The sequence below is a fragment of the Ascaphus truei genome, chromosome 20 (assembly GCF_040206685.1).
Source record: "Ascaphus truei isolate aAscTru1 chromosome 20, aAscTru1.hap1, whole genome shotgun sequence".
Classification (NCBI taxonomy): Eukaryota; Metazoa; Chordata; class Amphibia; order Anura; family Ascaphidae; genus Ascaphus; species Ascaphus truei.
In genome coordinates this window covers 23,989,248-24,061,336 of record NC_134502.1, presented here as the reverse complement: position 1 = coordinate 24,061,336, position 72,089 = coordinate 23,989,248, and the positions used below count along the sequence as shown (strand labels likewise).

The following is a 72,089-nucleotide window of genomic DNA, read 5'->3' as shown; positions in this document are numbered from 1 at the left end:
AAGAGATTTAAAAAAAAAAATTATTACAATGCGGGTTCAGAATAACAAGTGTACACAGGGAGAAAGCTTAGAAAAAGCTCTCTAACAAAAATACATTTGCAGGTCATTCTTGTACCCTAATACAAGCATCTACACCCCCTTTATGGGTTTGACTCTCGTTTGCAAGTATGTCCCTGAGCACAGAGTTATGATGACAAACATGGTTACAAATACATAGTTACATAAGTGAATAGGGTTATACATTATATACAAGACATTGCATGCACAGTTACAGATAATATTTGTTATAGGCGTATGTAACAGATACAGACCAGATTAAAATGTGAGACAGCCTTAGTTATGAAAGAACTTAGACTGGTGGTGGCTGTGAGAGTCTCCGGTAGACTGTTCCAGTTTTGGGGTGCACGGTAAGAGAAGGAGGAGCGGCCGGATACTTTGCTGAACCTTGGGACCATGAGCAGTCTTTTGGAGTCAGATCTCAGGTGATAGGTGCTGCGTGTGGTAGGGGTGAGGAGGGTGTTCAGATAGCTTGTCCAGAAATTATTTGAAGGAAAGATAAACTTTTCGCCTAAATTATCAGGGACAGGCTCCCACAGTCCTGGGTTTATATTTAATGTAGGGTATTTTTTTATTAAAAAAAACAAACAATTTTACAAACATATCAATACAAAAGCAACAAACTTACATTAAAATATAAAATTTGACATCTTATTTACACTGTATACAGAATATTTATACCGTATACAGAATATATTTACGCACATCTGAACACCCGCCCACCTTCTCTCCCAGGACGGTATATCCCGCCTGCCTTTCTCCCTCTGCTGTATTTGCTGTATCTGCTCTATGCCCTGTCCCACTGCGCAGGTTACAGGCGAGAGAACCTTTCCTGTGGAGAGAAGACTGCGGGTGATCCCCAGCCTGTAATTAACACCACTGTGCTGCCGCTGTAACCCTGCAAGTGATCCCTAAACAAACCATACGCCACCTCCCTATACATGTGGCATTTTAATGCTGGCATCCGTAAGGAGGCGGCCATACTCTCCCACATCTCCCCTGCGTAGGGGCCAGTCCAGGAGGCGGTGCTCCATCCAGTATCAGTATCCACACACACTTAGTTGTGCTACAAACTCTCACATTTCCACACCCACCCACACCATTTATATCCCTCTCACTCCACACACACCTTGTGTAAAGCACTGTATATACTGTGGGCTCTCCATTCATTTTTATTCACACTGATACACATACACACTCTTTCTTCACTTGCTTTCATTACCTTTTGACACCTCCAGCCATAAAACACATCCACACTGGGGAAGGAACAGCACAGATAACATTCCAAGAGACACTGTTTTTAAGTTATCCTTGCTTCATTCATTGTAACATCGCCGGAAGAAGAGATCAGTGTATCTCGAAAGCTCGCACAAATAAAAGCATTTCGTTAGCCACAGAACGGTATCATCTATTTATTTTTTGATTATTGAAGCTCGGCTAACACGGTACTGATACCTCTACATGTATATATATATGTATATATCTTTTGAATAAAATGGTCTTTTAGTTTAACTCTTTGGCCAAAGTGTTGTAAGCCCCTGAGCCCCTCCAAGGCAGACCACGTCTCAAGGGTCTAACTCTAATATAAATTCTTAATAACCTGTGTAATACCAGGAAGAATGATTTATAATAAATCTGTCAAAATTAGTTGCATAGTTCTAAGTCTGATTGAAGCTCTTATTAACCTGTATAATACCAGGAAAAGCACTCTGTATTAGATTTGTCGCAATCAAACTGCCTGCAAGTTCCCCTGAGTGTGGAAGGTGAAATGGAGTGAGCTTTAACCATTTAAAAGTGGGAGGGGGTGAGCTTCAATCCTGGGAAGGAGGAGCCACCCTCCAAATCAGCTAGGACCAGCTGAACAAGAATTGAAAAACACACAGAACCCCTACAAGCTCATATTGAACCCCCAAAATAACCACAATGTATATATGCGTATAAGTGTTACAGAGGAGTGCTACTGAGCATGGCAATATATATTTAAAACCAGAGACAGAACATGAAACACAGACAGAGCTCAGTGCTACATCCTATGACACAAATACACAGTTTAGTGCCTAAATATATATATATATATATATATATATATATATATGTATCTTTTGAATAAAAGATACTCACCTGGTAAGTAATTACCTACCCATAGGGTTTAAATCAATAAAACAGCAGGCACTGAGAAGGTAAATACAGAGGGGCTGATGCCTTTACCCCACAGTGAGATCCAGACAGGGAAAAACCCTGCAGCGTGCAATCCTCAATGGTAGAGATCAGGATACATAGAAGGAAAGGAGCATCCGCATCAGTGGATCAAAAATAGACTGGGCAACTCCAGATGTAGTAAAATTGTGTTTATTGCACAATCAGCTTAGCAATGAGGGTGTAGGGAAACACAAGGTTACTACATCTGGAGTTGCCCAGTCTATTTTTGATCTACTGATGCGAATGCTGTGCTCCTTTCCTTCTGCATACACTTGTCTATATAACCTTCACCCTATGTTCGACCGACACCTGGAGCTTATTAACTAGTACATTCTTCTAGTGGGGGTGTTACTGCATAAAAAAAACGGTTAAAGTAACTTCTTATCTCAACTGGCACTGTCTGTGGCTAACCTTGAGGCCCGTGCATTCCTATTCTCCTTGGCAGCTGCAGAGGAAGGCCGGACCCCCAGCGAGCGAAAACCACATTCTCAAGTCTTTCATACCTGGACAGACAAAATGGCTGACAGACGAACAAAATGGTTGCTTAGATCCTAGTGCTCCCTCCTTGAGCACCCCCCCCCCCCCCATTTCAGCCTTTCACAATAGGGAAGGGGGAAAAAAAACACTGAAAAAATTGATCATTTTCTAAATAGGGCTTTAAACTCATTTGTTGTTAAATTGGTTGACTTCATGGTGGAAGCCTGCTCTCGCCTGTTAGGGGACTCACACTGGAGTCATTTGAAGCTTGTATCACTTTGTTAATAGCATTTTAATTCTGGCTGCCCTTTCTGATGAGCTTTTATACTCCACTGTGTGGCTTCTCTATCTCTTGTGGCCAATGAAACCTACTCCCCTCGTTCTTCCATTTTTAATAAGGCCATCTCTAGCCTATGGAACACGTTCACGCTCATCTTCCAGTCCTTGCCGTGGCTGCTTCACCGAAGAGAAGTCCCGGCTGTTGTAAGGATACATTTTGAATGACGGCTTTGGTTTAACAACCGGGGGGGGGGGAGTCTTAGCCCCCTTCTGCTGTCATCACTTCTTCCTCGAACGCTGTGAAGCCCTGGAGAATGAGGGCCATCGCTTTTGCGTATCTTGCCTATTTGGGGGGTTGAGGCTTCCCTTGCCAGATTTAACTGCATTGTTGGCAAGTACCTCTCTCCCTCTAGCCGGGTATATTGTTCAAGCTTTAATGGCATGGTTGAACTTTGCCAACAAAAGTGCCACCTCTACATCTACTCGAACACTTCTTACCACCTTTCCGTGTGTTCGTTGTGTATCTCTCGCCTCACTTTGTTAGTGTATATACACAAGTGTCTTATTTTTGACACCCCCATGGAAGATGTGCTTTACACCACAGAACGCGTAGGATGTAGTCTTTTCCTGTATTGGTGGGGTGGGGTGGGGCAGTGCTGGGAGCTCGCTCAGTGAGTCAGGTTCACCGAGATCGTACGGAACTTATTTTGAATCAACAACTCACATGGACTTTTGGGGGGGGGGGTTTGGTGGCACATTGAGCCACACTAATACAGTGGTGAGAATCAGCACACCAAGGCAAAACTAGCAGATTAGAATACGAGGTGCAGGGAACCCAAAAGCGGGTCCCTAAGTAACAGTAAGGCCGCATCCATACTCTGCACGATCGCGCGGCGCCAACAAACGGCGAAGGAGGCGCGCGTACGTTTGCAGCAGACAAAAAATAATAATTTGGATTGTGTTGCGCGACCGCCGGGTCACGAGAGGCTCAGCCAATGAGGGCGAACCCGCTCATGTGACGTCACGAGCAAGCCTCCTGTCGCATCTCCCCAATCTCCCCCCCCCCCCCAACCCCATCCCAAAAGCCCCTGGATCGCCTCTGGGACAGGCGCGCGTGACTCCGCACGCCTACTATATCAGCGGCCTTAGACAACATACAGGAGGGTAGCCGCACACACACAGAAAGAGAGAAATACGCTACAACTGTGTAAATCACAGTGACACATTGACAAGGCAGCGTGACACTGCCGAAACGTTGGTCTATATTTGGCACATTAAATGCTCTTTGCTCAAGACCGTGGGCCTGTCTCTCACTCTCTGCTAACATATACAAAGACACCCCCATGGGAGATGTGCTTTATACCACAGAACGCGTAGGATATAGTCTTTTCCTGTATTGATGGGGAAAAATATGCAGGCAACGAGCACAACGTAATGGCAAAGGCTATGAAGGCGTAGTGCATGGGAGATGTGCTTTATACCACAGAACGCGTAGGATATAGTCTTTTCCTGTATTGATGGGGAAAAATATGCAGGCAACGAGCACAATGTAATGGCAAAGGCTGTGAAGGCGTAGTGCATGGAAGATGTGCTTTATACCACAGAACGCGTAGGATATAGTCTTTTCCTGTATTGATGGGGAAAAATATGCAGGCAATGAGCACAACGTAATGGCAAAGGCTATGAAGGCGTAGTGCATGGGAGATGTGCTTTATACCACAGAACGCGTAGGATATAGTCTTTTCCTGTATTGATGGGGAAAATATGCACGCAACGAGCACAAGGTAATGGCAAAGGCTATGAAGGCGTAGTGCATGGAAGCAATTAATACTTGGCTTCGGCTCACTGCAGGGGGCTGCAGGACAAGGCAGCGAGGTACACATAGGAAAAAATATACTGGTAAGGAGGGAGGTGAGGGACACTGGGGGAGGCAAACCAAAAAATCAAGGGAGAGGGGGGGGGAAGAGGTAGGTGGAAGGGGTAGAAAAAATGCCCCCCAAAGAAGGGTGAATAGATAAAAGGGGGGCAACGTTTTGGGAAAACCCGTCTTTAGGCCAGTTCCTGTTGGTTCTAATCCACCGCAGTACTGTGTGTGTATCAGAGAGTGAATGAGTGAGTGAGTAAGTGTAATAACATCCAGTGCTGAGACAGTCTCAGCAGCTACAAGTGACCATTAACCCCTGTGGAACCAGCAATGCAACGTTCTCCGTGTTATATCGCTGTGCATATGATACCATTTGGATGTTATTATATTGCTCTGACCGTTCATCTAGTGCCCATTAGAACATTCCCCTCTCTATATAGTGAGTATTGTTCATATAAAAGTAAACATTCAGACATGGTTAATAATACAACTGCTTGTTGTTCTCCTGGCAGGGGCACCTGGATATGAACAGGACAGGCACTTCTCATCTATGCCCGACCCTACAGAAGACTTTAAAGCTCTTCATGTTGGCCATTTCCTGGCTTGTGATATTCTATGTTGGGTACATGAGTAATCTGAAGAAGAGGACCTCCACGGAGGTCACAAGCACAGTAACACCCACTGTGCCGATGGAGCTCGAGTCTGCATTGCCAATGTACCCTTACCTCATAGAGGAGGCCGACAAATGTGCAGGACGGCCACCGTTCTTGTTGCTGCTCATCCCTTCTTTGCCACAAGAAGCCTCCGTCAGGGACACCCTAAGGAAGACGTGGGCCAACGAGAGCTTGGTGGAGGGAGTCATCATCACCAGGCTTTTCCTCTTGGGGATGCCAAATTCTAATGCCACCACGGATGAAGTAACACAGGGTAGTGTGAAACGGGAGAGCTCCACCCACCGGGATATCATCCAGCAAGATTTTATGGACACGTACTACAACCTCACCCTCAAGACTCTGATGGGCATGCAGTGGGCCAGCCGCCGGTGCCCGAATGCCAGCTACGTCATGAAGATCGACAGCGACATGTTCTTCAACCCGTTGTTCCTGGTGCACCAGATTTTGCACCCAGAGAGTGCGGCCAAGGTGGGATTTTTTACTGGGTATGTGGTCGTAGGCAGCCCCCCATTCAGGGAAAAGGACAGTAAGTGGTATGTGCCATGGGAGGTCTACTCTAAAAAACGTTATCCACCTTACTGCTCTGGCACAGGCTATGTCTTCTCAGGAGAGCTGACGGGAAGGATATACAACCAGGCGCATCTGTTGACCATCTTCCCATTCGAGGACGTCTTCGTAGGGTTGTGTTTGGAAAAGATGGGGCTTCAGCTCTCCAGACCAGCAGGAAACTGGTTCGTAGGGGAGAGGGTGGAGTACAACAGGTGCCAGTTCGCGAAGCTGGTCACTGTTCACCACTACAAGCCGGACGAGCTGCTGAAGATCTGGCCCGATTTCCTCAAGGCCGGGACTAGCTGCCCCGGGTAGGAGGGAGAGAAGAGTCTGGTCGTAACATCATCCGCTTTGAAGTGGGTGTAATCCCAGGGTGACTTTTTAAGCTGCTTTATCCAACGCCAAATGTTAGATTGTAAAAACTCTACGTAGGGCACTTTACAGGTGTAATCAACACTACCACAGGCACGATCCCACGGGAGAAATAAGGTCGCGTGTTAGCGCCGTCCCGATTCAAAACAATGAGTGGTTCTCCAAGCTCGTGTGTGGGTGGGTGGGTAGGTGGGCGTGTGTGCGTGGGTGGGTGCATGTGTGCAGGAGTGGGCATGTGTGTGTGGGTAGATAGGCGTGGGTGTGTAGGGAGGGAGGTGAGTGAGTGCGTGTAAAGCAGGCCTGCCCAACTCGTAAAGTGAGAAGGGCCGAACTGCTCCAAGGAAAAAAAATTTGGGCCGCACGGGTTAAATCATTATCATCATCATCATCATCATCATCATCATCATCTCTCCTCCAGCACCTCTCATCATCATCCTCATATCTCCCCCAGAACCCCTCACTATCAACCTTTACGATACTCCCCATCTATCTCTCATACCCCATCTCTCCCCCTCACCCACATCAAACACACAATACCCCCCTCCACATCAAACACACAATACCCCCTCCACATCCCCCCAGCCCATTCCATGACACTCTCCCCCTCCCCTCAATATGACACTCTCTCTCCCTCCCCTCAATACGACACTCTCCCCCTCCCCTAAATGACATGCTCTCCCCCTCCCCTAAATATGACGCTCTCCCCCTCCCCTAAATATGACGCTCTCTCCCCCTCCCCTAAATACGACGCTCTCTCCCCCTACCCTCAATACGACGCTCTCTCCCCCTCCCCTCAATACGACGCTCTCCCACCCCCGCAACTCACATCACTCTCCCCCCCCTGCCCCTCACATGTCAGCAGCCCACCCCATCCTCACATGTCAGCAGCCCACCCCCCCCCTCACATGTCAGCAGCCCACCCACCCCTCACATGTCAGCAGCCCACCCCCCCCTCACATGTCAGCAGCCCACCCCCCCCTCACATGTCAGCAGCCCACCCCCCCCTCACATGTCAGCAGCATACCCCCCCTCACATGTCAGCAGCCCACCCCCCCCCTCACATGTCAGCAGCCCACCCCCCCTCACATGTCAGCAGCCCACCCCCCCTCACATGTCAGCAGCCCACCCCCCCCTCACATGTCAGCAGCCCACCCCCCCTCACATGTCAGCAGCCCACCCCCCCCCTCACATGTCAGCAGCCCACCCCCCTCAAATGTCAGCAGCCCGCCCACCCCCCCCCTCAAATGTCAGCAGCCCACCCCCCCCCCTCAAATGTCAGCAGCCCACCCCCCACCAGGCCGTTTTTCACACCCACCCCCCCACCAGCCCATTTTACACACGCGCACACACGCACACACGCACGCACGCACGCACGCACGCACGCACACACGCACACACACACACACTAAGCCCCGCCCCCGGCATGCTCTGACCTCCCCGCAGCCTGCTATTGAAAAAAAAAAATACTCACGGCTGCAGCATCCTCCTCATGCTGCTACTGCCCCCGCGCACCGCAAAACCCGGGGGCTGGGAGGGAGGGAGGAGGGGGGGGGGATGAATCGCCGCCATTTTTTAAACCTTTTTATTTTTTATTTATTTAATTAATTAATTAACTGGCTCCCGGCCGGAGTCACCGCGGGCCGCACAGAGAGGCCAGACGGGCCGCGTGTTGTGCGGGCCTGGTGTAAAGGCTCTTACCACCCTTCTAACACCGAGGCGCTCGTACAGCTCAGCATGTCCATTATCAAGGAAGTTTAAGTGTAGATACTTGGCACAATTATACAGTACGGAGGGAAAAAAAAAAAAACAACCAGGGAAAGAACCGCTGCCGGGAATACAATAATAATAAATGTGACCGATGCTACTCGAGACGTATGTACAATCCTAAAACTAGCGACTTGACAGCGAAGGCTGCAGAGGCCGACCTCCATATTCAGACCGATTTTTCAATGTGTAGATTGATCATTTTTATATTTGACGAGAATGTATTTTCGATTTCTATTATTATCCGTGTATAAATCGTGTAATGTTATTTTATTGAACACGTAGAAATGTTATGCATGATCTGGGAGGACAGTACAACAGATTTTTTTTAGAGATATTTGAGACAGTTCGTGTTGTGCAATGAACACTACATGCTTCACATAATCTGAGTAACCGGGTGGAGTGGAATTGTCCCACGATTACAGTGTCTAATATATACATCATTTTGTACGATGCGTACCGTGTCTGTTTTTTTTCTTTGGGTGAGCGTTGGAACCCTGTTTTAGGCCTTGGCCAGGCTCCCTGCTGGCGCGCTGAGGCGCAGGGAAAGCGGGTGCTTTCCCTGGCCTTGCGGTTGCTTACCGCACGCGCTGTCAGCGGGCCGTCAGGGGGCGGGGGCGGGTGCGTCACTGGCTGGGGCGGGCCAGTGACGTCACTGAGCTGGTTCGCCCTCATTGGGCGAACCGCTCACGTGACCGGCCTGTCGCGACGGCAAGCAAGGGGGGGGGGGGGATTTTAAATTCCCCCTAAGACCTACGCTTCCGCGCGCTTGCGGAAGCGCAGGCGAGCCCCTACTAAAGCCGCTCTAATTGCGGGTGTAGGGGCTCAGTGCTGAGCGGGAGCGCACGTCAGCACGCTTCCGCCAGCAAGCGCTAAACATGGCCGAGGCCTTATTGAGGACAATAGAACATCTGACAAAAAAAACCACTTCATATTTTTTTCATGTGTATAGAATGAGGGAGTGAAGACCACTAAGCAATGTTTCCCTGAGGTAAGTCCGTATATGAAAAGAAGGAATTCACATAGGATGTCCCAGACAGTATAATTGAAGTTCAGAGGATGAACCCCACGGTGACGACGTGAAACACTGAATCTCACTGAAGCAATTGCAGAATGGTCGAAGAGTTCGCTAACTAGCATAATCCTTAAGGCACAAAAATGTTAGCCCTGCAATATCATAGCATAAGGACACAGATACCCAGTAAGCTCATATAAACCCCCAAAATGATCATATATATATATATATATATATATATATATATATCTCAACCCCCTTATAACGCTGTGCTTGGGATCCAAAGAATCACGTCGCGTTATAAGCGGATCGCGTTGGAAATAACATACAATTGTATGCATTGTACAATAAAGTATTTAAGACACCAACAATCGTGTTGTAAAGTATTCATAAATACGAAAATTGGGAGCCACACTCAGATCGCGCTATAAGCGGATCCGCGTTGTAATGGATCGCGTTATAACGGGGTTGAGCTGTATATGTATATAAGTGTCAAAAGGAGTGCTACTGAGCATGGTACTGTATACTACAAAAAAACAAACCAAAAGGGAGACCAGAGCTACATCCAATATGACAAAAATACAGAGTATTTTTTTTTTTAAATAATATATATATATATATATATATATATATATATATATATATATATATATATATATATATATACACACACACACGTGTAGAAACCAGGGGGATCCTGATAACAAATTGAGACAGCACACCGCAGATGTAGAAAAGAAAGTTTATTAAGAACACCAGGCAGCCAACGTTTCGGTCCTCGTTGAGGGACCTTCCTCAGGGCTGTGCACAAGTGACTGATCCGAACACCCATATATACCCACATCCCCATGTGAGAAAACACCTGAATCTAATTAAAAATGCACAAATCACATTCCCAGGTACAGCCCACAGCTGATAAACCAATACACAGCACTGATACTAGGATAAACCAATCAGCTCACCTAATGTGGTGTCTGTCATCACTGCTGGCCCATGTTTACATCAACTGTGCAAGCATGGCTACTGGTGTGTCACATACCCGTCCAAACACGTGCCTGACAGCCCAGGAGGGCATGCACAAAATCGCCGTATTTCTTACTCATCTACCAATAGCGCACTGAAAGGCCGCACATGCGCAACCGCGCATGGCAACCCGATCGCGTCTATGGTGACATAGGGGGCTACGGGCGCAGTCTAGATGCGTCATGTGGCTATCTATGCCTAGCAACCCAAAAGGGGCGTGCACAAATCACCGCTACTGCTACTATCGTGTGTTGAGCGCCGCGCGTGATATGCCGCGCATGCACAACTCCGCATGGCAACCCTATCGCGTCCCTAGTAACTCAAGGGACTGTATGTACTGATTATACGCGGTCGCTGCCAGATGACCCCCATAGTGGCTACAACAGTGCAGTGACATAGAGCACGCAGTCTAAAAAAGCCTCTGTGTGTACTAGATGGAAGCCCATGGTGGCCAAACACAAAGGGGCATAGTCCAACCCTGGCATAATGCACATGTGACAAGCTGCACTGCCAATCCGATATCACACCAACAGTGATGGCTTTAGAGTCTAAACACTGATCTGCACCACATGTGCGCCAGTCCTGGGACTGGAAATCAAGAACAAAAACCCAAAGTGCCAAACAATCTAAGTAAACATACAGGGAAAAGGGAACATGGAAGAAAATAACAGTGCAATGACATTGCAGAGTAAACAGATTTTACAAAAAGCAACTAAGCTTCAAGTCCTCATTTAATCCCAAAGGGGACATAGTTCTCAGTTCATAAATCAGTTTCGCCTCCTGTTGCAGAAGCAATTTATTCCTATCCCCTCCACGTGATGGTGGCTGTACTCGGAGGCTGGGCATACATCGCATAGTCGCCAAAGGATGTCTCATCTGTTTAAAATGTCTTGCGACAGGTAGGTATTTAAGCTCAGTGTTATCGTCCACAATGTTGAGCGCCTTTCTGATAGTAGAGCGGTGTATTGCAAGGGGGGAAAAATTGCGGCTTGACTGCTCTCTACTGGTACAAAAATGTTTATTATATAAGATAAGTATTTAGGTAGCAGCTTTTGAGCATTGTCGCTTTAGCATATGTATGTTTAGGGGGGGGGGGGCTCACTTTATTATACATTGGGCTTTAGTAGAAGATAGAGAGAGAACCCAAAGTAGCACTCAGGTTCACCCTCTGGTGATGAGTGAATGAATTAAAACAAACTTTATTAGTAGCAACACATATATAAAATAATGGGTGTTAAAACAACGTACTGAAGGTGAGCTGATCATTAGTACCGATGGCCATATAGGCTCAGGATCAAACGTAGTTGTGTGATCTAGGTGTACCTGGATACGAGTGCTACTTTGGGTTCTCTATCTTCTACCATTGTATTTACACCCATAGCACAGTTCACAGCCCAACTCTATTGTGGCTGCAGCAGGGGCTCCCCTATTGCTCTTATATTGGGCTTTAGCAAGCACCCCCCTGAGGAAGGTCCTGCCAGGACCGAAACGTTGGGTGTATAGTGTGCTGTTTTGTCACTGCTAATACATGTCTTTTTGCTATATCTGAGTGTTGCTGCTTTTGTGCCTTCTCTTATGGGAAGACAGGGGTTCTATATTGATTTCTATGGAGCATGCACCTTGACTTTACATTTGTTGCTTGGAGTGCTGGCTGCTGCTTTTTATTTATATACAGGCAGTCCTCGGTTATTCGACACAATACGTTACTCAAAATGGCGTTGTAAAGCGAAAAACGTTTTCCCATAGGAACACTGTTTAAATGAAAGGTTCCGTTCCTGAAGGCATTTTTAACACTAAAATACACCAAATATTTTATGCAGACAATAAGATACGCAGCACACACATAAATTATATAGTGCATATACTGTATTATATATGTAATATAACATAATAAATAATATATTATATAGTATAATATAATATTATATAGTATAGTATTATATATACGCTCTTACGACGCTTTGCAACGTTGTTTATGTGAATGTGTATATATATACACACACATACACAACGTTGCAAAGCGTCGTAAGAGCGTTGGATAAGCCGTTTTGGCGTTGTAAAAATGAATATAGGTATGCATTGCATAGCGTTGGATAAGCCATTCGTTGTAAAGCGAAGCGTTGTAATATATATATATGTAATATATATATATATATGTAATATATATATATATATATATATATATATATATATATATAACATACACAGAAAACGAATACCGCATCAACTACCAATGAATAATGCAATGTCAAAACCTACCTAAATCAGAAAAATATATCTGAAAAAGTTGTAACAGAGAAAATGTAAACTGTAGGTGGTTCCTCGTGAGGAAGACTTAGCGGGCGAAACGCGTTAGTGGGCTAATTTTAACTTTTGCTGCTGCTGACCATGCCTTATTTTGGACTATTATAATGTCCTACACTTATGGACTTTATTAGTGGACTGTGCTGTGCTGACTCATGATTGCAGTGCCATTATACAAAGGAGCTGAGTATCATTTTTTATCCCATTTCCCTTTTTCCCCATTTGCTTTCATTTTTGTATTTGGGTCACTGAATGAACTCATTTATATGTCTCCCTTGCTATAGTATCACCTGAGTGGCAATAGGCTTATATTTTGCTATTAACATTCATACTGCCATTAGTACAGCACTTATGTTGTTTTCGGTGTATTTTTGCATGTTTATCTTTGTACACCTATGATGTCTTTAAGCTTACTATACATTAGGTGACCAGCCGGTCTGGTTTGCTTCATTGCGGGAATTTTGTTCCCTCAGTGAGCTAAAATTTAAAGGATATCATCTTACATATTTTTGGGTCTATTATATTGTGTCTTAGTATATTTCTTTGTTTTTTGTCCACTTATTTTCCTTATTCTTAGTCAGGCAGGCTCTTCAGTTAGTTGTTTGTATGTCTGTTATTTTTTTGATTTAATAAAAGTACCTTTTCTATTTTTGCAAATATTTGTCTGAGTGCTCCTTTAGAGGTTTTCTTTTTCTGTGTTTACATACATACATACACATATATATATATATATATATATATACAAAATGTTTACATTCAAGTCATTTCTTAACGGTTATCTTGTTTTTCAAGATTGAAAGAGACAATGTATAACCAGATTGACAGATTTAAGCGCTATGAACATTTTCAGGATTTCTATCTCAGCAAGGGATTGTTTTTAATTTTATATTAACAGATTTTTTTTTCTTCCCTTCCATCATGTTTAAAATTGGCTGCGGGGACAATGTTCGACTCGCTCATAATATTCTACTATCAGTGATGTGTCTTTCACAGGAACGGTCCCGCATCCAATCTGGGTAATGGTTTACATACCCGTGGCACCCTTGTGCCGTGTAATACCTCCCCACCCTGCGATTACAGCATGAAGGAGGTTATGCATATGCTCAGGTGTGGGGCGGTATTGTGCTCTTGATGTTTATTGGCCACTGGATAGGGGCATTGTGGGTATTTAAGATCAGCTGTTTTAATGGGTTAACTACTCTTAAGGCACAAAACGCGTTGGGGGGGGGGAGGGGGGTCCCATTGCTGGTATGTACTTTTCAACGGAACTCTTATTGAAAAAGCATCGCCTTATAATCGGGCAAACTCGGTAATCACCATTTAACACTATTACTATCCGTTTGGGAATATATTATTTCTATTTTGAATTATTGCGCTCCACCATATATAGCCTTTTCACACTAGTGCAGGTAAAGCGAAACGCATTACGCGGGACAGCCTGTTAATTATCAGGCGCATAGCTATACTCCGTATCATTATGCAATCATCAATGTCAAGCACGTGACGTCACCCTCGTGAAGTGGGAGCGTTTTTGTGGACAAGGTAGATGCGCCGTTTGGGGTGTGTCCATTAGCTGGTTCGCCCTCACTAGGCGAACCGCTCACATGACCGGCCCACAGAAGAATCAGTTTGAACTGTCGCACCACGCGCCCCTCCTGCTGTCGCACGCCGTCTATGGGCGCGATCAACGCCTTAAGGCAATGTGATCGCTCAGCGCGGTCTTGGGCGCCGTCTAAGTGCCAGCAACGCAACGTCGCACCAAAACAATGTATTGACGCCGTCATGTGTGCTTATAGTAGACAAACGCGACAGCTTGGTCGCGATCGCTGGACGTTACTTCAATTTTTTCAACAACCGCAGCATGACATCAGCATCGCCGCCACTATAAGCGCAGCCAAAGGCAGCTTGAAATGTAGCATGAACAGCCATGGTCCGCGCTGTTAAAATTTCTTGGGGGAAATTCTCATATTTCTAAGCAAACTACTGGTGTGTATTTGTTGCAAAGGAGGCTGGGTGTATCGTGCTCTTTAGAACTTCCAGAACATATATTTGCACTGATGCAGCTGCAATTCAATGAAGCGTTTGTTTCGTATCAGAAAAAGAAACAGCCAGAGGAAACATTTCCGTTCCAGTGGGGTCAGTTTGTCACCCAACCTACAATTGTTTCCACTTCCTGCTCGTGTTCATACATTGACGAAAAGCTCCAAGCGCAGTCTTTCCAGGAAGACTTGGGTTTTTAATAAATGTGACTGCATCTCTCTTAATATCCCCTCTCCTCCGATGCCTGAAATGGACACACACCATGCTGGGACCTCTGCTTACAGGCGTAACCCTCCAACCATTGTTGGTGATGCTACCAGCATGAATCACTTGACACGTAGAAGGGAGAAGATAAAGTGTATCGATCTTTACCTAGATAACAATTGGCTGGACTCCCTCCCCCCCTTTCTATAAATGGGAAATCCTTATCAGCCACTCTCTCCCCCACTCTAGGAGACATCTCCCCTAGCATATTAGGCCCAGCGCTAAAGGCTGGCACAGCCTTTGAGGGCTGTTCGTTCTTGCCCCTTGCTGCAATGTGTGCCACCAACAGCTCTCGGACTGGGACCCTTCGCGGGCAGCTGCCAGCAATTTCACCACCAATTTAAGTGCCATGGGGGGTTAACTTTAGGCATTTTACGGTTAGGTGAGCCTTTATTAATACAGTGTACCATTAGGGTTTTAGGGTCAAATAACAACCATATATGGAACAATGTTCCAGCACTTGCTGACTAGAAGAAATATAACCAGGGAATAAGCCTAACGGAAAATAATTTAAATTTGATGTAAACACAAGATAGCAGTAACTTGGAGATGTCTCACACTGGGTGGTAGAGCTCTAGGGTAAATGTGGTATAGGGAAAAAACTTAGGGTAAGGGCGTGAGAGACAATAAAAAAAGCTGTGTGTGCTGTGCACGCGCATAGTAAGTGAAACTTCTTTGACTTTTGTCACAGAAATTGTATTTGTGTTGGTGATGTTTTAATTAAAAATCAAAATACAATTTCATTGACAAAACGCAAATAAATTTGACTTAGAATGCGCGTGCTCGGCACACATCCCCTGTATTAGCTATTTGCACTAAGTGTGAATTCCTCGTGTGTGCGGGTGACTGAGTGTGCGGTTGACTGCGTGTGACTGCGACTGCGGGTGCGTGTGAGTGTGCGAGTGACTGAGTGTGCGGGTGACTGTGAGTGTGCGGGTGACTGTGTGTGCAGGTGACTGAGTGTGCGGGTGACTGAGTGTGCGGGTGACTGAGTGTGCGGGTGACTGCGTGTGCGTGTGACTGCGTGAGTGTGCGGGTGCGTGTGTGTGTGACTGTGCGTGTGTTTTACAAATAGTCTCACCCTTTATATTCTGCATGAATACACCATGTTTGTAAAATTAGTACCATTATTATAGTGTCCTTTGCTCAAATAACTGTGCTCTCTCTTGCAGTCAAGCACAGCACCACTGAGGTTGTATTAGTACTGTGACCACTGCATTTTACAATCTGATATATTGCTGACTTTGTATAAATCAGATATTTCCAGTACACAGAAGAATGTTATATTTCATTTGGGTTGACAGTTGAGATTTGTCATACAGATACCTTGCTATTTTCTTAACCCTGTGTATTTACTAGCACTGAGATTCCCAGTGTTTAGTGTGTCCTGTTTTGACAGTCTTTAATTGTTCTGCTGAAGGCTCATGCCAGTCTGGATGGTTCCTTCAGTGCATATTAGCAGAGCACAGGACACCAGGAGCTGCATGCAGCTATATCTCACCATCAGAAGCAGCATTTGACACTGACTGTACCTTATTCATACACACACAGGAGGCACTGAACGGCTTGCTGCAAGGGCAGGGAATGCACATCCACTTCTGCCCTGTCCTGCTACTCGCTGCACACACACACAATCACTAGGACTGTGATGTTTTCAATGTGATGTCCCTCTCCCCAGCCTATTCTTCCTTTGATGTCCTTTAATGTGGACATCGTTGCCAGGTCCGATCTCCTCCCTCCCTCCTCCCTGTCCATCGGCAATTCAGCATGTCAGCGACACACTGCTCTGCTTCCTCCCGGTTACCCTCCATGATCCCTGGGCTCCTCTCCTCTGGCCCCGGCAGCGCTCAGTCAGCGGGACACAGGGAAGGGGAGGGAGGTGAGAGGCTGAGCAGCGGCTCACTGAGTCTGATTTAAAATCCCCGCGCTTGCTACACCTTTCACTCTAGCACCGGAAGCTCTGCGGCAGCCATCTTGCTATACCCATGGCAGCTGACGTGTGGGGGTAACGGCGGCCGTTAGGAGCGGCGCTGGCAGCGGGTGTGGGGGGGAGCGGTGGCCGTTAGGAGCGGCGCCGATAGATGCGAGGGGAGGGAGCTGTGACGTCACTTCCGTTTCACATTTCGCCCCCAACTCTCCCGTTTTACTCCATCAGAATAGGTGCCACTAAAGAAGTTTCACTTCAAAAAGGACATGGTGTGGGGGGGGAAAACAAATTAAATGGAGGGTAAATTGGGGGGGCAACATTTTGAGGTGAATACCCCTTCAGGCCCGTTCCCTCTGGTCCCTCCCCCCACAAAAGGCCGTAAAGTCCCCATCCCTTATCCCTCTTTCCCCAACCAGTAATTAGTCAGCTAAACCCCCAGTCTTGGATAAGGGCTGGGACCCGCTGCGCCCAGCGGCGCGGACGGCCGCGTGAGCGTTCCCCACCAGCAGGGGAATCCTCCCGAGCCAGTCAGACACCCCTCGGTGACAGCTCACTACGCACTGTGACGTGTCAGCCGCCACAGGATTCAAGAAAATAGTGATCCCGAGCGGCGACGCGTCACGCTGATGAGCCAATCAGCGGTGGGGGCGGGAGGAAGCAAGGTAGGAGAGGTGTGTGTTTTTGCTTACCTTACAGAAGCAGCCCCAGCCCGTGGAGGGAGGGGGGGGGGGGGAGTAGCGGGTCTCTCCGCTCAAGCCACGCCCCCTCCCAACAGACCACATATCGCGGTCTGTGTCTGTCAGCCCCCCGCCTGTCTGCAGTGCGGACCGCGCTGACTGAGGGAGCGGGGCCTTAGCCTAAGATGTCCAGCAAAACAGAGCAATAGCTCACTAGTGTTCAAAGTCCAAAAATCAGCAAGAGGTTCAGTCAATAGCAAATAATGAAAATTGAAACCCAGAAGGTCCTTGGCAGTAACGAACTCACTCCTGCTGCTGTTAGGGGTTTTTGGGTAAGTGGTCAAGTTTACAGTTAGTGACTTTTAGGTTCAGTTTAGGCGCTTACCTTGGCGGCAAAAGGGCCAGAGTTTAATAGTAGAGTACCTGTCACAGCTAAATATACTAGACCTGCAGTCACTGGGTGGGAACAGCGTGGTGCAAGGGCTGCCTGTGGATGAACTGTCACAAGAGCATACAGGAAACACACTGCACGTAAACAATATATCTATATCCTCCAGAGACGGACAGAACTGACCACAGGAGCAGTTGAGGGCAGCTTACATCGGTCAATCAGGTGTTCTTTGCCCCAAACTCAGCTGGGAGACCCATAACCCCTCATGTCACGCGCCGATAGGAAACAGGAGAGACGTTCTAGGTCAAGGGGCTAGGCAGAGAACCCTACCACTTCAGCTGGGGGTGGAGGTGGCCATGTGCACTTGTCAAATGACCGCAAACGCTGGGAGTACTGGCACTGACGGGGTGAAGGGCCACGGCCTGCATTTTGTAACCTCTTGCTTACAATATCTCCATTACAACAGGCAGCAAGAGCATCTTTTCCACGGTAACTTTAGAGACTTGGACACATCTCATTTGGAGCCCCTGTAATGAGGCCATTTTGAAGGCCACCAATGCTTGATACCTTTAGATCTTGGAGCAATCTCTCTTCTCCCTCCCCCCCCCCCTCACAGTTAGTGTGCAGGGAAGAGCCAAAACAGACACCGTATTGTGCAGTATATGAAGAAATCTTTACCAGTAGTGAAATACCACTTAATGGGTTAAAAGCAAAACAATATACTTATTTTTTTTTTAAATGAAAGAGGTTGACATTTCTTTGAAAGTTTTATTTCGCCTATGTGTCGGCTCTCCAGATACTGCCTGAATGATACAAGACATACAAAAAGAAGAACCCTTTTGACGCATCCCACTTTTTCTTAAAATAAAATCTTCACTTATAAAACGGGAGAAAAAAAAAAAAATCCCAAAGGAGAAAAACAAATTCCAAAAACACTAACGCGTTAAAATACATAAAGCTCGTTAACTCACTTCACAGAATTATTTTAACAATGATGGAGATGGGGGGGGGGGGGGGGGGGTGGGGGGGGGGAGTAAGGGGGCAAACTTACTGCTTAAATCTACAAAACAAGTTTGAGTTAACCCTTTCATTTGTCTGTGGCAGGGAAGGGATTAGGGCAGGGATAGGCAACTCTAGTCAAGGGCCACAACAGCGCCGGTTGTCATGATGATCCCTGCTTCAGCACAGGTAGTGGACAGCCACCTGCACGGAAGCAAGGATATCTGGAAAACCTGACCTGTTGGTGGCCCTTGAGGACTGGAGTTGCCCGCCCCTGGGATTAGAGGCAGGCTGCACAATCTTATTTTTTTTTATATATACAAAAAACACAAATAATGGAGCTGTACGAAGAAAATTAAAATAGGATTGAAAAATCCTTCAGGAATCTGGTGGGATTTGGCGTCGTTTCTAGTACTAACGGGATGCAGAGAAAGCCAGTTGCCCCAAAGTAAACTCCGACGTGGTCTGTTCACGTATGGGATTCACAACACAGGGCAGTAGCTTCATGCTGGGATGTCAGTGTAGCTTAATCAATGCATACAAAGAAATATTAATAGTGAAAGTGCAACCTGCCTTTAAACCCCTTCACCCATCATCTGCACAATGGAAGGCTGTTTTGGGGGGGGTGGGAAATGGTCCTGAAACCCATAGCGCACAGAAAGGGTTACCAACCTCACGCCGAGAGGCCTGCAGCACATCTCAGGCAGCGGTTACAGATGCTCTCCTGCCATTACTTTACCTCCAATTCCCATTTTAACCGAACTCAATAAAGAAATTAAAAAAACAAAAAATAACCAGGCCAGGGGCAAAAACCTTACATTATACACAAGACCCTTATGTGGTGCGGCGGCCAGGGAGTGGAGAAGTGGTAAAGATACTATGGCAGAGCGACCCCCAAAATAAACAGAAGTGTGTGGAATTACAGCGCGTTTTCCAACGTAGAAGGGAGGCGCAGTTGTCACATAAAGAGCACTGCAATGCAAAGGGGGGGACGCTTTTTTTTTTTTCCTTTCGCAGATGACATGAACCCGGGAAGAGTGATAACAAAAAGCCTCAACGCCCCCCCTGGAGAGGGTGGGGAGGGATGATGGTGGTGATGTGGGGAGAGAGTTTATCTGTATTGGTAGCTCATGTTGTGGTCTGTGTTCCTGCCGTAGCCCCCCGCGGCTCCTCCCGGCGGGGTCTGGAAGGTGCTCTGGGTACTGCTGTAACTCTGTTGTCCGGGGCCTTGATTGTAAGTGGATTGTGTGTAGCCTAAAAAAGAAAAAAATTGTAAAATTATATTAACCAAAAAAATAAATGCAACGATATTGCTGTAGAAAATACATTGACTTGTACATGTAGCTCAGATTACATAAATCTACAGAGAGCAGAAATAGTCACATTACAAAATCAAGTTAAAATAAGCACGTTTGAATTGGCATTTTTTTCCCTTAAGACTCTGGTTTCCCCCACCCCCCACCACAATATTTGACCTAATCTTTTATGAAGCGGTTTGTGAATTATTATTATTATTATTAATTATTGCCACCGTTCAAAGATAATGGTGATAACAGCTTCCACATTTTGCTGGAGCCATTGAAAAAAAAAATCAACCCTATTTTCACACTAAAAAAATGTTTATGACATTTACTTATCGATGTCAGTTTCTTGGAGTCGCCTATGGCGGCCATCACAGCTTGCATATAGCGCCTCCTACCGCGTGGGATAGGACAGGATAACTTACCCAGGGATAAACAGGGCATGGACACATACCTGGTCAGTATCCCATGTCAGTTATTTAGCAACGCTACCAAAAGCACAAGCAGACAGGGATTACTTTCCAAATAGAAACAGTAAGGCCGTGATTATACTGAGAAATGCACGGCGGTGCCAAAACTAGCATAACTACAATGAAAGTGCCCGAGCATTTTTCTGCCCAATAAGTTGCCATAGCTCTTGAAGGGGCTCTGAGGGTCTGAGGCAGAACGTGGCCAACAGAACAATAAGCTTCGCTGATTGTCTTGAAATGAATGCGGCAGAAGCAGTTCCCTTTTTAGGTCCCTGAAAGAGGACACATTTTCTAAACTTGGCAGTCTCCTGGATATATGGTTAGTGCTCATGCATCCAGATTATGCAATCGTTTGCCTTTTCATAAAACGGGAGGGCAAAAGGAAGGAACCAAAATTATCCAGATTCATAACAAACTGATACCACGTTAGCATGGAAGTGAGACTGCCCTCATCACAATTGTATCTTGATGAACGTGGATACAGTTCTATACATATGCCTGGCAATTCTCCAAATGCGTGATGTAGTGATTGCTGTAAGAAAGTCTTGAAGGCGAGTGTTTAAATACATGAACACTTTGAAGGTCCAATGGCAGTAGAAGTGAAATCTGCCAGATTGAGATCCCCTGAAGAAATGGGAGTTTTATCTGGTTTGATTCTCATGGTTGCCTTGATTAATCTGGCAGACATAGGGATTGGGAGCAATTTGTTTATTAAGAGGACAGAAGGCAGACAAATTTATTTATAATGAAGCCAGTTTTAACCTTTTTTTTTAATCAGTTTTATAAAATCGGCAGGATCTGAGGAATCATGGTTCAAAGTGGAGTCATGTCCTTGTGGCACCAGTTAAAGAATATCTTCCAGATTCTGTAATATAGCAGAGGTGACAACTTTTCTGCAGTGCAGGTAGGTATCAATAACCTGGTCTGAAAAGTCCACGGCTCTCAAGTCTGCTCAACCTCCACATTGTGTCAACTAAAGGAATCTAGGATCGGGATGGAGACTAACCAATGTGTCAGCAGGGCAGGAAGTGGCAGAAGACTCCATTGGGTGTCTATGGAAAGGTTCATTAGGTCCGAGAACCATGCCCATCTGGGCCAATGATGCACCATCAGTATAGTATTTGCCGTCTCTCCTGATTTTGGCCAACACCATCAAGAGTAACAAAATGAGGGAACACGTATGTGAAGGAATTTCCATATGACTGACATCCCAAATAGAGACTTGGAGATCTTGCCACATGGATCAAGAATGGAGGGTTTTTACAGTATTGGACATCTTTCATGAGGCTCTGTGGAAGCCTTGTTTGCTCTGGCAGCCATCAGGTCTATTGATAAACGCCCCAGCGGTGTACTATGTCCATAAATATCTGTCGACAACTCCAATTCTCCTGGCAGGACAGCTTGTCTGCTCAAGAAGTCTGACCTTTATATTATTGTCTCCTGAAATACAAGTCGCTGAAAGATGGGGAAGTTTGTTCTGCCTAACACAGCATCCTCGAGACCCGAGCTTAGACACTCGAGACCCGCGCTTAGACACTCGAGACCCGAGCTTAGACACTCGAGACCCGAGCTTAGACACTCGAGACCCGAGCTTAGACACTCGAGACCCGAGCTTAGACACTCGAGACCCGAGCTTAGACACTCGAGACCCGAGCTTAGACACTCGAGACCCGAGCTTAGACACTCGAGACCCGAGCTTAGACACTCGAGACCCGAGCTTTGACACTCGAGACCCGAGCTTTGACACTCGAGACCCGAGCTTTGACACTCGAGACCCGAGCTTTGACACTGTGCCCCTTGATTGATATTGGCCATTACCAAAAAGTCTGAGTGGAATCTCCTTTAGAACTGGGCGCATTCTTTGAATCGTGTACAATACACGTGTACATGTATCTCCAGGATGTTGATGGGTAACTTGGTCCCTGCTGGTGACCATTGACATGTTTAGCAAAAGCCCATCCCCATTCTGTTACTGGCATTGGAAAGCAGATGCCATGTGGAACCTCTTCTTAAGTTTTTCGCTTGCTCCACAAACAGAATTCCTCTGGCCATACACACGACTGTCTGTCTTGCAGTGGTGGGAACGTGGAACTAAAATTGACCTGTAGCCACCCGAGATGGCATCTGGCCCATGGAACTACATCTATGACAGAGTTTAGTTCTCAAACAAACTGTAGTTGAGATGAACAATTCATCCTTTGGAAAGAGTAAACTTTTCCAACGACTCATTTAATGGGGGTAATGACACTATCCCCTGTTGAGTATTGAGAAATGAAATTTGAGCAGGAATCATATTGCTCTGTATTTATGTCCCATCCATGGTGTTCTCGTTTTGTGGACCAGCTAGATAATAAGCTGTGCCAGGTGTTCAGCGTTAACCTTAATCAGCCGATTGCCTAGATACAGCATGACACATTGTCCAGTCAAAGATTTGCTGCAATTTCTGCCATTACTTAAACAAAATGTTAGAGGTGCTGTTGCCAACACGAATGGCAAGGCCTTGAACTGAAAAGGCCATCTCCTACATAGAACAAAGGAGTTGGTGACGAGCATGTCAAACTGGTATCTGTAGATAAGCAAATTAGATAGATTGCGGCAATTTTTTTTAAATAAACACCTTGCTACCTTTAAGTTAAAGACTCAATTTTAAAATGACCGCTTTTCAAAAAGCAATCAGTTTGAGGTCGTGTCCCCCGATTATTCAGGGACCAGAAAGTGTATTGAATAAAAGCCTCATCTGCACTGCTTGAATGACCAGGGTTCTACAAAAGCTCTGCGGTATACCCATTTGGAGGACTCAACTTTTAAAGTCTAGCAGTGAATAAAGTGCTTGGAAGTGCTGTTCAGTTGAGGCAGATACGGTATTGTTCCATTTGCTTAGATCAGTCGTGTGTAAAACTTGAGCTGCGACAATCTGCAGTAGCAAACTCCTGGGTACATCCTGCCTCCGGCCTGTGCCAGGGTCCCACATGAGGGAAGTGACTCAGTTGGTCAATTAACAGGACGTGACGCCACTGGTCCTCCAAAGAACCAGAAACGCCCTCTACGGCCCCCTGCACCTTTCTCCTATCTCCACGGGACGCTGGAAACACTACAGTGGGAGATGCGGGAGGAGAATCCTGTGTCCCAGGCTGCCCTGCGGAACAGTCCCATACAAGACACTTCCTTACGGGCTCTGTGACACTGCTAGTGAAGGTGGTCCTGCCCTCATGAGGCGCTGAAATAGCAGTAAGTTTTGGGAGAGGAGCAGGCAGCCAGACCACAATGCCAAAAAGTAATCAATCTTTCTAAAACCTAAACATGGGCAACTAAAAAGTGAAAATATTTCGTGGGAAGGATGAATTCTCACCCCCCCCCAGCTTAAACAGGATAAGAATAACTGACATGGGATGAGGAAACACATCCTTCACACCTGGGTCAAAACGTGTCCTACCCCAGGCAGTTGGGGCTATATCCCAGTTTTAAGAACTGCCACAGACTATGAAGAGATTATAATATTGGCAAGTACATTTCCTACTCATTTTTATTTTTAGTGTGCAGTCCTGTCATAATGGGGTTGATTCAGTGGCGACCGTTAACTCCTTCACATTTAGCGAACGATGGCATTCCAAAAAAATTCACAAACAGCCTCATGAAAGATTAGGTCAAATATTGTTAAAACCCTACGATGCATCAAGTTGCATTGGAAAACTCCAAAAAAGACAAAGATACCCAGTGCTACATCCAACGTGACAAAATACATCGTTAAATACATCAATGTTCGTATTCATGAATAAGGGTAATTTAGTTAAACCCTTTGGCCAAAGCGTTATAAGCCGGCAGCCACGTCACGACCAGTATGCAGCCACGTCACGGCACGACCAGTATGCAGGTCCTAACACTGCCTGTGACTATTTTTCATCCATCTGCAGTGGAGGGAGAATTGTCTGTGGACCTGTCCTGCACAGGTAAATGGAAAAACCTGCTACATAAAAAGTGGGGCGCTTAAATTAAACCGTGGGAGGAGGCACACATAACCTCCAAACAGATACCAGTTAATTAATAAACACAATTCCCGCAAATTCTAACACTGGAAAACTGTTAAAAAAAAACAAAAACACGCAAATTAAATGTGCCTCCCCCAACACATTTAACACGACTTTACCCTTTTGTAAGGCGACCAATTCTGCTGTCTGTGTGACTGGACACCGTAAACATGTCCCTGGTTTATTTTGGCGATGGGAGGCAGTGCACCATATAACATCTTACCTTGGTATGCTGGTGTACTGCTGGTTCCACCGTATGAGCTTTGTGTGCCCGCGTTGTAACCGGTGCTAGCCGCGCTGTAAGCGCTACCGCCTCGCCCACCACCACCACCACCGCCGCCGCTGCCTGTGCCCTCTCCGCCGCCGTACCCTGAGAATTGGAAAGAGCGAGTGGTTGAAGACCGGTTTACAAACACAGCCCTACACGAAACTGGCGCTGCAACCATTCATTCCAGGAAAACACCGTGCCTTCACGGAAATGGTGGTGGATAATAGCTGCCCAGCATTGGCTAATACAGCAAGGTATGTTTAGCAAAGGTGCAAGGCCATCCTAAACGTTGAGTGTGTTTTTGGGGAATCATCGCCACTTTAACATGCAGCTGGTTTAATGCAATAAAGGGATTTCCTGTCATCACAAACCTGCGCTAGCCCCTCCTGTGTAAGAGTTGGCGTAAGAGTAGGACCCAGCTCCTCCGCCTCCTTGAGCTGCCTGGTTGTAGCCGCCTTTCTGCTTCTGTGGGGGGCCGTAGCCGCTGTATTGGCTCTGGTTGTAAGTTTGCTGTTGCGTTTGGGGAGCCTGGTAGCCCTGGGTGGTATAGGCTTTGGGCTGGGTGCCAGAAGGGGGCGGCTTCTTGCTGACGTAAGCTTTCGGAGGGGTAGGGGCAGTGTAACTCTCGCCTTGGTAGTAGGAGCTGTAGCCGCCAGAACCTGCCCCTCCCCCTGCATTAGCGGAAGCACCTCCGTTGCTGTAGAACTGACCTAGAAGGTGAAAGTAAACAGTTACCGTGAGAACGCCAGTCCAAAAATCAAGGGAACACCCCCAAATAAACTAGTTTACTGGCTAGATGGAAGTTCACCACAAAAACGACCTACCTTGAAAGTGATCTCCATATGTGTTTAAATCACCAAGTTTCCCCCTCACCCCCCCCCCCCCCCCATAGCAGGTTTAATGTATTTTTTTTTAAGTCAAGGCCCCAAAACCTGCAGTAGTGTCTACACAGCAACCTCTGCTGCTTATCCTCACTTGCTCCGTGGTACCAGGCAGCACAGATCTGTTTTTCCCACAGACTTTAGTGAATTAGTCTTAGCCCGAGCTACCTACTCCAAGACTCTCGGAAGTGCAGTGAAATCACATAGTAGCTGCAGTAAATCAGCTTTGGTCTCAAATTTTAGAGACTTTAGTGAGTCAAGAGTAGAAATCTTTAAACAATTTTTACAGCCCTATAAAAAAAAAACCCCAGAAATTACACTAATATTCTTGGCTAATAATTTGACACGTTTGAGATGCTGTTAAAGTACAGAATATGACAGGGATTATTAAAAGGTGTTTTGCTCAAGGCACTTACATGCGAAATCGCACTTCTAATCAAATGGTACCTTCCACACTGCCAACTTCCCAGTTCTTTACTTCAAAGGGGGTCAGATCAAAACCATTTGGAAGGGCCGAAAGCTGCCTTATTGTACGGTTAGATGCATTTACATTATTACATTTCAACAAGCATTTGTAATGTCTGTACCAGATTCGAGGTGTGTTGCTCAAACTTACGCGTTCCAGTGTAAAAACCTGCTCTTCGCAGCTAGTCTGAAATGGACAGGAGCAGCGAGTACAAGGCCCTTAGAGGGCCGCTAGATGAGCCCCAGATTGCAGAACGGACATCCAGGGCACGATAACCAGGAACAAACTGCATCCGTGAGCCCATTACAAAGCATGCTTCCTTTCCTGATAATGGGGGTTCGGTCAGCATTTTCCAGCTTCAACCCTTTGAGTGTTGAGGAGCCAGGCACTCAAGAGCAATCACGTGACAGCGCCTCAGAGCGTTCAATTGACCACCACACTAAGCACTGGAACGGGGGAGGAGTGTGCTTTTGTCCATATCGCATACAGGGCTCCAAAGGACACCGGGCTCTCCCATTGCAAAAAAGCAGAAAGCCCAGGACGTAGCCACGTGCAATCCCAGGCGCCATGATGGACTTCGACATGTGGCACCCAAAGGACTATGGCCGGTGCAGGAACACAGCATCAGCATATTAAATACATGTTTCGGCAAGACTGCATGCAGTATTTGCGGTGCATGATGACATTTCAAAGTATATAGGCACACAATTCCCACCCTCTCCTTCCATGCCAGTGGCACGAGGCATTAGCATTTTAGGAAGTTTCAGACATGACAGGGTGAGTAGGGGTTTTTAAGAGGAATCAGTGACGTTTGTAAGGTGGATGGGGTTGAGCAAGGGGTTAAGAGCAGAGGGGAGGGTATTCTTTGGGGGTGGGAACAGAAGTCTGTTTTAGAGTGCCAGATGTACAAAATAAAAGGCGTACGGCAGTATTAGGCGACACTTATTTGGACTAACAATTGACATTTTATGACAAGCGTGAATTCCAATTCTTGATCTTAATACTGAAGTACCAATTAAACGTTGCACTATTGCAACTGGAATACTTCTCTTCAGGAAAGCCAGATTTACCCCCCTCCCCCCACTAGAAATGCACATTTCTCAAGTGCATCAGCCAGGGGCTACCTGTATCCCAACACCCCCAGAGATGGCAAAACCGCAGTAAGAAATGTATGAACTTCCTGTATTTCTATCACCTCTGTATTACTACAATACTGGTATATTACTCCACTATGCACCAATGGCTGAAACTTTGTGATGCCCATTGCCCAAAATCAGATGTCATCGGTGTACATACACACTTGTATTACCAAGTCAAGGCCTGAAATCACTAGGTGGTAAGATTCCACCGGTTCGCACAAACCTGTTCCTGAAATTTCCCACGTTTGCCGGAGCGGTGCATGAGCCGGTAGTAGAATCCCTTGTGGCAGAGCAGGACAGCAGGGGAGGAGCGCCATCTAGCAGCCTGACCCGGGAACTGCTGGTGCTTGCTGCTAGAGTGCGCTCCTCTCCCCGTGCTGCCCTGCCGCCTCAAGGGACTCTTCTACCGGCCAATTCTTTAAGCCAGGGGCCCGGCCCGCTGCATGTGTCCACCGGGGGACTGGGGGAGATTTGATGGTGATTTTTTCACTAAGGGCGGGAAGGTGAGAACCGGTTGCTAAAAGTTTTGAATCCCACCACTGGCTTGAAGCCAATGTAAAGTGCCAGATTGTCAACTCCATGGAAGGACAGCCTTTAAAAATTCCAATCACACTTACACTAAATGTATTTGTTTTGTGTAACCAAAGACGTGTTGTCGTCCCCTTTGGAAGCAAAGATTAAAACCGGTGCCATTCCCTTGCAGTGAGCGGAATTACTTCCCGCCGGAAGGTTTAATGTGACAGCCCCTCCCAGATCCACCACTTTGGGGTTCAACGTGAGCACAACCCGCTGCGTGAGTGTAGAAAGGACCTTTTCTCCCCACAAGACACAGGTTTTTCCAAGGTTTATTAAAACAGTATGACCACGCCAAAACCAAACAATGGCTGCAAGTTTAAGACAATAAAAACGCTTCTAAAAAAAAAAAAAATAATACATAATAAAAATAAAGATAACCCTGCCCTCAAAGCTACGCTTCGAGAACCGTAGGCCGGCCTCAATTTATGATGAATCGTGGATCGAACGAATAGCCAAGTTGCACATCAACCGTTGACTTACAACAGAAAAAAAAAAAAAACAAGTCCCCATCTCTCCATGGTGTACAAATCAATAATAATAAAAAAAAACGTTCAGAGGAAAGGGTAGGATGTGTAACTGCCACGAATTTATACACTGCGGCCTACAGTCTGAAAAGCTTGACGTTAGCAGTCCGAAAACGTAGGCGATGCACAAGTGGAAACAAAAAATTAATTTCAAAATAAAAAAAAAGATACTTTTCGCTTAGTCTTTTTTTTGTTTTTGGAGTTCAAGACAGACTGAAGTAAAGAGCTTGTGGGTTTTTGTTTTTTTTTGAATGTGTGGGTGCATTACTCTATAGATGGTCTAGGCAGATGCAAAATCATGATACCCGTAGCAGTCTGTGAAAAAGTCACCTACAAATAGGGGGAGACAGCAGAGAGAAAAAAAAAAAAAAAAAAGAATTAGAATTCTTTTGGAAATGGCCGTTTAAGTGCCACAGTCTTTTTTTTGTGCTCAAATTGCAAATTTTAGATTTCTCTGCTCCTGTCTCCCCCCGTACCCCCCCCAAAAAAGTAGAACCTGCTCCAGGAGGGTGAGAAGGGAGGTAAGCGTATAAAAAAAAAAAGAATATAAACCGTGGAAAGGAGTTGTACGGCGTTTCACTTTGTTAAACCAAAGCAGAGAAATGTAAAAAAAATAATTCAGACAGCGAAATCATTGCATGTTATCCAGTGACATTACATCAAGTCTTCAGGCAATACCCGCTGCAGCACAGACACACAGCACACGTCTGTGGCAGTTCCCCATGCACGGAACATTAGTTAAGGTTCCAACACGGCCCCTGCTTTCACAGCTAGTTATTTTCCTGCTTCCCTTAAACCGTATTCCAAGGGGCTCCTTCCACTACAGTCCTCAGGTCAGGTTAAGGATATCCCAGCTTCAACACAGGTGGAAGTCTTAGACTGCACCACCTGTGCTGAAGCAGGGATATCCTGGTGGGCAGTCTTGAGAAGCCTTGCCGTATTCTATTCCTAAAGCCTAAATGCGGATGCCAATCCACACCGACTAGGTGACATTAGTTGGCCTTAAAGAACCTGCTAAGAAGAAGATGAAGACGTTTGCCGATAAGACTAGTGGGTGTGCATGGGAAAACTGCGTTGTGCTGCCTAACACAATGGACCAAGAACGAATAAACAGCACAAGTTGCCGTGTGGACACTACAGCAAGCTTTGAGCATTAACATATACAACGGCAAGGAAAAATAAGGCTGAAAAACGGCTTTAAAAAAGGCATCACATGGAAATCACTTTCAAAGTAAGTCATACCGGGGAGATTAACCATTTAAAAAAACAGATTATATCCCCCGCCACTCCTGCACAGTATAGCCAATGGAAAGATCACTTACTGTAGCCAGCTGTTGCAGAAGTTTGATAGTTGTAGTTCCCGCCGTAACCGCCGCCGCCATAACCACCGCCTCCTATATACAGGAAAAAAAAACCGGTTCAGATTGGCAGAAAGGGATAGGTTTGCCAGACTTATCTGGATAAAACCCCTTAATCACTCTACAAAGATACTGAGTGTGTTGGTGTGGACTAACCACAAGCAGGCATCAGGAACACAAAGACCTACACAATTCAAAATAAAGCCAGCACAATACCAACACATGGCCAGATGCCAAGATTTATGCCAACACTTCCAGCATCTGTACTACGGCCCTGTTGTCTGCGCTGCACGCGTGCCTGCCAGGCTGGCGGCGCGTGCAGTCATGTTACCTGGTCTGCAGTGGGAAAGACAGGGGCGGGAGGGGGGGGGGGTGACGGGGGCCCTCATTGGCTGAACTGCCGGGAAAGCGCGGCCTAGCGCTCAATCGCTAGTTCTGCTTACAATTTCTGCCTGAAGGAAAAACGGCGCGTGCAGCGCAGAAGCCACCCATTGCAGTGGGCCCGGCCCCATTGAGACGACTTTCGTGCCCACAGCACTCGCTATGCCGCCAGCGGGGGCCAAGCCTTATAATTCACAGCGTGCCCCCCCACCAGGAGACCAGGTCTACAGATAAGCCCCCTTCCTCAACCCCCCTGCCCCAAAAAAGGCGCACAAGCTCAGGGGAATAATGCTGCATCGCAAGGAGCCTAGAAAGCAACGATTTGCATGCCACTCCAGCACTGTGTTAATGATACCCTCACCGTACACTAGAGATGGGGTTACAGATTGCAGCACACTTAACACCAACCCTGCCACAGAAGGCTGAAGCTGCACAGGAACCTTACCAGAATTCATGTAGCCGCCATGGTTGCCACCGCCAAACCCACCACGACCTCGCCCTCTGCCGCGATTCATCCCTCCCCTGCCACGGCCGCGGTGACTTTGAGGTGGGGGAACCTCATTGTGCATCATCCCAAAGCCCTGGTTATGCCGAGAAGACAACACACAATTAGGGATATTTTCAGAAGCGTGCTGTAATATGAATGTTAAAAATTACAACACTAATATATATTCTAAGCATTTATCAAATCTGTCATCCCCTCTACACAGGTTTCAGTGAAAAATTGCACTTTAGTGCAATGAAATTAGCTGGGGCAGACAGCCTAAGGGCCATTTTGCAGGAAAGGTTTGGGCATGTGGGCCACAAGTTGCAGAGACTCACGGAAGCAGATAAATGCCCCTTACCTTCCCACCAAACTTGGGACCGCCTCTGGACATCATGGGAGGCTTCTTCTTCTTGGGGACTTCCATGTACATGGAGGACTCAGGAAAGAGTTTCTCCAAGGCAGAGAGCGCAGCGAAAGCTTTGGCCACTTTCTTGTTGGAGCCGGTCCCTTGGAACTTCTGACTATCAACTTCAACCTTGGAGAGAGCGCGGGCAATTAATACTCATGGGGCAACAAGTTACACGCCTTTGTGAAAGCCAAGGACGTTAACACTACCTTCATCGTAATCTACCATTACAGACCACACATTAAGATGGCCAAAGCATCCTTACCAGACAGCGAAATCTTGATGAGGGCAATATGGGAGTGTAAAAACCCTTTGCTCTAGTCCAGGAGTGGCCAACTCCAGTTTAAGGGCACCCCCAACAGGTCAGGTGAAGGATATCCCCGCTTCAGCATAGGTGGCTTATCAGCAGGGATATCCTGAAAGCCTGACCTATTGGTGGGCCTTGTGGACTGGTGTTGGACACCCCCTGTTCTAGTCACTCATGATCTCATTCAGTTGTACTCCAATACAGGATACATCCAATTATCCTTTTGCCTCTAGACATAATTTAGTCATGTCCCATGTCATTATTGGAAATAAATGTGCATTTATACAGACACGTGCAAAAGTGTTCTATATTTAAAATATTACATACATGTGATCTATGATACCTGGCACGATACATGCAGATGTGTACCATGATCTATATGGCACGATACATGCAGATGTGTACCATGATCTATATGGCACACAAACGTAGGCCATGATTTTCAAAGACATGGCATATTTATTATATGAAACTGCATTACACTGGTGTTTCCTCTGGTGTCAAACACCGGTGTTGCGTATATTACATAAAAGACAGAGCCCCATTGCTATATGACAAATCCTAGTTATAAAATACTGTTTTTCACTCAAAAGTGAATGCCACTTGGTTATAAATTTGGCCAAAGCACCTGTAAGCTTGCAGACCTTGTTAAGGTGTCCCCACGCTCTGCAAAAGTTCTTTTTACTATTTATCCATTAAAAAAAAATACAACAAAACACCACTTTATAGCCTTTCAGCTTCCAACTAGCTATATGTGCTAGTCCTCACTCAATAGACTTTAGCAGTTATCTTAGACATTCATGGTAGAATAATGTTTATACTTTTATCATCTCCAGGCATCCTTGTGATCTGTTCTGAGTTTTATTCCAGACCAATTTAACCGTTCCTTGTATCAATAGGATTAACGATGGTCCTAATCTTTATAGACAATTTATCCTACCAATATTCCTACTTCCTAAATATGCTTTTGTCAAACTGATTTAACGTGTAGAATTTCTGCTCAACTCAACTTACCAATTATAATTACCAGTTTATACAACAGAAAATAGAAAATAAGACTAAATGGAAGCCTGAATCACGAGACATTTGTACATTTACACATTGCCAACCCAGTAGCACTCCTTTTTGACAAATATATGTGGTGATGGGTTTAGGTTTCACGCTTACAGGGGGTGTTGTGTGTATATTACATATACCCGTTGAACTTCTGCTACACACTGCCAGTGTGCACATCTGCGGTGGTGTCCATGTGGCAGAGAAGTGTGCGCGTGTAAGGAAGGGCCAGCGCCCGCAGACTCACCTCCATAACAAAGCGCTTGTCGTGGCTGCCCCCGGTCTCGGAGATCAGCTCGTATTTGAGGCCTCGTCTCTTTTCGTTCAGCTCCATGACAGGGTTTTTCCCATGCTTTGTTAGGATGGGTCCCTGCTGCTTGGAACCCTGGAAAGGGAGCAGCAAAGACCGTAAAAACAAATCAATTGCAGTGCAAAAAAAATAAAAAACCCCAGCTGCAACAAAATCACTGGTCGGCATAGAGTGCCAACTTTTGTTTGCCCAATGACTGCGGCATCATCATTTTGAATAAAAAAAGTGTCCCTGAAGGCAGAAACGGTCAACACCAAGAGACACTGACGTGTGTAAAAACCCATCCAAAATTGGTTTACCATGGAATTGCTCAGTAAAAAAGAAACTTGGCCGGGGGACTTGTGGGAAAGCATCTCAGAGGCGAGGTGACGGTACTGCATGATCAGCAGAGTTTATAGTATTGGCAATGGCGACGTGAGCACGTGACGTTGCTGTAGCGATTGTTGCACGGAGGTGCAGGAGACCTCGGGAGGGCAACAGGGGGCGTGGCACCTGACATCACACCCTCATTGGCTGAACCACTCACGTGACGCTTCCGTCGCTGGCCAAGACAAAAATCCTTGGCTTTGGCGATTTCGGTCGCGCCCACTATGGTCACCCGCGACAGACTTCAAGTACTTATGACGGTGCTGGGCACCGTTACTATAAGCACAGCCTTAGGCTGATCAGGAAAACGTAGAAGTTCAATCCGTACAACTGTCGGCAAAGTTTCCCACATTGTAGATCCATGACCTAGAGCAGGTAGTAAACTCGTGTACTCGTGCCACCCACAGGTCAGGATGTCCCTGCCTCAACACAGGTGGCTCAATCGTTGACCAAGCCACCTGTGCTGAAGCAGGGACATCCTGAAAACCTGACCCGTTGTGTGACATTGGCTACCCCTGCTCTGGAAGTATCATCTTTGGGCAGTTACGCGTGTATAATCCAGGCCCTTACCTCGGTCTGATCTGTGGGAGAGGCGGAGTCTGCTTGAGTTGAATCCAACAGCGGAGTTGGAGCAGGAGTCTGCACGATTGGCTTCTGCTCCATTTCCTCTGCCTCCTCCTTCTCTTCGACTCCTGTGGGAAGTCCCATATCTTGCAACACCTATGGGGTGGGGGAAAAAAAAAAAAAAAAGTGTCACATAATATACATCTGAAGCACAAGCACCAAGCCGAATTGATACGCAGCCAATTGGGGTTCTGTGTGGAGGCTTATTTAGGCTGTCATCATTAACAAAGAACAAAGTAAAAATCCATTCACTGACAGGTTTCCCAAGCTCCCAAAAGCAATAGATTGTAAAAAAATAGTATTTTCCACAAAATGTTAAAAATAAAGAAAAATCCCGTAATGTCACCTGCATTTGAGCGAAGGAGCAATCTTATTTAGGAGCAAAGTTTACTAATGGCAGTAACATGTTTACGGGCTCTGTCGCTCCAAAGGGCAAAGCGTACCAATACACAAGAGGCAACGGTTTTCTAAAAGATTTTATGAATCCAATAAATGTCAGTGGCGTGCCATTATGGCTCACATTTAGGAGCATTAGATTAGTTTTACTCATTACAAAGCTTTGCGGTTACATGGAAATGCACATGTAAACATTTTACTTTCAGTAGGATCTAGTGGGGGGGGGGGGTAGGAGGCTTCATCTTTAACAGAAAGGATAAGTGGGGTCTCACCTTGACTGCTACGTGAAGCTTGGCGGTCTTCTTCGACGGCCCAAAAGCCTCAAAGGTCTTCTCATCAACCTCCACAGACATGGTGAAGATGGGGGCGTGCACAGGCCCTGTCTGGGACATCAGCTTGTACTGGAGGCCTGGCTTCAGCTGGTTCAGCCTCATCAAGGCGTTCATAGCTTGTGGGGGCTCGCACTTATCATCTGAACACAATTTTACACAGGTTTAACCACCGCTCCTTCCCGAGGCACAGAATGATTCAGTGATTGCATGACAGGGAATGCGGACGACCATGGTTTCACAGGGGGTAGCAGGACCATAGCGACATGATCTGCTTTCTGCAAGGAGTCTACCATGCAGCTTCGTCAAACATATCGCAGAGATCTGTTTACCAACTACCGTCAGGAAACGCAACTGGCCAGGTACTGAATAAAAATGTACCCCATCAGGGCCAGCATGCACTGCTGTGTGTTTGGGGCTCCGGCACTGACAGGACACATTTTATTTTTAATGCCTGCAGACCCGTAATGCCCTGACAGTGCCTGATCAGCTCTTAAGTTGAATACAAAATGCAAAAAAATAATCCAAAAGGCCAGTTTACAGAGGGAAATGAAGACTAATGCAAACTCCCAAACAAGCTTATGAATAGAAATGTGCATTTTGGTTTCCTAAAACTTTCATTTGGAGGGAGAAGGCTGCATGCTGCCACTTAGTGAGGCAGCAGGACGGTTTCTTTCATTTAGCTTTATACAGGAAGGATGCAGGGTGTCTGCATAGCTGAACCCCGTTATTTTAGCGCTGGGGACCCCCTGCTTCCCAAGACAGACCTCTGTAGGGGGCGCAGGTATCTCGGCAAATTTTAAAGCTCCCACAATAGGAAGCCGCAGCGGGTGACCTCACAGCCGCTTTGAAACGGCAATTATGTGAACCCTGCCAGCTGAGTGGCTACCAGCACCTCCTGCAGAGGTATCGCACGCAGCAGGGGGGCCCCAGAGCTAAAAATCAATGGGTTCAAACACACACGGCATCATTTACCACCGATGTGTATATCTTGTGGTCATTGTAATTGTTCTTCACAGCTGTACACTAGTGCTTTAGAACCACCTGCCCACAAAGGGACAGGTTCACTACAAGCCGACTCAGGGAGTCCCACCCAGATCTGGGGTTAACGGCCGTTCAAGTCAATGGCCGTGTGCACTCATACCCCTAGCTACACAATGAACACTAGGCATTAAAAAGGGGCAGAAAACCATTTGTAATCTCTTCTCCCGTCCTGCTCACGGACGTATTTTTTTTATTTTGTGACCAAATGGTGTTCTTCACGAGCACCAGAAACTTACATTTATATGGCTGCTAAGCCACTTCCTTGCTCCCATTAGATCTCTAAACCTTATCCTTGAGACTAGTAGTTTGCATTTACAAACATCTCGGCACTGCCAGGTGGGGTGGAGAAAGCCAAACAGCAGGAGCTACAACGGACACTGAAGGACGGCAGCTCTTATTAAATTATTCTGCGAGTGCAGAAACTGGAATTTCTCACCGCCTATAAATAGAATTCCATTTCTAGCACCGTAATTAAAAATAAGCTATGTGTAAAAATTCAAATATATACCTCAGTGATTTGCTTTTAAAGGGAACCACACGAGGTTCAATTTCAAATGAGGTCATATTGGAGGAAACTGCACATTTAACCCTCATGGCATCCTAGGTGCCTACATACACCCCCTCGCCCCCCCCCCCCCCTCTCCCAAGGAGATACATTGTGTGGCTTGTGCACGTGATTAAATACCTTTCCTCTGAACCTTCTTTTTCTTCTTGCTTGGCGATTTGTCTTCTCCGTCCTCCTCCATGGGGCGCTTCATGGTTGGCATAGCGTAGGTGGTGCTGGGAGGGATCTGGACTGTGGAGTGGAGAGGGCTAGGTTACACACCAGGACACACGAGGAGGAGCGTGGGGGGTAGGACAGAGGTGGTGTGGAGCATTCGGATGCATCAGTAACACCTACCTGTGTAGTCTATGGGGGGGATATTATCGCTTATGGGTTTCTTCGGCAACTTGGTTGGCAGCGGGTCCATTCCCAGGACTTTGTGCAGCTGACCAAAGGCGGCCAGTCTCAGCGCATGCTGCATAGAAAGAAAAGCGTTAAAACCGGGTGCGGTCATCAAGAGTTTATTTTCAAATTATCAAACCAAAGGCTGCAGGGCTGACAGGTTGTGAGTAAAAGCTGGACATTGAAGCATTAATGGGGTTTAAACGGCGACCATTTGAAGGCCACTTATCACTATGCCAGTCTACCACGGTGGAATAGTGAACTTGTTCAGACATGACAATGTTGGCTTGGTGTCTGGCTGGGAACACAGCTTCTCCCTCACACACCCTTACCTGTGCACTCTGCGTGATGTCCTCTCGTTGCTGCCTCTCCAGGTGTCCAAGAGCATCTGTGGCATCCTTTTCACAGGGGTCGTAAAGCCCAGGACCATCTGCACAAAGCAGAACCAATTTGCCAGATTAAATTGCAGTTGTCAGTTCGCCTCAGGCTATTTACACTAGTTTCCCATAGTAGTGAGAACTTTGTGTACTACAAACATCATATTGGGCTATTCAACTTTAGACTTCCTGCTTCTTTAGAAAGCACATACATAATGTGGGGGGGGGGGGGGGGGAAAGAGAAGACTTTAACCCAGCTGGTACTAACCTGGCATTAGGATTCCAGAACTGAGGCATTCAAGAACTCTTCTGAGGGCTTCACCAGCCCCCATTGGTCTGTTTGCAGTGCCAATTGCCTTTTCACAAAGAAGCTCTAGAGGCTAAGACAAGGAAAATTGATTATAATAAAAACCACAGCATTTATAAATCAGTTACCCATTTGAGAACGTGACTGCAGTGTTGTGACCGAGTAGTTGTATGAACTTCAGTAAATTACACTGAATTACAGTATTTATTTGCAGGAATGCCTAATGCCAATTTAAAGTCTTTCATTAAACAGAAAACAGTACAGTGGAAAGGGAAGCATTACACTGTACCAATTGATTTCCCATTAACCACTTTTAGAGGGAAGACATACCGCTGTAGATGGAGTATCTGACAGTGTGCTGTGAAAGAGGCTGCGATAGCAAATTTCAGATAGTTAAATGATAGCACCAGTATAAGATGCCATCTTCTGGACTACATGAGAGGGTGGTAGATTAGCATAATAGGTAGTAAATGCACAGGAACATCCTGCTAGCAGAGGTGGTAAAGGACAAATACAATAAACACGTATAAATAGGAAAATAAAACCAGGTAAGCTAGACAGGGATCAAATGGGGTCCACGGTTTTGTATTAAGTACGGTAAGTGATCGGCAAGGCCCAATACAAGTACTCTCTCAAATGTACATACATCTTTGAATTCAGATTATAAACATTAAAGCAGCAGTTCAAGCAATATCCTACATTTGTTTTGTTTTTTTAAATAAATCAGTTCTGAACCATGAAAAAATACTTGTAGCATTAAAAAAAATAATGTTTTAAAGAAATTTTTAATGTTTCAACTGTAGGAAGCATTTCCAAAGTCACATACCCTTCCCTTTCTGATAGGCTCTGGCTCTTGAGTCCCGCCCTCTCTCTAGCAGTGAACCAATTGTATCTAGTAACTGCCCAGTCAATCATATTCTAGGAACTACATTTCCCAAAATGCTGAGCAAGAACGGAATTAAATAAGCCTGAGCAAGCAATCGATTACAGGAGAACAGATCGATCTGCAGCTCAGCTAATCACTTGTCAGTGTGCAGATTGTATCGATTCACATATGGAGCGGGAAAAAACGGCAACTTTAATGTAAGGTGCAAACAACCGCCCGTAGAAACCAAGACTGAAAAAATTGGCGAGAAATTACTTACCCATCCTCGGAGTGGCTCCCACGTAGGTACACGTGTGCATAGATCACGCAGTACACGGATCACGATGACGCAGGATTTCAGCCCGTTTGCCCTAGCCTGAGACAGTAAGCAAGCCGGTCAACATTTAACACTACGCCTTCACAGTGCAGAAAAATAAAAAAATATGTAAACTAAAAAATTAAAAAAACACAACATATTTGTAGTGCTACTTTGTCAAGGGTAAAAGTAAACTATGTTTAAGGATAAGCCTTCTGTATGTATTACTTTCACAATTACGGTGTCAAAAAGGTAAACTTACTCTTAGCACAAAGCAGCAACTATGCACATAGGCATTACGGTTCCCTGTGAAGGTGCATTTCCATTGCGTGCTTCTTTAGCTGCCTGTGGGGGCAACAGGTGCTAAGTCCAGCACGGCCACTGCTCTGGTGTTTTTTATATATAGATATTTTTTTTTTTAAACATGTGGCTTACGTTTAAAAAAAAACAAAACACTAAAAACTAAAAAAAAAAAAAAACAAATTATGAGTTGCGTTTTCTACTTGTAGACGGAAATAATAAAATGCAAACCTGGAACCACTTGGCGTGTCGGAGTGACGCCAATGCAGCAAGGCATTTGTGCCTGTCCAGAACGTCCGGTGGATCGTTGACTGATAGCGCTTCTATTCATGGATAAGAAGACAAGGCACGGTTTGACCAAGGGGGGGGTCTGTCAGGTGGACAGGGGATGAGGCAGCTTCCTGAGGGCAGTGGGGCGCCTTACACAACAGCTAACCTATGTGGTGCCCTATCTATCATGTAAACTGACAGCAATCTAGGGGATTCCCTGACCAAAAAAAAAAAAAAAACACAACTCCACATCCCCCCCCCATTCAAAAATAAAACTAAAAATAAATTAAACGCGTAAGTGGAAAATCCTGCACTAAGAGGCTAAGCTAGAATGTTTAATGCATTAAAGCTGCAGTCTCCCTTAACCACCGTCATGGAAAAAGTGTTTAGTTTCTGCAACTTAACTGGCATTTTTTTCTCTATGATACCATTGCGTTAAGCTGCAGAACTCATGAGTGATGGACTTCAAGAAGATGTCAACACCAACAGCTGTGGCAAAGCAGCCATGCATACATCTGCATATCATTTAAATATGGTGCAACATGCTTTATTAAAGGTTTTTTTTTTTTTTTTTTTTAAGAAATGAAACTAAATGTAATACAAATTGAGCAAGCCGTTTCATTTTTCAGCATTATAGAAAGGGCCTTCTTATGGGGGACTGCTGCTTTAAACAAAGCGGAATTCTGAAAACAAGAAAATCCTCTATCCTTTGCTAGTTACTGAGGGCACCTAATCCTCCCACCAAGCTCGACTGCCCTGGCCACAGCCCGTGACAGAGAGAGTCCTGTTGGTCAAAGGTCCAGCGTCCCTAAAAATCGACAAACTAGAAGTCTTGATACGAGATCAGATATGCAAAATATATATATATATATATGTATTCATAGAAGCACAACAGATTGGGATCATGTTTGTGCTGCAGCAAAATAATGAGCGTCTGAAGACCAGGGTATCCGAGGAGGGAAAGCACCGTGATACAGAAGGAACTTGGTAAAGAAATCCAACGTAGTTTTTTTGTTCGGACGTGCCTTAGGTGGCTAAGCAACTAGCCTAACTTTATCCAAACCTCTGCATCACTCCCTGGAGTTCAGGACGCCGGCTGACCCCGTTAAGATGGTGCCGCGTCTGTCATTTTTGCTGCAACACACACTGCCCGATGTATAAAGTACATGCATAAAAACACCTTTCCATGTGGAAGTCACCCCATACGGCGCCAGAGGGGCATGTAACGCATTGAAAAGCAATACGTTAACAGGCCCCTCTGGAGCCGCATGGGGGCCACTGTAATATCCGCAGAATGGGCCATAGAGAGTTCAAATACAATTAGCAGCAGAGCCCAGAAAAGATGGGTATTACAGTATTAAACACATGATTTCTGACATTACAGTTATGACCTTCAATAAATCAAAGACATTGACAAGTAAACGTTGATCATCTGAAAGCAAAAAAGGTTTTAAAAGTTAGGGGGGGGGGGGGGGGGGGAATGGTTAGGGTTAAAGAGCGGCTGTTTCCATCCTTTTCGTACCTCCAGCGCTCAACTTCTCCACCTCCTCTCTGACCAGAGGGGATGTTAGGCGAATATTCAGTGTCAGGGGGGTCTCTTTTGCATTTTTGATGCTAATTATCGCTTCTCTGATGTTTTGTATGACATCATACTTCTCCTCTGACACAGTCTGAGAAAGAAAAGAATGCAATATTCAATATGCAAATAAAACAGAACCATGCACTGAAATCTAATGGCAATCGTGACCTTGAAGGGACCGTCCTTTACAGGACAAGGGCATTAACAGCAGCGACGCGCTCAAGCCTTTCGCTGCAACTTTGTAACAGCCCTGGTCAATTATCCCATGGCTTCTAAGCAGGGAATAATCGCATAAAAATGCCCACGGGTTGGACTCTGCTTTGGGGAAAGTCTGGCAGCGAGGATAAGGAAAGCAAATATCTATTTTCAGGTTTAGCACTTTCCATGCCAACAATATCAACCTAATTTGTAGTTCTTAGATCTCAGTTAATATATATCCCTTTAATAGTTACAGCTCAAGGGACAGACACCCAAACAAGTGAAGGCACTTACTGCAAATTGCAAAACAAGATTATCTGCCACTCTCTTCAGGAGGGAGATGGTCGGTTTATCCTTGCACAAGAGAACCAGCTCCAGATCCAAATCTCCCTTCAGGAGAAGCCCCTTTGCAACCAGGCCGACTCGCATCACGCCTCGGAGGGTCCTGGTTGGATTTTCACCACATTTTGTGTCACTATTAAAAAGATGGTAAATATGTATTATTTCACATACATTGAAGTGTTAAAGGCACATTCCAAGTTTAAATGCATATCTCCTGGTGCCCGAGAGGAAGATGCAACAGTTTTACTGCTCTGCATCACATGGAGAGTATCTCTGCAAGTTTAAATGTCCAGTCACATGGGCCAATAAGAAGCCGCAAGGATTACATCATTGCTTCCCATCGGCTCGCGGGACATTAACATTGCCATTTACATAACTACCGACTAGCCCAGTCGCTATTGAAACCTCAGCGGTCTCCTCCTCCATTCCATCGATGGAAAAAAAAGTCTGCCTGGGCCCTAAAGGGCACCACAACCCACAGTACCTGTGACCAGAACAGTTACTCAGACTAACAGCCGAGTAACAGGATATTTACCCTTCCTTGGTCTCTTCTGGGGTCATCATCTCCTCGTGTTCTTCTGTTGCGCACTCCCCGCCCAAGATCTTCTCCTGCAGGTCGATCCAGTCGGACACGGCTTTGAGGGCCCTCTCCGTGTGGGAGACCATGTTCTGAACGGCCTCCAGCTCCTCCTGGGTGGGGTACACCACAGAGTGCTTGGCCATCACGTGGCGGTCGTCATTCACAAATATGCGCATGGGACGCTGGAAATCATTGAGGAGGAGGTTAGTTTGACATTAAATTACAACCTTTTCAAATAGATCACAAGCACCATAACAGCAGTCTCACCATTGTTGCAAGATGGTGTTTGCCTGACGTGAGTAAATATGTCCGCTGACAGTTTCACTTCCTGGAGGCAGCCACAGATCTGTAATGCAAAACAGGTTTTTTTTTATTTTTAGAAACTAGAGACGATTACAAAAGGGCCAGATTAAATATTTACCCGCTTTAACATAACCAGGCAACTGGTGGTGTACACACACTATAGAATAAATGTAGAAAAGTTGAGCACAGGGCTCATCAATTTACAGCACCGTATCATTTCATCACGGTTGCTCAGGCAGCCAGGTGCAAATTTCCACACAAACCCGTTATAAAGCCATGGCAATAAAAACAGGACACATTCTGATTAGGGATCGGCAATAGCACTCACCGAGTGATTAATAAACCTGCTAACTAGGAAGCACACCAAATAACTTCATTTGAAAGCATCTTCATAATAAAATGTTGAAAGTTGAAACTAAACACTTTCCATTTAACATTATAAATTTAAATTAAAAAAACGAGTGTTTAAAAAAAAAATTATGGATATTAGACGAGGAGACTGAAGGAAATTGGGTACAGGGCAGAGTGTGATACTCGGAGAAAGGAGGAGACGGAGGATCAGATTATAAACCCCACTGGGAAGGCAGTGCACCCCAATACGGTTCACATCAGCAGCCGCCAACTGTCCATGAAACCGACTCCCGCGACTGACTAACACCAGCATAATAAAAAGCACAAGATTGGCTTCTGATTGCGATCCTGTTAAAGCTGCATATTGCCCAACGGCAGCACATGTTAGAAATCCTTACACAATACAGAAGCATGGAAAATGTCCAAGCCTCACTTCTGTCCCTCCTAATTTTAATTTAACCAAAAAAAAAAAAAAATGAATAAATCAAATCTGGCCTTTTAACAATTTAGTCAAACAGCCCTGACCATATTGAATTTAATAAAGGGTACAAACATATGCAAACAAGCGTAGTCTTGAGACTTTGCCTTGTACCCAATTTCCTTCTGTCTCCTCGCCTGATATCCATGATTTTTCATTTATATAAAACAAGTGGTTTTTTTAATTTATCATTTTAAATGGAAAGTGTTTAGTTTCAACTTAGACAAAATCTTCGCAATGCAGTTATTTGGTGTGTTTCCTAGTGAGCAGGTTTATGAATCACTCCCTGGTGCGGTGAGCGGGCAGCAGTGTGTGTGTGTGTGTGTGTGACGGGCTTTGCTGCAGCGTTCCCAGCACCCGCCCCCCGGATCAGTTCCCTTAGTAACCGCGCGCGCACACAGGAGCCACTTCCCTTTGTGTGGATATGGGAGGAGGGGGTTACACTGTGTTACTGGATCGGGTTGTGTTGTGTGGATATGGGAGGAGGGGGTTACACTGTGTTACTGGATCGGGTTGTGTGGATATGGGAGGAGGGGGTTACACTGTGTTACTGGATCGGGTTGTGTTGTGTGGATATGGGAGGAGGGGGTTACACTGTGTTACTGGATCAGGTTGTGTGGATATGGGAGGAGGGGGTTACACTGTGTTACTGGATCGGGTTGTGTTGTGTGGATATGGGAGGAGGGGGTTACACAGTGTTACTGGATCGGGTTGTGTTGTGTGGATATGGGAGGAGGGGGTTACACTGTTACTGGATCGGGTTGTGTTGTGTGGATATGGGAGGAGGGGGTTACACTGTGTGTTACTGGATCGGTTTGTGTTGTGTGGATATGGGAGGAGGGGGTTACTGTTACTGGATCGGTTTGTGTTGTGTGGATATGGGAGGAGGGGGTTACACGGTGTTACTGGATCGGGTTGTGTTGTGTGGATATGGGAGGAGGGGGTTACTGTTACTGGATCGGTTTGTGTTGTGTGGATATGGGAGGAGGGGGTTACACGGTGTTACTGGATCGGGTTGTGTTGTGTGGATATGGGAGGATGGGGTTACACTGTTACTGGATCGGGTTGTGTTGTGTGGATATGGGAGGAGGGGGTTACACTGTGTTACTGGATCGGGTTGTGTTGTGTGGATATGGGAGGAGGGGGTTACACTGTGTTACTGGATCGGGTTGTGTTGTGTGGATATGGGAGGAGGGGGTTACACCGTTACTGGATCGGTTTGTGTTGTGTGGATATGGGAGGAGGGGGTTACACTGTTACTGGATCGGGTTGTGTTGTGTGGATATGGGAGGAGGGGGTTACACGGTGTTACTGGATCGGGTTGTGTTGTGTGGATATGGGAGGAGGGGGTTACACTGTGTTACTGGATCGGGTTGTGTTGTGTGGATATGGGAGGAGGGGGTTACACTGTTACTGGATCGGGTTGTGTTGTGTGGATATGGGAGGAGGGGGTTACACTGTTACTGGATCGGGTTGTGTTGTGTGGATATGGGAGGGGGGGTTACACTGTTACTGGATCGGGTTGTGTTGTGTGGATATGGGAGGAGGGGGTTACACTGTTACTGGATCGGGTTGTGTTGTGTGGATATGGGAGGAGGGGGTTACACAGTGTTACTGGATCGGGTTGTGTGGATATGGGAGGAGGGGGTTACACTGTGTGTTACTGGATCGGGTTGTGTTGTGTGGATATGGGAGGAGGGGGTTACACTGTGTGTTACTGGATCGGGTTGTGTTGTGTGGATATGGGAGGAGGGGGTTACACAGTGTTACTGGATCGGGTTGTGTGGATATGGGAGGAGGGGGTTACACTGTGTGTTACTGGATCGGGTTGTGTTGTGTGGATATGGGAGGGGGGGGTTACACTGTGTGTTACTGGATCGGGTTGTGTTGTGTGGATATGGGAGGAGGGGGTTACACTGTGTTACTGGATCGGGTTGTGTTGTGTGGATATGGGAGGAGGGGGTTACACTGTTACTGGATCGGGTTGTGTTGTGTGGATATGGGAGGAGGGGGTCACACTGTTACTGGATCGGGTTGTGTTGTGTGGATATGGGAGGAGGGGGTTACACTGTTACTGGATCGGGTTGTGTTGTGTGGATATGGGAGGAGGGGGTTACACAGTGTTACTGGATCGGGTTGTGTGGATATGGGAGGAGGGGGTTACACTGTGTGTTACTGGATCGGGTTGTGTTGTGTGGATATGGGAGGAGGGGGTTACACGGTGTTACTGGATCGGGTTGCGTGGATATGGGAGGAGGGGGTTACACTGTGTGTTACTGGATCGGGTTGTGTTGTGTGGATATGGGAGGAGGGGGTTACACGGTGTTACTGGATCGGGTTGTGTTGTGTGGATATGGGAGGAGGGGGTCACACTGTGTTACTGGATCGGGTTGCGTGGATATGGGAGGAGGGGGTTACACTGTGTGTTACTGGATCGGGTTGTGTTGTGTGGATATGGGAGGAGGGGGTTACACGGTGTTACTGGATCGGGTTGTGTTGTGTGGATATGGGAGGAGGGGGTTACACTGTGTTACTGGATCGGGTTGTGTTGTGTGGATATGGGAGGAGGGGGTTACACTGTGTTACTGGATCGGGTTGTGTTGTGTGGATATGGGAGGAGGGGGTTACACTGTGTGTTACTGGATCGGGTTGTGTTGTGTGGATATGGGAGGAGGGGGTTACACTGTGTGTTACTGGATCGGTTTGTGTTGTGTGGATATGGGAGGAGGGGGTTACACTGTGTTACTGGATCGGGTTGTGTTGTGTGGATATGGGAGGAGGGGGTTACACTGTGTGTTACTGGATCGGGTTGTGTTGTGTGGATATGGAAGGGGGGGTTACACTGTGTGTTACTGGATCGGGTTGTGTTGTGTGGATATGGGAGGAGGGGGTTACACTGTGTTACTGGATCGGTTTGTGTTGTGTGGATATGGGAGGAGGGGGTTACACTGTGTTACTGGATCGGGTTGTGTTGTGTGGATATGGGAGGAGGGGGTTACACTGTGTGTTACTGGATCGGTTTGTGTTGTGTGGATATGGGAGGAGGGGGTTACACTGTGTTACTGGATCGGGTTGTGTTGTGTGGATATGGGAGGAGGGGGTTACACTGTGTTACTGGATCGGGTTGTGTTGTGTGGATATGGGAGGGGGGGGGTTACACTGTGTGTTACTGGATCGGGTTGTGTTGTGTGGATATGGGAGGAGGGGGTCACACTGTGTTACTGGATCGGGTTGTGTTGTGTGGATATGGGAGGAGGGGGTTACACGGTGTTACTGGATCGGGTTGTGTTGTGTGGATATGGGAGGAGGGGGTTACACTGTTACTGGATCGGGTTGTGTGGATATGGGAGGAGGGGGTTACACTGTGTTACTGGATCGGGTTGTGTGGATATGGGAGGAGGGGGTTACACTGTGTGTTACTGGATCGGGTTGTGTTGTGTGGATATGGGAGGAGGGGGTTACACTGTTACTGGATCGGGTTGTGTTGTGTGGATATGGGAGGAGGGGGTTACACTGTGTTACTGGATCGGGTTGTGTTGTGTGAATATGGGAGGAGGGGGTCACACTGTTACTGGATCGGGTTGTGTTGTGTGGATATGGGAGGAGGGGGTTACACTGTGTTACTGGATCGGGTTGTGTTGATATGGGAGGAGGGGGTTACACGGTGTTACTGGATCGGGTTGTGTTGTGTGGATATGGGAGGAGGGGGTTACACTGTGTTACTGGATCGGGTTGTGTTGTGTGGATATGGGAGGAGGGGGTTACACTGTTACTGGATCGGGTTGTGTTGTGTGGATATGGGAGGAGGGGGTTACACTGTTACTGGATCGGGTTGTGTTGTGTGGATATGGGAGGAGGGGGTTACACTGTGTTACTGGATCGGGTTGTGTTGTGTGGATATGGGAGGAGGGGGTTACACTGTGTTACTGGATCGGGTTGTGTTGTGTGGATATGGGAGGGGGGGGTTACACTGTGTGTTACTGGATCGGGTTGTGTGTTAGGCCGGACCTTGCTGCTGGATCACAGCCCAGCGCCCCCAGCAGAGGCACAGCTACTCATTCAGTACAGGCAGGGAGGAGGCCTCAGGGGAAAGGGCCCAAAACAGCCATTTGCAACATGGACACACATATACACAATGAGATTCGCTAGTTCCTTACTCTGTTCTATTGATAAAGAAGCTGCCACAATGAATCTCACAGCCCAGAGACATTTGTAGCGTGAAACCATTGACTCGCTTGACCAGTAAACACATTTACACCAGCCGGCTCCTTGCTATATACAGATACAGCGTCCCTTGTACTTTGACCCAAGTACTTCGCATGAAAACCGACACATTTTGCAACACGAAACCATGCACAACGGCTCAGACAGTCATAATGACCCAAGTACAGTATGCGTGCCCGCCACAATACTATGCATCCACATATATAGTATTTATATACATATATACATAGTGGAAACAAATAGTACAGGGAAATACATGGAGAACTACTGTATATCCACCCAGACACTTTGGGCGAAAATATATATACATATATATATACAAACATACATACACAACTCGATCTAGATAATGAATTTAAAAAGACACAACACTTAGAGGACTTTAATTCAAGAAAAATTTAATGGGACTACCACATTAAATATTTCTTGAATGAAAGCCCCTAGGAAACGGGGTCTATTTTTGAACGAAAACAAACACATAGACTTTGGTGAGAGCTCGGTTACTGTGTGTAAATACACAGCACCCCTATGCACACATACTCAACACGTGCACAGATGTCCTACACACAAATATACATACATCATAACATGTCATCCACACAGTGCCACAATTACATACACAGACCCCCCTCCTGTCTCTCGGGCAGGGTCTCAGTACAGTGTATACACTACTCCATCAGCCGGACAAAGGGACACCCCGTGCGGCTCGCCTCCGCCGGCGGCCATTTTGTCCAGCCGGCAAACAAAACGTTACTGCGCTTCTCCCTGCGCCCCTCCCCCCCCAACCCCCCGGTTGGCCTTTAGCCGGGCTAACTACGGAACAAAGAAGAGATGAACGAGGATAAGATGGGGGGGGAGGAGAGAGAGAGCGCGCCGAGGATGTGGAGAAGGGCCCAGCGGGCGTCGGGGGAAGGCCACAAAATGGCGGCCGCTGTGAGGAACATGGCGCACGAAGCCGCGCCGCGGAGTAGACAAGAGGGCAGGTGGGTGGTGGGGGGAGAGAATTGGCATCGCCTCGTCCGCGGTTAGGTTCCCTACCGCTATTGCATCCGTGTAAAGAGTCGTGTCAGCACATCGGCGGCGGCGCAGCCAACTTACCCGCAGTCCGCCCGGCGGTTTAACGGCCAACCGTGCGCGAGGACAAAGGCGCGAGTGAAGGGGGAGGGAGGAGCTCGGGGCAAGCTGATTGGTTGCCTCCGCCCACGTGACGACGAAGAGGCGCGAACAGGAGGGGAGGAAGGTTCCAAGGAAACTCGAGAGAAAGCCGGCTTGGTAGGCGTGGAGGGTTTTATATAGTGAGGTGGGGGGTGGGCGGCTAGGCACCGACCACGCCCACTGGGCGTGCGCGTTCCAAGCCTCCATATCGGGACCCGCAAAGCAACAGGGGGTGGGTGGAGGAGAGAGAGGTTTGGAACGCAGAGCGTCGGTGATTGGGCGGGACGGGGAGGCGGGAAAATGGCGCCTGAGGTATCATACCAGAGAACAATGAGTATGATTTATTGTGAAGGGAAAGAGATCGGGTTAATTCTGGATAGTTCGTCATATGATGACTATGTGAAGACAAGATGAAATACAAACATATTTTCCCAAGGGCTTGTGCATTAAATTACCTCAGAAACAGAAGTCACATTAACAAAAAAAAAATATATATATATATATATAATCAAAAAATAAATAGACGATACCGTTCTGTGGCTAACGAAATGCTTTTATTTGTGCGAGCTTTCGAGATACACTGATCTCTTCTTCCGGCGATGTTACAATGAATGAAGCAAGCAAAGGGTTTACTTAAAAACAGTGTCTCTTGGAATGTTATCTGTGCTGTTCCTTCCCCCGGTGTGGATGTGTTTTATGGCTAGAGGTGTCAAAAGGTAATGAAAGCAAGTGAAGAAAGAGTGTGTATGTGTATCAGTGTGAATAAAAATTAATGGGGAGCCCACAGTATATACAGTGCTTTACACAAGGTGTGTGTGGAGTGAGAGGGATATAAATGGTGTGGGTGGGTGTGGAAATGTGAGCGTTTGTAGCACAACTAAAAGTGTGTGGATACTTATATATAAATATAAATAAAAATATACTAGCTGATATACCCGTTGTTGCCCGGGATGTCATTTTCCCGCCCCTCTCTCCGTTCCCCCTGTCTCTCTTCCTCTCTCTCCCCCTTCCCCTCTCTGCCCCCCTGTCTCTCACACACACTCTCACGCACTCTCTCACACACACTCTCTCTCTCACACACTCTCACACACACACTCTCTCACACACACTCTCTCACACACTCTCTCTCACTCTCTCACACTCTCTCTCACACTCTCTCTCTCACACTCTCTCTCTCACACACACTCTCTCACACACACTCTCTCACACACACTCTCTCACACACACTCTCTCACACACACTCTCTCAAACACACTGTGTCACTCAGACACACACACACACACTGTCACTCACACAAGCAGAAGCAGCCTCTCCTCCCTCTCCCCGTAGCTCACATGCAAAGTTCAGTAGCAGCAGCACTCCTCCTCTCCCCTACACCACAGATCACCCTCTCTCCCTCACTCCTCCCCCCAACAGACACACAGACACTGACCTGCACAGACACTGACCTGCAGACACTGACCTGCACAGACACACACAGCCACTGACCTGCACAGACACTCACACAGCCACTGACCTGCACACACAGACACTGACCTGCACAGACACACAGCCACTGACCTGCACAGACACTCACACAGCCACTGATCTGCACAGACACACTGCCACTGACCTGCACTGAATAACACACACCATACACACAGACCGAACATCACACAAACACACACAGACTGACCATTACACAAACACACACAGACTGACCATCACACAAACACACACACAGACTGACCAGCACACAAACACACACACAGACTGACCAGCACACAAACACACACACAGACTGACCAGCACACAAACACACACACAGACTGACCAGCACACAAACACACACAGACTGACCTACACACAAACACACACAGACTGACCTACACACAAACACACACACAGACTGACCTACACACAAACACACACACAGACTGACCTACACACAAACACACACACAGACTGACCTACACACAAACACACACACACAGACTGACCTACACACAAACACACACACAGACTGACCTGCACACAAACAGACTGACCTGCACACAAACACACACACAGACTGACCTGCACACAAACACACACACACACACAGACTGACCTGCACACAAACACACACACAGACTGACCTGCACACAAACACACACACAGACTGACCAGCACACAAACACACACACAGACTGACCTACACAAACACACACACAGACTGAGCATCACACAAACACACACACAGACTGACCAGCACACAAACACACACACAGACTGACCTGCACACAAACACACACACAGACTGACCTGCACACAAACACACACACAGACTGACCAGCACACAAACACACACACAGACTGACCAGCACACAAACACACACACAGACTGACCAGCACACAAACACACACAGACTGACCAGCACACAAACACACACACAGACTGACCAGCCCACAAACACACACACAGACTGACCTACACAAACACACACAGACTGAGCATCACACAAACACACACACACACACACAGACTGACCTGCACACAAACACACACACACACACAGACTGACCTGCACACAAACACACACACAGACTGACCTGCACACAAACACACACACAGACTGACCAGCACACAAACACACACAGACTGACCATCACACAAACACACACAGACTGACCATCACACAAACACACACAGACTGACCAGCACACAAACACACACACAGACTGACCAGCACACAAACACACACACAGACTGACCAGCACACAAACACACACAGACTGACCAGCACACAAACACACACAGACTGACCTACACACAGACTGAGCATCACACAAACACACACAGACTGACTTACACACAGACTGACCTACACACACTGTCCCACATGAACCAGCTGGAGGAGCCGCCATGCAGCGCGCCCTGTGGCTGTAACTGCAGCTGCATGTTTATCTCATCATATTTCTAGCTCTGCTCCTGCCGATCTGCCCCGCCCCCTCACAATTATGGCCCCGCCCCTCACAATCATGGCCCCGCCCCCTCACAATCATGGCCCCGCCCCTCACAATCATGGCCCCGCCCCCTCACAATCATGGCCCCGCCCCTCACAATCATGGCCCCGCCCCTCACAATCATGGCCCCTCCCCTCACAATCATGGCCCCGCCCCTCCTCTGCAGCCAAAACCGGGACATTTTAAACATTTTCACATAATTGTCGGGGCACCGGGACATGTGCAGTAAATCTGGGGCTGCCCCGGCTAAACCGGGAAGTCTGGTCACCCTACCTCATAGGAACCAATGCGACAGTAGTAAGCAATACGCCACACAATGTATATAACTGAGCTTTACTGTACACACACACACACATCACACACTACAATACAACAATAGCAATATATATATACTAGCTGAGAGACCCGGCGTTGCCCGGGATGTAAATGCGTAATAGGTAGTATTATTTATAAATGGTGGAACAATAGGTAACTATTTGTTGTAAAGGTTGGATAATAATATTGAAAAGAAAGATGGAATAAAATGTAATACGATGTTGTTTAAAAATGGTTTATTGTAAACATACCACAGTACAATGTATATTTTGGTGACATAACAAATGTAAAAATGTGAGGCGTGTGTCCTGCTAGGGTGTGAGGCGGCACGTGGCGCGTGGGTTGTGAGTGCTGTCTGTGAGTGGGGGTCCTGCTAGGGTGTGAGGCGGCAGGTGGCGCGTGGGTTGTGAGTGCTGTTTGTGAGTGGGGGTCCTGCTAGGGTGTGAGGCGGCAGGTGGCGCGTGGGTTGTGAGTGCTGTCTGTTAGTGGGGGTCCTGCTAGGGTGTGAGGCGGCGGGTGGCGCGTGGGTTGTGAGTGCTGTCTGTGAGTGTGGGTCCTGCTAGGGTGTGAGGCGGCGGGTGGCGCGTGGGTTGTGAGTGCTGTCTGTGAGTGGGGGTCCTGCTAGGGTGTGAGGCGGCAGGTGGCGCGTGGGTTGTGAGTGCTGTCTGTTAGTGGGGGTCCTGCTAGGGTGTGAGGCGGCAGGTGGCGCGTGGGTTGTGAGTGCTGTCTGTGAGTGGGGGTCCTGCTAGGGTGTGAGGCGGCGGGTGGCGCGTGGGTTGTGAGTGCTGTCTGTGAGTGGGGGTCCTGCTAGGGTGTGAGGCGGCGGGTGGCGCGTGGGTTGTGAGTGCTGTCTGTGAGTGGGGGTCCTGCTAGGGTGTGAGGCGGTGGGTCAGTGATGTCGGTGCGTAGGGGCGGGAGGCAGCAGGTGTGTGTGGCGGCAGGTATGTGTCGAGTGTGGCGGGTGTCTGTTGAGTGCGTGCAGCGGCTGTGAGGCGGTGGGTGAAAGGCAGAGGTGGGTGGGCGCGAAAGCAGAGGCGGGGAGGCGGGCGGGAAGGCGAAGGGCGGCGGGAAGGGGAGGAGGGGGTGGTGGAGGGGGGGAAGGGGTGGAGGAGGGGGGGAAGGGGTGGAAGAGGGGGGGAAGGGGTGGAGGAGGGGGGGAAGGGGTGGAGGAGGGGGGGAAGGGGTGGAGGATGGGGGAAGGGGTGGAGGAGGGGGGGGGAAGGGGTGGAGGAGGGGGGGAAGGGGTGGAGGAGGGGGGGAAGGGGTGGAGGAGGGGGGGGAAGGGGTGGAGGAGGGGGGAGGGATGGGGTGGAGGAGGCGGGGGAAGGGGTGGAGATGGGGGGGGGAAGGGTTGGTGGAAGGGGTGGAAGGCTTGGTGGAGGGGGAGAAGGAGTGGGAGGGGGGGAAGGGGTGGAAGGGGGAAAGGGGAGGAGGGTGGGGGAAGGGGAGGGGGGGGGAAGGGGAGGAGGGGGGGGAAAGGGGAGGAGGGGGGGGAAAGGGGAGGAGGGGGGGGGAAAGGGGAGGAGGGGGGGAAAGGGGAGGAGGGGGGGGGGAAAGGGGAGGAGGGGGGGGGGGAAAGGGGAGGAGGGGGGGGAAAGGGGAGGAGGGGGGGGGGAAAGGGGAGGAGGGGGGTGCATTAAATTACCTCAGAAACAGAAGTCACATTAACAAAAACAAAAAATATATATATATATATATATAAAAATAAAAATATACTAGCTGATATACCTGGCGTTGCCCGGGATGTAATTTTCCCGCTCCCCCCCCCCCTCTCTCCGCTCCCCCTGTCTCTTCCTCTCTCTCCCCATTCACCTCTCTCCCCCCATTTACCTCTCTCTCTCTCCCCCTTCCCCTCTCTGCCCCCCTGTCTCTCTTTCTCCCCCGTTCACAGCAATCCGGTCCACCCCTGCACATGAATGTTGCCCCCTTCCCTAAACAGCTCCGGTCACAACTCTGTGTCTCTCTCCCCCCCCCCTTCACAGCTCCATTGCCCCCTGTTCACAGCTGTGCCCCCCGTAAACAGCTCTGTCCCCCCCCTTCACAGCTCCGTTCCCCCCCTTTCACAGCTCCGTTCCCCCACACACTCTCACACACACACACACACACACTCAAACACACTGTGTCACTCAGACACACACACACTGTCACTCACACACAAGCAGAAGCAGCCTCTCCTCCCTCTACCCGTAGCTCACATGCAAAGTTCAGAAGCAGAAGCACTCCTCCTCTCCCCGACACCACAGATCACCCTCTCTCCCCCACTCCTCCCCCCAACAGACACACAGACACTGACCTGCACAGACACTCACACAGCCACTGACCTGCACACACAGACACTGACCTACAGACACTGACCTGCACAGACACTCACACAGCCACTGACCTGCACAGACACTCACTGACCTGCACAGACACTCACACAGCCACTGACCTGCACAGACACACTGCCACTGACCTGCACTGAATAACACACACCATACACACAGACTGACCATCACACAAACAAACACACAGACTGACCTACACACAGACTGACCTACACACAAACACACACACACACAGACTGACCTACACACAAACACACACACACAACACACACACACACACAGACTGACCTACACACAAACACACACACACAGACTGACCTACACACAAACACACACACACAGACTGACCTACACACAAACACACAGACTGACCTACACACAAACACACACACAGACTGACCTACACACAAACACACACACACAGACTGACCTACACAAAAACACACACACAGACTGAGCATCACACAAACACACACACAGACTGAGCATCACACAAACACACACACAGACTGAGCATCACACAAACACACAGACTGAGCGTCACACAAACACACACACAACTGAGCGTCACACAAACACACACAGACTGACCGTCACACAAATACACACACAGACTGACCAGCACACAAACACACACAGACTGAGCATCACACAAACACACACACAGACTGAGCATCACACAAACACACACACAGACTGAGCATCACACAAACACACAGACTGACCTACACACAAACACACACAGATGAGCATCACACAAACACACACAGACTGACCATCCCACAAACACACACACAGACTGAGCATCACACAAACACACACACAGACTGAGCATCACACAAACACACACACAGACTGACTGTGACGGGAGCTTTGTGACAGGCTATAATAATACACCAAATATAACTGGGTTGAACTGAACGAGACTTAGATATGATAAAATATAATTTATTCCTTGAAAAGGGTGAACACACGAGATTATACAAATAACAGACAAAATATGGACACTCACTTAAGATGGAAATGATGAAACAGTCATATCTGGACTGGCAGTTCATACAGCAATCTTCATAATCATCAAGACACTAAAGACAATAGCCATAGGCTGAGCCTGGTTCTTATACAATTATTTCCCATTGAACACAACCTAAACCCAGCCTCTCTCATAAATCAGTGGTGAGGTTGACAGTATTCCTCAGAGTAAAACTCCTCCCACCCAAGGACGTTTAAAAACTGCTTTTCCTATCTAAATAACTTCATAACTTCAGTTCAGTGATACTTACTGGCACGTGAGACATATTAATACATTCCGGCACGCATGACGCTCCCAATAAGACTAAATATTACCGTGTAATTGTAGCCCTTTTTCTGAACACCTTCCTAAGGGACTACTAGTGCTGTACTTAACCTGCGGCTCCAGGAGATATGAGCCTCCGCTAGCTGGGAGCCTGGGGTAAGGATTCTAGTGCAGTGCTTCCACTTACTCAGGATCCCCGTTACGTAAGATCGCCCTGAGCAAGAAACACACCAACAATGCGTGCAACCAAGTTTACTATGCGCAATCATAAACTTATACTCTATATGAACTGTGGCAATAACCCAATATACATACACTTATCTTATAACACTATACTTATACTCTATACGTTGAAGTCCTTGTACTACGCGGCTCGGCCGCATTCCTAGTGAAAATGTCCTGTACAACTGTGGCCCTGCCACGCTCTATAGAGTGTTGTCCTTGCAAGAGGTTAGCTAATATACGCAGTCCGATAGCCACTTGCTAGTGTCCTACTAGAGTTATTCCTAAGGCGGGATCAGCGCCTGATGACCGGTGTTGGTGCACGTGAATTACAATAGTGCCTCCCGGTCACAGCAGTGACCGGCGCCTCTTCACAAAGGGTCCGCTGCTCCCGCTCGGATCCTCCGGACGCTGAGATGTCCAGCCGTCTGATCCCAGATGACTGTCCACAACTCCGTGCGCTGTCCCTATCTAAGATGACAATACTCTCCACTACCGGGCGTCCCTACAGTACCGCAGCCTACGGTGACTCAGGGAAATCTCCTAGGGGCCTGGGGATAATCTCTGGCCTATGCAGGCGGGTCACGGACCCCCTGCAATCACACACCTCCTCCCGCTCGGTCCCGAGCTCCTCTCCTAGGGTGGTCGCTGCCCCCACCTTCCTGTTTCTGTCCTCGCAATCCCCGCCCTTTCATTGGCTCCTGGCATCAGGTGATTGCCCCAAAGCTCGCGGGAGTTGCCGTCCAATATCAGAGCCTTTCCTTATTGGCCCCGCGTTCGCGCGCTCCCCCTTACGCAGGCGCGACCTTACGACCTTGTCAGTGTCCTAGCGATATTGCGCAACAACATGGTGGCCCCCTATATACCGTGCAAGTCAGAGAACCTGCCATACACACGCAACAGGTTTTAGCACACCCTTACATAATATTAAAATTAAGAGAGATATTAATATCTGTCTCTTAGTACCGGCGAGACATCATGTGTCTGTAATCATTATTTGCGGCTCGGTCCCCCGGTTACACATATGTAGCATGTAGCATGTTCAGCTGAGGACATTGTGACGGGAGACGCGCTTAATAACACATTTATATTTCGTGGGTCCTGATTGAGCAGAACAGGTTGAGCAAAATAAACTGAGATTTATTCCCTTGATAGGCAAACACACGACAACTGCAGAATACACTTAATAATTACACTCACGGGTAGAGAAACAGAGGATAATGTCCAGAAAGGTGCCCAGCACCAGAAGATTGTCCTTTAAAATGTAGTCCTTTTGCAAATTGCCAAATAAATAGCCAGTTCAATCCTTCTGTGAATGTGCAAAGTCCTTTCTGGTTCTCTGGGATTGGTCTGGATCCCCAGGGCTAACGAAATCCTGAAGCAGGGCAAGTTTCCTTGTTGCGATGTTTTTTAACCCCTTGCGTTCTGGAATCGTAGCCGCTGTACTTAGGTCTTATCCACTTGAAGAAATCAGGTAACAACAGCAACAGCAAAAACAACACAGGAACAACACAGGAATGAGGGGTACAGGCCTTTTTAAGGACAAGGGCCTGTCAAGTGTTACATTAGCCTCATCCCATTGGCAAGGAATTATCTTCCTCCTATCAGAACCTGCCAGGTCACATGGGCAAATCCTACAGCCAGCTCAGGTAACTCTGAGCATGCTCAGTAAGCAGCTTGGTAGCACTGCTAAGTAAAAAGGGGCCACTCATTTCTGGGGACGCAATGTCTGGAGTTTGGTCCCAAGGTGTGAAATATCCAGGATGAGTAACAGGATCTGCTACTCAGAAACATCCTGATTAAGTGACACTTTAAGAATCTGGATTCTTTCATCTACTAGACGCATCGGCATCTCCCAACTGGGGGGGGGGGGGGGTCTTTCATGTATGCATAACATTTGTTCCTAAATTAGCAGTCTTAAAAGGGGAACAGCATATAATATTAACCCCTTCAGCCCCAATACGAAATAGGGGTAACCAGCCGAGCCCACTGCCTTTATTAATGCGCTGATTACCCCCCATTTTCGTCACAGACATCTCATAATATTCTTATATTTAATAAGGTCACTCATTCTGATATCTCCTTGCGTCACCGCACCCCTGGCCCCCATCAATACATCCTTTGAAGCAGGGACTCCTGTGTAGTGAACATTTGTCACCGGTGCTATATTTCACACCCAATGCCCCAGACCTCCTGTCCTAGCTGTCTCCCAGCAATATACCCCTAGCCTGCAAACTAGGTATTAACATACGGTACACTAAAAAAAACCTTTTCACACCCAACTTCAATCAAGCCTTTTGAAGCCCAGATATTTCTGAAAAGACACCACGCATCCTAATGTATTTTCCTAAACTGCAGCTCATTAACCCCTTAAGCCCCAGTGTGTGTGTGGTGCAGACACTGGCCCAGAAACATTACATTTATACAGGGAATAAACAGTTGGATGGCTGAAGCAAGGCAAAAACACATTATTAGACCCCAGTCCAGTTAACCCCTTGCTTCCCAGGTGAGAGAAGAGGGTGGCCAAATGGGGTGTAACCCCTTTAATCCCGGGCCAAATCCTCTCTATCATGACACCGACCAGCACACAAACACACACAGACTGAGCATCACACAAACACACACAGACTGACCATCACACAAACACACACACAGACTGACCAGCACACAAACACACACACAGACTGACCAGCACACAAACACACACACAGACTGACCAGCACACAAACACACACACAGACTGACCAGCACACAAACACACACAGACTGACCAGCACACAAACACACACAGACTGACCTACACACAGACTGAGCATCACACAAACACACACACAGACTGACCTACACACAAACACACACACAGACTGACCTACACACACTGTCCCACATGAACCAGCTGGAGGAGCCGCCATGCAGCGCCCCCTGTGGCTGTAACTGCAGCTGCATGTTTATCTCTTCATATTTCTAGCTCTGCTCCTGCCGATCCGGACCCCGCCCCCTCACAATCATGGCCCCGCCCCTCACAATCATGGCCCCGCCCCCTCACAATCATGGCCCCGCCCACTCACAATCATGGCCCCGCCCACTCACAATCATGGCCCCGCCCCTCCTCTGCAGCCAAAACCGGGACATTTTAAACATTTTCACATAATTGTCGGGGCACCGGGACATGTGCAGTAAATCTGGGGCTGCCCCGGCTAAACCGGGAAGTCTGGTCACCCTACCTCATAGGAACCAATGCGACAGTAGTAAGCAATACGCCACACAATGTATATAACTGAGCTTTACTGTACACACACACACACATCACACACTACAATACAACAATAGCAAAATATATATATATATATATATGTAGCCAGGTTCCCCCATTTGCTCCGCGACCCCCGTTACCTCCGCTGATGGTGGGGGCTGCCGGAGCCAAGCGGCAGTCCCGCCGGCGTTCCTGGAGGGTGGGGGCTGAGCAGGGAGCACTCCGGTGCTCTGGAGGCCCCCGCGAGGGGCACCGCCATTTTCTTTTTTTTTTGTTTCAAACATTTTTATTGTTTTCTGACAGGGGCACATTCACATCACATGGTTGTTTATAGACATTAAACTTAATTAACATATACATTTAAAAGTGAACAACCCGAAGCATCTCAAAGTTGATTGATCAAGAAGAGTCGATCTGCTCCTAGTATTTTGAAACCTCCTATGCATTTAGATTCTATTATGTAGATCCCGTCCGGGAGAATTAACAGTTATAGGAGGATCTTAGATCAAACCCCTTATATTAGTACTGTAAAGGATAGACAGAGAGAAAGAGGGGGAAAAGAGAGAAAAACAGAAGGAGAGGGGATAGGAACGGGGAAACCATATCTCATTTTTAATCTCTTTAATTATAAGGCCACTGTGCCCAAACTTTCTCATATTGTACTATATTCTGTTTCAGGAGCGCCGATAGGTATTCCATAAGCTTGACCTCGCTTACCTTGCGAAGGACCATTTGCTTCGAAGGGGGTTTAATCTTTTTCCAATTAGCTGCTATTGAGCAGCGAGCCGCAGTCAGGATGAACGAAGCCAATTTTTTAAGAGGGACAGAGATATCTTCGATGGGTTTCGCGAGTAGGCATATCAGCGGGTCCATCCGGATCTCAACTCCTACCGTCTCCTCAACCAATGAGCATATCATATTCCAGAAAGTCTGGATCTTTGGGCATGTCCACCATATATGCACCATATCTCCTCTCTGGCCGCACCCCCTCCAACAGAGGTCAGACAGGCCAGGGAAGATCCGGCTCAGCCTACTCGGGATTAAGTACCATTGATATAGAATTTTATATATATTTTCCTTAGTAGTAGTGCAAATAGAAGTTTTGGCTGCTGCTTCCCAAATATCCTCCCATTCATCTCTGTCTATATCAAGATTGAGGTCTTCAGCCCATTTCATCATATAATTGTGGTTGACGGGACTCCTGGACCGTGCTAGCCCCGCGTAAATCTCTGAGATCAGACCCTTCCGGTATGTGCCTACCATACACATCTTTTCAAAAGTGCTCTGGAGGCCCCCGCGAGGGGCACCGCCATTTTCAATGTTGTTGCGCATGAGCAATGGGTCGCGGCAGCCGGTGGCCACTGCGGAGTTTGGCGCATGCGCAAAGGAAGTGCGCGCGAGGCGGCCACAGGGGAGAATAGCTCCCAAGAAGATACAGCCCCCAGGTGACGCCAGGTAGCCAATAGGGCTGTAGGATCTCCCTGCAGGGGAGATTGGATACTTTTCGTGCGCTGAGCCCACGCCAGTCGCCGCCAGGAGAAGGAGGTAGGGTGCAGGAGTCAGTGACTCCCTGCACTAGGCCAGCAGCCCCCTAGGCCCCAGCTAGCCCTGAGTCACCCAGTAGTTTGAGTTGTTTCAGGGACAGGCCCCAGGTTACTATCCAGAGCCAGTTAGGGACACAGCGGACGCTGCGCTTCCATCCAGCGGCTTGGGATCAAGCCTGCTCGGCAGAGAGAGCAGAACCGTACCAAGGGTGGACCGCCCTCACAGATCTTCTCACCGGAGGAACCGGACGTCACTCCAAAGCTCGTCTGAGCCTTTGTGAAGAGTCTTTAACGCCCAGGTGCCGTCGCACTGGGCAGGTAACGTTACGCACGTGCACACACGAGAGTACTCTCACATATTGGCAGCGCTGACCACGGGGCAAGGGGGGTTATTCTGTGGACACAGGGTGGGGGTACACGGTGGTGGGTGTGAGGATTATGTGATATCCTTATGCAGTGCTAACCTTTAATGTGATTAGTATACGTTATGCTCATATATGCAGAAAAGCCTGTCCTGTTTTACAACCATTTGCTTAACGTGATTGTTTCCTGTGAGGGCCTCCTCCCACTCCGTTGGGATCCCTCCCAGGTGGAGGCGTTGCACCACGAGATTGTTATTATATGTATGTACCCCAGGCTCCCCGAGCGGAGGCTTAGGCTCCTGAGAGCCACACAGGTATACACAGCAGGTAGTAGCGTCTGTATTCACAGGGAATACCCGTTACATATGTAACCCTTGTTTCCCCCCCCCCCCCTCCCCAGACTCATCTGTGGTGTCTAGGGTGCGTGAGGGCACATTACATGCGTAGTGGTGGTGCATACCTGCGTGGAACAGGAGGGCCTGAGCTTCCCGCGTTGTTATTGGGGAGACAGGACCAGGCTTCTGGGGTGTTAGCCTCCATGCTTTCTTAGTGGTGCAGCGCCTCCATCTTCTATACTCCCAGGAATATGGGATAGGACCTGTATAGAAGAACCCCCTTGGTCCCAGGGTGAATGCTCCGGACTCACACAACAGTCTTTGCATAAAAGGATTGTCTCTTTATTGGTCAGATCAGCGACTCCAAATGTAGTGGCGACCAGCAGCCACAACAACAACAGCAAAGCCACGTTATTCCCTCTCCTCCTCTCCTTCCCTCCAAGTCTCTCCTCCGACAGGATGGTCTGGGCTGGGGCGTCAATACCCCGCAGCCCACCTCAGAGGTTATCCTCTGGGTGGAGACTGGATTCTCCCCATCACCCCCAGCAGCGGGGTGAGGGGCATTGGTCCACCGGGTCTATTGTGCTATCAGCTCTACTCAAAGTGGCTGAGTCTCTCCGCTCCTCTCTCTGCTCCCGTACGACTGCACAGATGAGACCGCACTGTCTCCTCCAACTCCTGGAACAGAACAGGACTCACAGCCCAGGACTAACAGAACTGTCACTTACGGGAGCTGGCTGCTAAATGTAGAGTCAGCCCCACCCCTCATGATGTCAGCAGGACCTCCCCTCTGCCTCACGCCTGCAGCAGAATCAGGGGCCTGCATCTACCACTCAGGGCAGGGCTTGGAAGGGGGGAAAACCCATGATGATTACTGGCGCCTGCCCTTAACAGCACACACACGAGACATTGTCATCATACATTGCATAATGAGGTAGTGACATTGGTAATACAACTGTAGGGGTCTCCAGATTGTTTGTTAACAACCGTTTAATCCATTTTTAATGTTTAATATACCATTCTTTTCGGTAATATATGTTTTAAGTGTAGCATTGGTGCCCCTAGACCACCAGAGACCCCCCCTCCTTTGTGTCAACGCGGTCGCGGGTGCCGTCGGAGGCAGCGACGGACCCGCAGGCTGTTCACAAAGGTGGGGGCCAGTGCAGGGAGCACTGAGAGTCCCGGCGGTGCACCCGGTTAGCGGGGGCCGCCATTGCCGCTACTCGCGCATGCGCGGAAAGAACCCCAGAGCCCTTAGGAAGTCGCGCGAGGGCAGGGACTGTTCAGGAGAGGTTGCGACGGCCGTTCGGGATTCGCGCAGGCGCAGGGAAGGCGTGCACGTGGCCCCAATGTATTTGCAGCCTCCACGGGACTACAACTCCCATGAGGCTTAGAGGCAAGCACATCAGGTGCCTCCGTGTGGCCAATGAGGGCCAAGGATCTCCAGAGGGGGAGAAAGTGGATACATTGTTTGGGCTTGCAGCACGCTAGTTAGTTGGAGCTGGGGAGCGGTGAGGGAAGGAAGGGTGCAGAGAGCATGTGCAGCTCCTGCATCGAGTAAGGTCCCCCACATCCCAAGTAAGGCCCCAACTCCCCACCAGGTTAGTGGGTAAGTGCTGAGGGACGGCCCAGATAGGGACGCTGCCCTTAGTGCGTGTGTGTGTGCTGTCTTGTCAGTGCTAGTGTGCAGCAAGTTGCTGTACGCGCTCCGAAGTTTTGCAGTGCGTAGCTGCTAGTGTTAGTGAGAGTTAGGGGAGTGGGGCAGGTTATTACCCCTGTAGGCCCCTAGGAGTTTCCCCCAAAGCAATTACAGGTTGCTGTGCTGTAGGGACGGCCTATAGTATAGCGCGTGTCACTTAGTGCTGTAGGGACAGGTCCTATGTTAGGGATGCTGTCACGGCAGGGTAGCTTAGATAGGGACACAGCGGACGCTGCGGTTCCTGCTGAGAGGTTCGGATCCAAGTTGGGGTCCGCAGAGACTGTTTCCAGGTCGGGATCGCCCCTGGCGGTCCGCGTGCAAAGAGTCCGGTGTAGGATCAGACGGAACCATCACACGACGGATCCTTTGTGAAGCCAGTTGGAGATCCGAGCACAGGAGTGCTCGGCAGGTACTATCTAATACACAAGTGCACCAACGGGCCCTTAGTATAAATAGTGACTGCGCAGTCACCCACGTTCTCTCCTAGAGGGCGGGACATTGGGTGGGGACTCTCGGGACACTGGGTGGGATCACCTGGTGTTGGGGAAGCGTCCTGCTGGACGTCGCAGTAAGTGTCTCCTCTAGAAAGGGACACAGGTTATTATGATATTGCCATGATCTGTTGTCCTGCATGTTCAGTAAAGTCACTAGTTAATATATATCTGTGTGTGAGTAGTGATTATTGTGATTGTCCTGCGAGGAACCACTCAACCTCCGGTGGGAGCCATCGCAGGTGGAGGCGCTGCATCGTTGTAAGTGAGTACCCCTAGTATAAATGCCCCAGGTTCCCCGTGGCGGAAGCTCAGCCCTCCTGTGACACGGACACAGCGGGGGACTCTCACCTCACCACGGCTCTCGTGTGCACTGCGCCGCGCGCCCCCCGCGCTCTCCTCCTCCCCGGATGCCGCTGTGTCCGCTCCCCGCACTCTCCGCACTGTGACCCGCCTCCTGTACTGGCTGCACGGGTTCCCACACCTGCAGCTCTCCCTGCGGCCCGGGGGCAGCGACTTCAACCCCACGGACAGCGGCTACCGCAGGTCAGTGCCACCCGCGGCCTGTGTGCAGGGGGGTGTAAGTGCCACGGCCTTTGTACAGGACGTGACTGGGTCTGTCCTTAGCCTGGTAGTGGGTGCAGCTCTGTCTGTGGGACAAGGTGCAGCCTGTTGCTGTGAGCTTCCCTGTGTCAGTGGGTGCAGCCTGTGGCTGTGATGCCCCCGTGTCAGTGGGTGCCTGTGATGCCCCCGTGTCAGTGGGTGCAGCCTGTGATGCCCCCGTGTCAGTGGGTGGCTGTGATGCCCCCGTGTCAGTGGGTGCAGCCTGTGATGCCCCCGTGTCAGTGGGTGCAGCCTATGGCTGTGATGCCCCCCGTGTCAGTGGGTGCCTGTGATGCCCCAGTGTCAGTGGGTGCCTGTGATGCCCCCGTGTCAGTGGGTGCCTGTGATGCCCCCGTGTCAGTGGGTGCAGCCTGTGGCTGTGATGCCCCTGTGTCAGTGGGTGCAGCCTGTGGCTGTGATGCCCCCGTGTCAGTGGGTGCCTGTGATGCCCCCGTGTCAGTGGGTGCAGCCTGTGGCTGTGATGCCCCCGTGTCAGTGGGTGCAGCCTGTGGCTGTGATGCCCCCGTGTCAGTGGGTGCAGCCTGTGGCTGTGATGCCCCCCGTGTCAGTGGGTGCCTGTGATGCCCCCGTGTCAGTGGGTGCCTGTGATGCCCCCGTGTCAGTGGGTGCCTGTGATGTCCCCGTGTCAGTGGGTGCCTGTAATGCCCCCGTGTCAGTGGGTGCAGCCTGTGGCTGTGATGCCCCCGTGTCAGTGGGTGCCTGTGATGCCCCCGTGTCAGTGGGTGCCTGTGATGCCCCTGTGTCAGTGGGTGCCTGTGATGCCCCCCGTGTCAGTGGGTGCCTGTAATGCCCCCGTGTCAGTGGGTGCAGCCTGTGATGCCCCCGTGTCAGTGGGTGCCTGTGATGCCCCCGTGTCAGTGGGTGCCTGTGATGCCCCCGTGTCAGTGGGTGCCTGTGATGCCCCTGTGTCAGTGGGTGCCTGTGATGCCCCCGTGTCAGTGGGTGCCTGTGATGCCCCCGTGCCCCTCCCTGCCCTTTGCCCCCCCACCCCTCCCTACCCTTTGCCCCCCCCGCCCCTCCCTGCCCTTTGCCCCCCGCCCCCTCCCTGCCCTTTGCCCCCCCCCCCCCGCCCTTCCCTGCCCTTTGCCCCCCCGCCCCTCCCTGCCCTTTGCCCCCCCTGCCCCTCCGTGCCCTTTGCCCCCTGCCCTTTGCCCTCCCCGCCCTTCCATGCCGCTTGGCCCCCCCCGCCCTTCCACTCCATGCCCCCCGCCCTTCCATGCCCGGGCAACACCGGGTATATCAGCTAGTCTTTTGAATAAAATGGTCTTTTAGTTTAACTCTTAGCTCCTCCAAACAGAGAGGGGGGAGATAGGGGAAGAGAGAGGGAGGGGGGAGACAGGGGAAGAGAGAGAGGGGAGACAGAAGAAGAGAGAGAGGGGGGTAAGGGAGAGAGAGGGGGGTAAGGGAGAGAGAGGGGGGTAAGGGAGAGAGAGAGGAGAGAGAGAGAGAGGAGCGGGAACATTACATCCTGGGCAACGCCGGGTCTCTCAGCTAGTATGTATAACTAGCTGAGAGACCCGGCGTTGCCCGGGATGTAAATGCGTAATAGGTAGTATTATTTATAACTCGTGGAACAATAGGTGAGTATTTGTTGTAAAGGTTTCGGGGGGGAGAAAGGGGAGCGGGAGGGGGAGAAAGGGGAGCGGGGGGGGGGGAGAAAGGGGAGCGGGGGGGAGAAAGGGGAGCGGGGGGGGAGAAAGGGGAGCAGGGGGGGGAGAAAGGGAGCGGGGGGGGAGAAAGGGGAGCAGGGGGGGAGAAAGGGGAGCGGGGGGGGGGGAGAAAGGGGGAGCGGGGGGGGAAGAAAGGGGAGCGGGGGGGGGAAGAAAGGGGAGCGGGGGGGAGAAAGGGGGAGCGGGGGGGAGAAAGGGGAGCGGGGGGGGGAGAAAGGGGAGCGGGGGTTGGAGAAAGGGGAGCGGGGGTTGGAGAAAGGGGAGCGGGGGGGGAGAAAGGGGAGCGGGGGGGGGAGAAAGGGGAGCGGGGGGGAGAAAGGGGAGCGGGGGGGGTAGAAAGGGGAGCGGGGGGGGGAGAAAGGGGAGCGGGGGGGAGAAAGGGGAGCGGGGGGGGGGGAAAGGGGAGCGGGGGGGGGGAAGAAAGGGGAGCGGGGGGGGGAAGAAAGGGGGAGCGGGGGGGGGAGAAAGGGGAGCGGGGGGGGGGGGGGGGGGGGGGGGGAGAAAGGGGAGCGGGGGGGGGGAGAAAGGGGAGCGGGGGGGTGGAGAGCAGTGGGCATATGTATTGTCATAATTTATGTATGGGCATTTCCCCCCCCTCCTCCGTGCGTCCGTCCCCCTGCTGGTTCGGCTGGTGGCCCCCCCCGTTCCCCGTGACTCCCCCCCCCCCCGTTCCCCTGTGACTCACGCTCCCCCCCCCCCCCGGCGCTCGCTGGTCCCCCGATGTGCCGTCCTGCTGAGTGAGGCGTGCAGGCGGCTGCAGGAAGTGCCCTGTGTGGGCCTAAGACTCGCGCTCCCCCCCCCCCCCCCGGCGCCCGCTCGATGTGGCGTCTGGCTGAGCAGCGGTAGGAAGCGCCCTGTGTGTGTGGGCCTGAGGCTGAGGCGGGACGCGCAGTGGGCCTGAGGCTGAGGCGGGATGCGCAGTGGGCCTGAGGCTGAGGCGGGACGCGCAGTGACTTACCTGAGCGGGTGGTAGCGCCGGGGAGGTAAGGGAGCGGCTGGGGTAGGAGGGCCGCGCTTCCCGTCCGGAGCCAGTGCAGGACGGCGCACGTGGGGGGGGGGGGGGAGGGGGGCGGACAGAGGGTGTGTGTGTATAGAGCTGCTCTGTTGTGTGTGTGTGTGTGTGTATAGAGCTGCTGTGTTGTGTGTGTGTGTGTGTGTGTGTGTGTATAGAGCTGCTGTGTTGTGTGTGTGTGTAGAGCTGCTGTGTTGTGTGTGTGTGTGTATAGAGCTGCTGTGTTGTGTGTGTGTGCGTGTGTGTATAGAGCTGCTGTGTTGTGTGTGTGTGTGTGTGTGTATAGAGCTGCTGTGTTGTGTGTGTGTGGGCCGTCACTCCGCCTCAGGCCAATGAGAGGTGTGCGGGGGCGGGCGACCCAAGGGACCAATGAGATTTCCCCTAGGGACACCGGACATCCAGGCAGGCAAACATACAGTGCTTTCACTAATATAGTATAAAAGATATATATCTTACTATATATTTCTGAAAGCATTGTATGTGTCCCTGTCTGCACTGTCCCTAACGGCAATCCCATTGGTCCCTTGGCCCGCCCCGCCCGCCCCCCGCACACCTCTCATTGGCCTGAGGCGGAAGGTGACGGGCCAAAGGACACACACACACAGACACACCTCTTACCCACACACACACACCTCTTACCCGCCGGTCGCGGAGGCTCCGCCGCTTCCTCCCCGAACATCAGCCTGAAATCCAACTCATCACAGCCGCAGTGCGCGGCGCTCATCGGGACCCGCGCGCACCTCCTCCTCTCCCCGGGTCTCCCGGTTTCCCGCGCTTTTTCCTCCCCCCACCCCCCGCGCCGCTACAGTCAGCGGGGGAGCGGAGCGAGCGCCCGGGACACAGCGGGGGACTCTCACCTCACCACGGCTCTCGTGTGCACGCGCCGCGCGCCCCCCGCGCTCTCCTCCTCCCCGGGATGCCGCTGTGTCCGCTCCCCGCACTCTCCGCACTGTGACCCGCCTCCTGTACTGGCTGCACGGGTTCCCACACCTGCAGCTCTCCCTGCGGCCCGGGGGCAGCGACTTTAACCCCACGGACAGCGGCTACCGGCAGGTCAGTGCCACCCGCGGCCTGTGTGCAGGGGGGTGTAAGTGCCACGGCCTTTGTACAGGACGTGACTGGGTCTGTCCTTAGCCTGGTAGTGGGTGCAGCTCTGTCTGTGGGACAAGGTGCAGCCTGTGGCTGTGATGCCCCAGTGTCAGTGGGTGCCTGTGATGCCCCCGTGTCAGTGGGTGCCTGTGATGCCCCCGTGTCAGTGGGGTGCAGCCTGTGATGCCCCCGTGTCAGTGGGTGCAGCCTGTGATGCCCCCGTGTCAGTGGGTGCCTGTGATGCCCCCGTGTCAATGGGTGCCTGTGATGCCCCCATGTCAGTGGGTGCCTGTGATGCCCCCATGTCAGTGGGTGCCTGTGATGCCCCTGTGCCCTGCCCTTTGCCCCCCCCTCCCTCCCCTCCCCCCCTCACTCCCTCCCCTCCTCCCCTCCTCCCTCCCCTCCCCCCCTCTTCCCCTCCTCCCTCCCCTCCCCCCCTCACTCCCTCCCCTCCTCCCCTCCTCCCCATCTCCCTCCCCTCCCCCCCTCACTCCCTCCCCTTCCACACGCCCCCCCTTTCACTCCCCCGCCCTTCCACGCACGCCCCCGTCCTTCCACGCCCCCCCACCCCATCCACACCCCATCCACGCCCCCCCCTTCCACGCCCCCCCGCCCTTCCACACCCCCCCACTTTTCCACGCCCCCGCCCTTCCACGCACGCCCCCCCCCACCACTTCCACGCACGCCCCCCCCACCCCTTCCACGCACGCCACGCCCCCCGCCCTTCCACACCCCCCACCCTTCCATGCCCCCCCCCGCCCTTTCAATTTCACCCTCCCCCCGCCCTTTCACCCCCCCCCAGCCCTTTCACACCCCCCCCCCCGCCCTTTCACCTCCCCCCCCCACCCTTTCACCCCCCCAGCCCTTTCTCACTCCCCCCGCCCTTTATCCCCCCCCGCCCTTTCACCCTAGGGGCCCTCGTTACCAGATAGGCCACACTGTAATAAATAAAGTTTACTGCTGTTGCAGTGAGTTCTAAAGCACTTCTTTACAACCCACCATGGTGGCCAAATTGAAGAGGCCCAGCAAAAATGATCTGACAGGGGGACATTTCTCTAGGTTAAAAACCACACTAGGGGTTTTTGACAGTGAAGATTGGGGGCCGAGTTGTTAGTATGGGACTAAATGCCTCTCATTAGCCCCTAATCACGCAGCAATCCTGTTAAGTGTGTTAAGATTAGGTGTGAATGCATCAGAATAGGGTTGTTCCATAGAGGCTCTGCTTCCCGGTGTAAAGTGGGTATCATAGGAGAGAGGGAGATGAAACTTCCTAACGCTGTCCCTTTATCCCATTGTTTGGAGTTTGCTAAATGTCTTATTTTTGTTTCGTGCAGACGATGCTATATAAAAAAATTAAAAAAACACCCATATATATATATATATATATATATATATATATATCCCGTGTGTAGGATTCCCCTTTCCTTCTATTTTTCCCATTGCATAAATATGCACGGACACCCCTGATGAAGTTGTAAGCCACCACGAAACGCGCAGGGACGTTCGTTGCATGGACGCATGTTCACGTCATCACGCTAGATGAGAGACGCGGAGCGAAGGGGGAACTCAATACGAGCTGCTGGTTGCCGGAGGACCCCCCCGTTTGGAGGTGGTGCCACTTGCTCCGGTTCCCCGGATCTGCGGTGGGCGTCTTGGTGTACAGCAGGAGAGCACGAGCTCGGAGCACGAGTATAGCTCACAACATGCTTACTATACCTTATATCCTGGCCATGTTTTTAGATTTGTTCAGTTGATTAAAACGTCTCATAGATTTTACACATGGAGCGTGTGCTCTTTTTTCCTCTTGTTTTTGTACTTATCGTGATAGGAAGGGGTTAATCCCGGAAAGAAGCTGCCTGGACCCCCCTGAGGAAACTTTTTGGCTGTTCTATTATTGCTTGGCATGTATTTTACTGTTGTTATGTCATCTGAACTTTGTATTTGTACACAGCTTTAACTATGTTATTCAAATGTATCTTTTTTTTTTTATAAAATAGGTCCATCTTGTATATGCTCACATTGTCATTTTTTGTAACATATTCTGATATACCAATCTTGGTGTTGTTAGTTACACTGCCACTTATTAATGAGGAGGCAACACCACAAGACTTTAAAGGCGCAATCAAAGCTGGAATTTTAACGTTTTGATATATATAGTGTGTGTGTGTGTATGTGTGTGTATGTGTATGTGTGTGTGTGTGTATGTGTATGTATGTGTGTGTGTATGTATGTGTGTATTGTATGTGTGTGTGTATGTATGTGTGTATGTGTGTATGTGTGTGTGTATGTGTGTATGTGTGTGTATGTGTGTGTGTGTATGTCTGTATGTGTATGTGTATGTGTGTGTATGTGTGTGTGTGTGTGTGTGTATGTGTATATATATATATATATACACAGTACACACACACACACACACACACACACACAGTATATATATCAAAACGTTAAAATTCCAGCTTTGATTGCTTCTTTAAAGTCTTGTGGTGTTGCCTCCTCATCAATAAGTGTCAAAGAGGAGTGCTACTGAGCATGGCAATATATATTTAAAACCAGAGACAGAACATGAAACACAGACAGAGCTCAGTGCTACATCCAGTGGCACTAATACACGGTACAGTGACACACACACACGTATAGTGCCACACACACGTACAGTGCCACACACACGTACAGTGCCACACACACGTACAGTGCCACACACACACACAGTGACACACAGTGACACACACACATACAGTGACACACACACACACAGTGACACACACACACACACATCTTTTGAATAAAATGGTCTTTTAGTTTAACTCTTTGGCCAAAGTGTTGTAAGCCCTTGAACCCCTCCAAGGCAGACCACAACACTTTGGCCAAAGAGTTAAACTAAAAGACCATTTTATTCAAAAGATCTCTACCTTTTGAATAAAATGGTCTTTTAGTTTAACTCTTAGCTCCTCCAAACAGAGAGAGGGGAGACAGGGGAAGAGAGAGAGAGGGGGGTCTTTCCCATGCTTTTTCCTCCCCCCCACCCCCCCCGGCGCCGCTACAGTCAGCGGGGGAGCGGAGCGAGCGCCCGGGACACAGCGGGGCACTCTCCGCACTGTGACCCGCCCGCCGCGGGTGGGAGGATGTCTCGCGTGGAATACCTGCCTCCCTGGTGGCTGTACTGGCTGCAACGGGTTCCCACACCTGCAGCTCTCCCTGCGGCCCGGGGGCAGCGACTTCAACCCCACGGACAGCGGCTACCGGCAGGTCAGTGCCACCCGCGGCCTGTGTGCAGGGGGGGTGTAAGTGCCACGGCCTTTGTACAGGACGTGACTGGGTCTGTCCTTAGCCTGGCAGTGGGTGCAGCTCTGTCTGTGGGACAAGGTGCAGCCTGTGGCTGTGAGCGTCCCCTGTGTCAGTGGGTGCAGCCTGTGGCTGTGATGCCCCCGTGTCAGTGGGTGCAGCCTGTGATTCCCCGTGCCCCCTCCCTGCCCTTTGCTCCCCCGCCCCTCCCTGCTCTTTGCCCTCCCGCCCCTCCCTGCCCTTTGCCCCCCCCGACCTTTGCCCTCCACGCCCCTTGGCCCCCCCGCCCTTCCACGCCCCTCCCCCCCCGCCCTTCCACTCCTTGCACCTGCCCTTCCACGCCCGGGCAACGCCGGGTATATCAGCTAGTATATATATATATATATTTAGGCACTGCACCGTGTATTAGTGTCACTGGATGTAGCACTGAGCTCTGTCTGTGTTTCATGTTCTGTCCCTGGTTTTAAACTCCTCATTAATAATCAGGAGTGTCATGAGGTAGTACTACGCAGATCTCGCACAGGGCCCCGCATTTGTTAGTTGGTCCTGGTCCACAGGAAAAAGGGACCTTCGTAGCCATCGGTTGGACCTCCTGTCAGCTCATGTCAACACTGACCCTCCTCCTAGGGCCGCGGTTATAGTGCCCACGCGCGACATCGCACACGCCGCACGAAGAAAAGGCCGCGCCTCTGTGAGGCAGGCCATAAAGCGCGTGGCCGCGTGCGCGATTTAAAAAAAAAATACAATTGGATTTGTTTTTACGGGTCGACAGCCGCGTCACGCGAGCGGTTCAGCCAATGAGGGAGGACCGCTCACGTGACATCACGGCCGTGCCTCCGCCGCGCCTCTGTCACCTCCAGTTGGAGGGCATGTTTCACGCGCGCGCTCAGTCACGCGCGCATGCGCGCGCGCCGCAACTATTGTCACGGCCTTACACGGGGGAACTAGAGATTGGCACAGGTGAGGGCTGTACGGTATTTATCAACGCACGGTTATTAAGCAGCTGAGGGAGCCGGGAGAAGTTACCAATAAACACCAGCAACATCTCCGCTCCCTGGGCAGAGACAGCTGCTGGGGGGGGGGGGGGAGACAGAGGTTGGGGGTCGGAATTGAAGCTCTTGACCCGCCGGTTGTCCATCAATGCCATGGATGCAAGCATTGTATAGTAATGTTATATCACCACCTGGTGGACACGTGGATATTGCGCCTCAATTAATGTACTACAGCTCTGGCAATTAAAGCTGCAGTTCAGGCAATATCCGGCATGTGTGTGGTTTTTTTTAATAAATCAGTTCTGTAGTAAGAAAAAATACTTTTAGCATTTTCTGTTATAAAAAAAAACAACTTTGAAAGACCAATTTTCTTGTATTCTATTTTAACAAGCATGCTTGTTCCTATAGCAACG

At 49.1% G+C, this 72,089-nt stretch overlaps 2 protein-coding genes across 7 annotated transcripts in view; one reads left to right on the top strand and one right to left on the bottom strand.

Moving 5' to 3' along the window:
* The window catches only part of LOC142470763 (beta-1,3-galactosyltransferase 2-like), a 34,203-nt gene extending 26,762 nt beyond the window's left edge, over window positions 1–7,441 (top strand). For 2 of the 3 annotated variants that reach the window (XM_075577464.1, XM_075577463.1), the window contains exon 2: window positions 5,389–7,441. In XM_075577464.1, the coding sequence (XP_075433579.1) occupies window positions 5,389–6,414 (1,026 nt within the window). In that variant the 3' untranslated portion in view covers window positions 6,415–7,441. The remainder of the gene's footprint in view (window positions 1–5,388) is intronic. The other variant, XM_075577465.1, reaches the window with a different exon arrangement.
* Window positions 7,442–18,630: 11,189 nt separating this feature from the next.
* ILF3 (interleukin enhancer binding factor 3) lies at window positions 18,631–48,298 on the bottom strand. 4 transcript variants are annotated; one of them, XM_075577461.1, is made up of 20 exons: window positions 48,121–48,298; window positions 41,934–42,012; window positions 41,622–41,848; window positions 41,039–41,219; window positions 40,490–40,637; window positions 38,929–39,020; window positions 38,362–38,457; window positions 37,178–37,289; window positions 36,865–36,962; window positions 36,488–36,605; window positions 36,272–36,382; window positions 34,486–34,685; window positions 33,764–33,913; window positions 32,765–32,869; window positions 31,110–31,286; window positions 30,710–30,845; window positions 29,848–29,919; window positions 25,311–25,649; window positions 24,895–25,041; window positions 18,631–20,129 (listed from the first exon to the last, which is right to left on the bottom strand). In XM_075577461.1, the coding sequence occupies exons 2-20, from the start codon at window positions 41,934–41,936 to the stop codon at window positions 19,987–19,989; spliced, it is 2,655 nt and encodes an 884-aa protein (XP_075433576.1). In that variant the 5' UTR covers window positions 41,937–42,012; window positions 48,121–48,298; the 3' UTR covers window positions 18,631–19,986. The 4 variants fall into 4 exon arrangements, with proteins under 4 accessions (XP_075433576.1, XP_075433574.1, XP_075433575.1 ...); XM_075577459.1 differs by having other exon boundaries at window positions 32,765–32,902; window positions 48,121–48,297; XM_075577460.1 differs by lacking the exon at window positions 48,121–48,298 and adding an exon at window positions 48,061–48,084 and having other exon boundaries at window positions 32,765–32,902.
* Window positions 48,299–72,089: the final 23,791 nt, after the last annotated feature.

Excerpts from the sequence above, each read along its gene's own strand:
- ILF3 (XM_075577459.1), bottom strand. Across the intron at positions 40,638-41,038 it reads ATCTTGTTTTGCAATTTGCA|ACTGTGTCAGAGGAGAAGTA; the intron begins GTAAGTGCCTTC and ends TTTCTTTCTCAG. Across the intron at positions 34,686-36,271 it reads AAAGAAGGTTCAGAGGAAAG|ATGATAAGTGCGAGCCCCCA; the intron begins GTATTTAATCAC and ends AATTGTGTTCAG.